Source organism: Anas platyrhynchos, chromosome 30 (genome assembly GCF_047663525.1).
Source record: "Anas platyrhynchos isolate ZD024472 breed Pekin duck chromosome 30, IASCAAS_PekinDuck_T2T, whole genome shotgun sequence".
NCBI classification, from domain to species: domain Eukaryota; kingdom Metazoa; phylum Chordata; class Aves; order Anseriformes; family Anatidae; genus Anas; species Anas platyrhynchos.
Window position 1 is genome coordinate 4,020,894 of NC_092616.1, and position 70,189 is coordinate 4,091,082.

The following is a 70,189-nucleotide window of genomic DNA, read 5'->3' on the forward strand; positions in this document are numbered from 1 at the left end:
GGGTTAAACCACGACAAGGGCAAAGAGGAAGAGATCAGAAAAGCATCAGTAACCACAAGACCCCTATCCCAGGGGGAGCTATGGGATTTGCGAAAAAAATTCAGTCATCATTTAGGTGAGCACATTGTCACTTGGCTGCTCCAGTGCTGGGAGAACAGGGCTAATAGCCTGGAATTAGAGGGCAGAGAAGCCAAGCAGCTGGGATCCCCCTCTAGGGAAGGGGTGATTGACAAAGCAATTGGCCCTACCATTTTCCATGGACTGACCCAGACTGCCTTGCAATGGGGGAAGCTCCTGAACACCTGCAGTACCTTGGTGACATCATCATGTGGGGCAACAGAGCAGAAGTATTTGAGAAAGGGAAGGAAAGAATCCAAATCCTTCTGAAAGCTGGTTTTACCCTAAAACAAATGTCAAAGGACCACAACACTTGATCCCCATGCAAGCTGGCCAGGGTCAAGGGGACCACAGCTCAGAGATGGGATGATGGGCATCAGTCATTAGGTGGTGAGCAATTGCATTGTGCATCACTTGCTTTGTATACCTAAGTATTAATGTTGTTATTGTTGCTGTTATTATTATTATTAATCTCTTCCTTTTCTGTCCTTTTAAACTGTCTTCATCTCAACCCATGAGCTTTACAGTTGTGGAGCTGCAGGAACAGTGAGCTAACAGCTGTGTGGTGCTGAGCTGCCGGCTGGGTTAAACCACAACATATTGACAACTGCACATCAATAGCAAAAATCACACTTCTAAAATCAGTCTCTCCCATGTTCAGAGAGGAGCAGTCGCTGATGACTTCAGTCTGCTTCAAACACCACACCCCAGGAGAGACCGCGATGACTTCAGGAGCTGTCAGCCCTGAGGCCTTGGGGACACCTCGAGGGAGCCCAATGGCACAGAGCAAGTGATGCCATGGTCGGGTGCTGTGCTGCTGAGCTGGGCCGGGCTCCTGGGCCCAAGGGGAGCTCCTGGCAAGCGGGCAGCGCTGCACAGAGACAGCTCTGCCCAGGAGCAGCTCCTCTGCACAGTGCAGCAGGGCTGGGGGCACTGCCTGCAGAGACACAGTGCTTAAAGGCAGGCAGAAGTGGCAGCATGCCCAGAGCTCCATGCAGGAGAAGACTTCCCAGCCCTGCACCCGGTAAGTGTCTGGCTGGAGGGCAATGCAGCCGCAGTTTCTGGAGGCAGGAGAAGCCGGGGGTGCAGGCAGGGGTGTCCAGGGCTGTGGTGCAGAGCAGGGTCCCTGCTGTGCCCCAGGGGCTGTGTGCCGGGGCAGGGCCTCTGCCGCCTGCCAGGCTCAGCACTCAGCCTGCCCGGGGAGCTGCCCAGGGCGCTGTGGGGAGAAGCTGCGGGTGGAAGGAGCCCCCTTGGCATGCTGCTGCTGCTGGGAGGCTGCTGCCTGGGGCAGCCTGCTCACAGCTCCACAGCACAACCAGCGTGTATCTAAAGGTTCTTTGAGAGAGCCGGGATAAAGTAGGGGATTTCAGCTTCAGTCACAGCTTTTCTGAGCCTCCTGAACTTCCAATCTTCTCTACTTGCCTCAGTTGTAATAGAAATATTTGCTGTTAATTCCAGGAAGCGCCTAAGACTCCATGATGGCTGAGAGGTTACAAGGATCTTTTCCTTCCCCTCAGCCCATAGAAAGCTCCACCACCACATGTGCAGTGTCAGCAGGGTCTGTGTGACCTGGGCTCTAGGACATGTCCCCAGCGAGCTGCCCCTGGGCAAAGCCCTGCTGCCAGGAGGTGTCTGCAGGGCAGAGCTGAGCACCCAGCGGGTGGGATGGGGGCTGTGAGGTGCAGGCAGGAGGCGTGAGGACAGAGACCCAGCTGCAGGCAGGGACAGCTGCAGGCAGCAGAACCACAGGTAGGGAATGAGAGGGAGCTGCTCCCAGAAACTCCATGGCAGGGTAATTTGGGCACCTCAGTGCCATCCCAGCACTGCTGATGTTTTCCATTGCCTTGACTGCCATCCAGCAAAGCCTCTGCCCCCACAACTATGGGATCTCAGGCTGTGTTGTCTCCTTGGCAGCAGGACCCTCAGAACAAAGAACCCCTCCTCCCCCCCCAGAATCCATCTTTCACTCCATTTCCTGCATCCCTCACTAGGAACCCTGTGCCTTTCTTCTGTTTCCCCTCCCATCCATCTTGCCCTTGCTATTCCCCTCAGACTTCCTGGGGAGTGGGTTTAAAGATAGAGCTCAAACACCGGAATACTGAGTCTTGCTCTGGAGGTGAATCCCTGAGAGCAGAGTGCCCAAGCTGTTCTAGCCAAAATGGCTCTGGTCACTGCAGTGCCTAGTGCTGGGAAATAATCTGGCTCTGTTCAGGTCACTGTGGTTTATTTTCATCCAGCAGGGGTTTTCCCGGGGTTATCCTGCTGTAGAATGTTGAACACCCTCCCTGTATTACAGGTACACTGCATCTGAATGAAATTATGAGTTTCAGAATGGGTCACCGCCTTTCCCAGCAGTGCTGAATCCAATGGAGCTCATGTGCAGAGGTCGTGGCTCCAAACAGTGCTCAGCCAGCACAAACCAGAGCTTCAGCCAGAAAGGAGAATGAAGATGCTGTTGAGAAAGTGAATAATTGTGGAGGTGGGTGAGAAAGGAAGAGTGGTGCTGAAAGTGGTTCTCTGAGATTTGCTCAGAGAACTCTGCCAAAGATCTCTGTGTCCTTTTGTCTTTGGACAGGCCCCAAGGCCAAGAGGCATCAGATGTCCAACAGCAGCTCCATCTCCGAGTTCCTCCTCCTGGCATTCGCAGACACACGGGAGCTGCAGCTCCTGCACTTCGTGCTCTTCCTGGGCATCTACCTGGCTGCCCTCCTGGGCAACGGCCTCATCCTCACCGCTGTAGCCTGCGACCACCGCCTCCACACCCCCATGTACTGCTTCTTCCTCAACCTTGCCCTCCTTGACCTGGGCTGCATCTCCACCACTGTCCCCAAAGCCATGGCCAATTCTCTGTGGGACACCAGGGCCATCTCCTACTCAGGATGTGTTGTCCAGGTCTTTCTGTTTGTCTTTTTGGTCTCAGCGGAATATTTTCTTCTCACTGTCATGTCCTATGACCACTACGTTGCCATCTGCAAGCCCCTGCACTATGGGACCCTCCTGGGCAGCAGAGCTTGTGCCCAGATGGCAGCAGCTGCCTGGGGCAGTGGGGTTCTCTATGCTCTGCTGCACACTGCCAATACATTTTCCCTGCCCCTCTGCCAAGGCAATGCCGTGGACCAGTTCTTCTGTGAAATCCCCCAGATTATGAAGATATCCTGCACACATTCCTACCTGAAGATTTTTTGGGTAGTTGTGGTTGGGGTCTGTTTAGCGTTTGGCTGTTTTGTTTTCATTCTTTTTTCCTATGTGCAGATCTTCAGGGCTGTGCTGAGGATGCCCTCAGAACAGGGCCAGCACAAAGTCTTTTCCACATGCCTCCCTCACCTGTTTGTGGTCTCGCTGTTTATCAGCACCTACTTTTTTGCTTACATGAAGCCCCCCTCTATCTCCTCTCCATCCCTCAACCTGGTAGTGGCAGTTCTGTACTCGGTGATGCCTCCAACATTGAACCCCCTCATCTACAGCATCAGGAATAAGGAGCTCAAGTGGGCTATTAGGAAAGTAGTTTCATGGATGTTTCTCAATAGTGACAAATTTCCCCTCTTTCCAGAAGTGACTTAACTTGGTACCTCCCCTCAGGCCTGGTCTTTCTTTCATTATCAATATTGTTATTGTTCTCTTTGGTATCATTTGATTTATTATGCTCTTAGAGTAATATCTCTTTTTCACCCTACTTCTGCTGAGGATTGAGACTCCCTGTTGCTCTTGAGGGTCTATAAATATGTTTCTAGGAGAAGGTCTGAGTAGTCTCTTACATAGCATTTGCAAAATAAAATGGGATCTCTGCAGTGCACTGTCTAAAGTCTTGGCTGTTTTTTCAAGGTTGTTACCAAGCTTTCCAGAAGCTTGTGCCACTTTCCATCACCTATCAGACACTTTCCATCATCTATCAGTGGTCATGGTCATCCAGAGAGTTTCTAGGTGAGTAGAGACTTGCAAATGTGATGCCCATCTTTAAGAAAGGTCATAAGATTGACCCGGAGAACTATAGGTCTGTCAGCCTGACCTGGGTGCCAGGAAAGGTGATGGGACAGGTCATCTTGAATGCAATCATGCAGCACATGCGGGACCACCAGGGGATCAGGCCCAGTCAGTATGGGTTCAAGAAAGGCAAGTCCTGCCTGACCAACCTCATCTCCTTCTATGAGCAGTGACGTGTCTGGGGGATGAGGGAAAGCCTGTTGACATAGTCTACCTAGACGTCAGCAAGGTCTTTGACATGGTCTCTGACAGTATTGTCCTGGAGAAGCCAGCAGCCCATGGCTTGGACAGGCACACGCTTTGCTGGGTTAAAAACTGGCTGGGTGGCCGGGCCCAGAGAGTAGTGGTGAATGGAGTGAAATCCAGCTGGTGACCAGTCACAAGTGGTGTTCCCCAAGGGTTGGTGTTGGGGCCCATCCTCTTTAACGTTTTATTGATGATTTGGATGAGGCAATTGAGTGCACCCCCAGTATGTTTGCAGATGACACCAAGGTGGAGCGAAGCGTCGATCTGCCAGAGGGTAGGAAGGCCCAGTAGAGGGACCTGGACAGGCTGGATTGATGGGCAGAGGTAAGTGGGATGAGGTTCACCATGGCTAAGTGCTGTGTCCTGCCCTTTGGCCACAACAACTCCATGCAATGCTACAGGCTTGGGGCAGACTGGCCTGAAAGCTGTGCAGAGGAAAAGGTTGGATGTAGTACTTAGGGACATGGCTTAGTGGGTGATATTGGTGGTAGGGGGATGGTTGGACCAGAAGATTTTGGAAGTCTTTTGCAACCTTAATAATTCTAAGATTCTGTGCTTCTTATTATGCACAAGTCCATGGTTTCCTGGTGCTTTGCCAAGCCTAGGAAGTGGCTGAAGAAGAACTGGTTGGTGCCCTATATTCTCCAGCCCTTAATGCAACCATCTTTCCAGTTGGGTGGCATCAAAACTATGCCTGTGCCCTGTGTCAGGGCTTTGACTGATGGAAACATGGTCCAGCAGCCGCAACAGTTTGCTGCTGTTCCTCTGGCTGTGTCCAGCACATGTCCATGAGACAGTCTTCCCCACCTGCGTGCTGAACCTCAGCCCAAAATTCATCAACAAGTCCTCATCTTGGGTCCACCCCAAGGACTGGAATGCAGCAGTGACCGCAGGAAGGACGAGCCCTCTCCTTGGGCCTGTCCATGGCTGGATGCCTTTGTATGCTCCACAGGCAAAGGGAGAATATCCATAGCATGCTAATGCCCCTTTCACTTTCCTGTGCCTTTGGGAGCCTCAAAAACTGTCCCTCAGACCGAAGATCTAGCCCAGCATCTTGCATAAGGAAGCTGGAGAAATTCTCTCAGAATTTCTAATACTCTCCTTGTTGCAGGAAGAATGGCCAAAAACACAACAGACACCCGTGTGGTCAGATCACACTCTCTCTTTATTACCTGAATAGCCTGACTTTTATAGCAAACTTAACAGGGGTGGATAGTGTCTCACACAATATTATTGGTCAAAAGCAGTCAAAAAACTGCAAGAAAACAACCCCACCTGCAAGAAAACAACCCCCTTGTGATTAGCGGTCACGTAGATCCCGTCCTTGAAGCCAGCTGCTGGCAACAATATTTTTTAAATTCTTCAATCAGGCGATGTGGGAACACTGTCATGGGAACTTCTCATAGTCGTCCTGGCAACTCAGTTTGCTCAGCTGCAGCAAGTCATGGCCTCCTTGCTGTTTCAAAAATCCCTCAACACATCACCTTCGCAGGATCTGAGGAAAGGCTGTCTGACCTCTGTCTTGCCTTCGTGCAAGATAGGAGTCACATTTGCTTTCTTCAGTTGTGCTCTGGGCCTCTTTCTAAGGCTGTGCTCTGGGTTTCTGGGTATAGCTTGGAGTCTGGCACATGGAGAGCCATGGTGCTATGCAACTGTACACCCCATAAAGGTTTGGCCAGCTCATAAAGAGGAAGGACGAAAGGGAAGTCCTAGCAGGTGTGACCATTGGTGGACAGCAAAGAGCTAAAGGCAGGACCTATCCTGCCCCTCTAACCTTCATCGCTCTCTGCTCCATTTAGATCTGAGGTGGAGATTTGCAATGTGCCAATACATGCATGTCCTGGGAACACAGTTTCACTATTTAAGGTTTTGGGAAGGAACATGTTTGGGAAAATGTGTGCAAATTTGGATGAGAATTCATAGACAAGCCTAAAAATTCTGAAAATTAGTGCATTTCATTTGTTTTGTCTCTTGTCTTCCTTCTGTAAATCAAGAGAGCTCCAGATTTCAACATGTGACTCTCTGAGTACAAAAAAAGAATATCAGGAAATGAAGTCCTGGGAAAAGAGTGGTTTTAGTGGCCTTGAAATCTGTGCCTGACACAAATATATATATAATTTCAATTTCTCTAAGGTTTTCCATTGTGGAAATTGAGCTAAGTGGAGGTAATATGGGTTTAATATGGAGCTGAAGAGTGTCTTTTATTTCTTACTGGACTGTGCCTTTTATTTTTCATTGCTGTCAGTTAAGACATTACCTTCAGTGCCTGCATGTAGCTCATTCTCCGAGGAAAGCAGCTGGGAATTGATGCCAAAGGGCTGGAAAACATTCCAATGCAATGCTAGTGGAAAAATATCAGAGCTTATCACAGCTGCTGTCAGTCCCAGGAGGCTGATGAGAGAAAGGGTGGGGCTGAGGAGTAGGGATGAAGACTGTGCATAGAGTGCCTGACAGAAAGGGTCTTGGTTTCCCTACAGGCTCAGAGTCCATTAGAAGACATTCAGGATCAATACCAGTTGGAGATTGTTGATATTACTTTCTCTGTCAGCAGACAACTAAAGAAACAACACAAGGAAGAAATCCTTTCCTATACTTTGTATTATTCTTATTCTTGAAGTCTGTCTCTTTAAGAAGACTCCTGACATCTCCCTAATGAACCCCATAAGAATTGAAGACTTCAGGAGAATTATGCCCAGAGCCTTGGCTTGTGAGGGAGTTTTGCATGTTGATTCGCCCTCTGCTGCCAAGTTCCTGAACTGCAGATCCTGAAGCAAGTCTGAAGAAGTAAAGGACAGAAGCAAGCCCCCAAATATTTGAGGGTGTTGGCCAACCCCGATGAGGGCCATCCCAGAAGAAACCACGAGAAAAATAACCAGACAAGGTGCCTGTCCCTGGGAGATGGTGGAGGAGGAAATCAGAGGCACTGTTTACAGGTGACAAATCAAGTGGGGAGGTGGCTCAGAAAGCCCTTGATGTGTTTCACCAAGGGGGATGGCCAAGGCCTGAGCACATCCTCTGAGAAGGGGGATCCTGTACTTCCTGGGCTGCTCAGGGCTCTGGCAGGGGCAGTGTGATGTGGGGTGTGCAATTCCAAGTGTAGGGCACTGGTAGGACAGTTGCCAGGCTCTGTGTTGTTGAGGAGGTAACAAGGCCCTGGGGCTGTAAGGGACCAGTGTCCTCTGGTGGGCCTTAGTGGAAGAGGCTGCAGCTGTAGCCCTGAGGCCATCAGTTCCACTGGGGGGGCTCCAGCCCCAAAATGGCCCTTTGTCATCCCCCTCCACAGCCTGTCCTACATTTTCCTCTACCTGTGCTTGCATCCCTGCAGACTTTTACCATACGCTCACATTCTCAGTTCAGTTCTCTCCATCCTTACTGGCTGTGGCTTGAAATGCAACCCTGTGTATTCTGAGGATTTACCAATACCTGTGGTTTCCCCACAACTAATCAGGCTTCTTCCAATGCCTGATCCTAATGGTCCTCTATCAGCCAATACATGTATGTCCCAGACACACATTTGCTTGAATTGTTTTTGTATTGAATCTCTACATTGCAGGCCAGAACTCCAAGTCATGTTTCTGGAATGGAAAAGGCCACACTAGATCAGGTACGCCTGTGAAGTGAATTTGGCCCATGGGTAAGTGCACACCTCTGAAGGCACACCTGCAAGCATCCGTGGCCGCTGGTAATTCCATGACACAGTAGGTAAAGCTCTGAAGGGACTGTGGCTCGTAAATAACAATGTGTTGGAACAGGTACATCTCTAAAGGACTGTGGCCAGTGGACAAGCCCAGGCTGGAGCAGGGGTGAGGGGAGGAGCTCATTGCAATGTTAGATTCTGCAGCCTGGTCTGTGCTGTGGTTTAACCCAGCAGGCAGATAAGAACCACACAGCCATGTTCTGTAGGAGGTACCACTCAAACCAATGGCAGAGGAGCCTCACAAGAAGTAGTGCAAGTGCAGCAGTGACCTAACCTGAGCTGGCATTGGTGCCCTCTCACTCCATGTAACATAAGTCTTCTCCTGTCCTGTGGGGCCACAACAAAAGATAGAACCCAATTCATGGACTAAATGGACTCCTTGAACATTTTATGAAGATTTCAGAGAGGTGGCCCATAGACTAAGGGAATGATATCTGTGTTTTAATTGCAGGGTGCTGATTAATGAAGACTTATTGGAAAGTCTGGGACCTGTCATGATATAAACGGTACAGAACAAGGGCTGGATATTGTCCTGGTTACTTCTTGGGTGACTTTTTTGGCTCTCAACCCAGCTCAGAGAGGTTGTTTTGTTCCTCCACAGAAGGACACAGAATGGATCAGTCAGAAGTCCACCTACGTGCCTTGCACAGATGAGGCTTCAGTGTGTACATTTTGTGCATGTACTTAGCCAAACCTGAGTGAGCACAAATGCCCTCAGCCTGTGTCCATTCCTCATGCTGTGGGGCATCTCAGATGAGTGCAGAGCAGAGAAATGCACTGCGGGGCTGAGGTGCCTCCAGCATCTGGGAGAGGCAGCAGGAGCCAGAGGGATACCACAACCACTGCAATGCCTTGCCTTTGGGTGTGCAAGGGAAAGTCTTGTGTGTGCTTGCCTGTCTCCTGCATCACCCTCCCCTGCCTTCCTGGACTGTGTCAGCAAATGTGCCAGAGGGACCAGAAAGCTTTCTGGAGACTTGGAATGACATCCAACCTGTCTTCAAGAAGAGGAAAAAAAGAATGTGTGGAAAGAATTAAGGCTGGTCAGCCTCATCTCAGTCCCTCAGAAGGTGATGGGAGATGTTCTCCACAGCTACCTCCAGGCACTTGAAGGACAAAAACAGGATTGCTGAACCCATAGGGGAGGGGAAAGAAAGGGACGCTGTCTACCTGCACCTTGGCCTGTGACTTTGTCTCTCAGAGACTCCTCATAGCCTGATTGGTGCTATGTGGACTTAACAAATGGATGAGGCTGTGGGTGGGAATTTGGCTGGACAATCAGGCCCAGGTGTCATCTGTGCTGCAAAGTTCTCCTGTCAGGCAGTTCCTGGCAGCATCCCTCAATGATCAGCACTTGGGCCAACACTGCTGAATGTCATTATTAACTCAAACTACAGGATGGAGCACACTTTCAGAACCTTTCTGGATGGTGACAAGCACAGAGGAGCCATTGAGCAACCGCATCAGAAACTTCAAATCCATTGGAGCCATCAGCTCACCTCTGACTCTGGAGCACACAGGCCAGCAGCAGTAACATGGCTGGGGACAGGGCCTATGAGGTGACTGCTTCCTGAAGCAGCTGATGTCTCAGCCCTTGCCTCCTGGCTGACATCTGTGCTTTTCTACTTACACCGGCCAGCATCCCTGATAAGGCAGCAGAAGGCACCTGCTTGGCACACTGACTGTGAGATGCCCTCTGTCTGAGAGCCTGACAGGCCCCATGCAGGAAGAGACCTTGGGTGTGGGTTTTTACATCCCTTCTGCCTGAGCACATGGTGGGACAGGAATGGGCACACAACTTGGTTACGTCCATCTGAGAAACTGGAAGGCCAGCAGCAGGCATGTGTCTTGGAAGATCCTGGTGAGGATTCTCTGGTGGTGGGAAATAGCAGGAGAGAGTCACAAGTGGGACAAAGTGCTGCTTGGAAGGAGAAGAGTGGGAATGAAGAGGAGGAAATGTCACTGAAAAGGTAGTGCTGTGGGACCTGACATCACCCAGAAGGAGTCTGTGGTCAGCCCGTGCCACTGTGTTTCAAAGGACAGACAGGGAGGGTGGGCAGATACCAGTGAAAGTAAGGAAATGCCTGGATGAGAGCAAGGGGGAGAAGTGAAGTGCGTGCCTACAGCCAGTAGGGAGAACAGGGCAAGAATTGGACAGTGCAGTACAGCCTGTGGTGGAAAAAACCGAGTGCACTGGCAAGGCTGCAAGGCCCCAACAGCACCATGGTCTTTGTCCCCTTGGCTATGGCAGTTGTCTCTGCTACTGAGGCTCATGAGGACACATGCTGTGCTCATGACACTGGGGTCTTGTTGCCTCCTTGCAACCCAGTGGGGAGGCCAGCAGGTGTCGTAGCATTGTCCTTCACACAACATCACACACCCCACATCCCACTACCCCAGGAAGAGCCCTGAGCCATGGGTGAGGAACAGGACATCCCTGCCCAGGGGCTGGGGGCCAGGGCTTGGCCTTTCTGCTTCACCAAACAAACCAAGGCCTTTACTCAGCAGCAGAGTCTCCTGCCCAGTGCCTTTGCCTACCTGCAATCATGGCCTCCAATTGTGTTCTCTAACAAGTCCATGGGGAGGCTTTGTCAGTATTGACCCTCACTGGGGCCCATTAATACTCCCAGACAATTCAAAGTTTCCTTCTGACTTTTACTTCTCCTGCAGTTACATCATTCTCTTCTCACTACCTGAGGTCCATGGGCTCAGCACCAAATTCACCATGGGGCTCATTACCATTCAGCCATTTTCATCCGGTCTTTCAGACTTACACAGTTAATTAGTGAGTTTTCAAGAATGCAGTTTAAAGAGAAAGTATTCAATGACCAAATTTCTAAGAGAATTTTCTTTATTTCATATCATTTTACATTAGTTTAGAGTTTTCAGAAGAACTGATAGCATCATTCTCTAGTTGTCATGAATTCAATGTGCCTCCTAAGGAGGTCTGTATGGGTGGAAAAGCAGTCCCTTGCAGTCCTAGACTGTATGGACAACCGTGCTGCTCAGCTCTCCATCCCCACCACTTCTCTCATCAGCCACCTGGGACTTGCATCACTTTTCCTTACTCCAGACTTCTCCACTGAAGTCCACAGAGGGATGTTACAGCATCTTTTCTCCAAGTCCCAAGTCTCCTTTCCTCAGACAACTGGCTGCACACAGGCAATTTTTGATGTCGTTGTTATTAACATTTAACCACAAACAAGCAAACCCCATAGTCCTCAACAGTGAGCCAAATCCAAGTTGCCTCTGATGAGGTGCACCTTCCACAAGGAATGACTATACAAGAAATGTTTGACATGGGTAGGAAATGATGACTAGAAATGCAATTACAGAGTTGGTATTGGGATGATGAGATAGAAAAGTGAAATATGGGCATGGTTGAAGATCCCCCAGGTTCTGAGAACCAACTGTGCAGGTGAGAGGTATCTGAATGATCTAAGAGTGAGGGGAGGGGAATCTGGAGAAGAATGGGGAGTGCACATGTCCAGATAGTATGCTGGAAAAGAGACTTCCAACATGGTTTGTTTCATAAAGCCAGGTGGAAATACCAGAAAGATTGGGGAGATGAAATGCAGTGCATAAGAGACAGAGTTCTGGCAATGCAAGTACAGGGGAATATTGGTATTTTTTCTCTTGCTGTAATAAACTTCCAAGGGGAAAAAAAATGTCATGGGACAACTCAAATATTGTATTAGAAGTGTTCAATCATTTCAGCTGATTGAAGTGTGCTGATTGAAGAGAAATGTTTGAAATGGTTAAAAAAATTGGAGGCAGTGGGCCTACAGCCCAGCTCAGGTCTTTAGCCTAACTTGGGCCTACAGCCATAAAATGATGATTTTCTGTCCTGCATGGAGCCCAGTTACCACAAAACACTCCCTCCCCTGGAGATTTCATGCCACACTTCACTCCTTGCACAGAGCAAATCTGTGACATGTCGACCTCTCCTGCCTGTTAAAGGACCAGATGATGTAGGCAATGGTATCTGAATTACCAAATGGCAAGGGCCTTGCTGAAATCTAGGTAGACTATGTCAAGAGGCTTTCCCTCATCCCCCAGACACGTCACTGGTCATCAAAGGAGATGAGGTTGGTCAGGCAGGACTTGCCTTTCCTGAACCCATACTGACTGGGCATGATTCCCTGGTGGTCCCGCATATGCTACATGATTGCATTCAAGATGACCTGTCCCATCACCTTTCCTGGCACCAAGGTCAGGCTGACAGGCCTGTAGTTTCCTGGGTCCCCCTTATGACGTTTCTTAGAGATGGGCATCACATTTGCAAGTCTCTACTCACTGAGAACCTCTTTGGAGGACTATGACCACTGACACATGGTGGAAAGTGTCTGATAGGTGACAGAAAGTGGCACAAGTTTCTGGAAAGCTTGGTAACAACCTTGAAAAAACAGCTAAGCCTTCAGACAGTGCACTGTGGAGATCCCATTATATTTTGCAGATACTATGTAAGAGTCAGCTCCGACCTTCTGTTGGACACATATCTGTAGAGACTCAAGAGCAAACAGAGAAGTGTCAATCCTCAGCAGAAGTAGGGTGAAAAAGAGATATTACTCTAAGAGCATAATAAATCAAATGATACCAAAGAGAACAATAACAATATTGACAATGAAAGAAGGACCAGGCCTGAGGGGAGGTACCAAGTTAAGTCATTTCTGGAAAAAAGAGGGGAAATTTGTCTCTATTCAGAAGCATCCATGAAATCACTTTCCTAATAGCCCACTTGAGCTCCTTATTCCTCATGCTGTAGATGAGGGGGTTCAATGTTGGAGGCATCACCGAGTACAGAACTGCCATCACCAGGTTCAGGGATGGAGAGGAGATGGAGGGGGGCTTCAGGTAAGCAAAAAAGCCAGTGCTGATAAACAAGGAGACCACAAACAGGTGAGGGAGGCATGTGGAAAAGGCTTTGTGTCGCCCCTGCTCTGAAGGCATCCTCAGCACAGCCCTGAAGATCTGAACATAAGAAAAAAGAATGAAAACAAAGCACACGGACGCTAACCAGACACCAACCACAAGCACCCAAAAACTCCTCAGGTAGGAGTGTGAGCAGGAGATCTTCAGGATCTGGGGGATCTCACAGAAGAATTGTTCCACAGCATTGCCTTGGCAGAGGGGCAAGGAAAATGTATTGGCAGTGTGCAGCACAGCATAGAGAACCCCACTGCCCCAGGCAGCTGCTGCCATCTGGGCACAAGCTCTGCTGCCCAGGAGGGTCCCGTAGTGCAGAGGATTGCAGATGGCAGCATAGCGGTCGTAGGCCATGATAGTGAGAATAAAATACTCTGCTGACATAAGAAAGGGAAAAAGAAAGACCTGTGCAGCACATCCTTCATAGGAAATGGCCCTCGTATCATGAAGGGAATTGGCCATGGCTTTGGGGACAGTGGTGGAGATGCAGCGCATGTCGAGGAGGGCGAGGTTGAGGAAGAAGAAGTACATGGGGGTGTGGAGGCGGTGGTCACAGGCTATGGCTGTAAGGACGAGGCCGTTGCCCAGGAGGGCAGCCAGGTAGATGCCCAGGAAGAGCGCGAAGTGCAGGAGCTGCAGCTCCCGTGTGTCTGCAAATTGCAAGAGGAGGAACTCGGTGATGGAGCTGCTGTTGGACATCTGATCCTCCTGGACAAAGGGGACTACCCAAGGAAGAAAAGACAGTGATCATTAGGAGAGACAACCTATTTATCTTCCCGTCCAAATACCCCTACAGTGACTTTCCCTTTTCTGAGGCATTTCTGTTGATCCCTTGCTTGATGTTTGGTTGGTGTTGGAGGAATGTAGCCCTGGAAGCAGTGGTCTCTGCTGTGGGTGCTGGAGGATTCAGACCTGTCCTACAGCTCTACATGAAAAGAAACCAAGAGTGATCTCTGATTAAATCTCTCTCTGATATATATGGACTTCACAGCATTACAACTCTTAACACTCATTACTGATATACTTGTGATTTACTTTGTTCCAGTTGTGTCTCACTCAGAAGCATTTTTAGAGGGTAGAAAATACTGGCTTTTGTAAGGTATACCAGGTGAGCTCTTGACAAGCAAAGTGACTGTCCTTACTGCAGTGAGGATAGCCAGTCTGTCCATCTACCCTGGTCTCAGACAGACTCATCTAGTGCTCAGTCAAGTTTCCGACACTGAGCTGCTCAAGGATTGTGAAATTGGAAGAAAGATGCAGCTCTGTCCCTGATGCATTGCCCAGAGCCCTGCAGGTTAGAAGGGGAACTCTGGGCACCTTCCTCCTACGCACACATCTGCGTGGTGAGACCCAGAGGGTCAGTGCTTGAGTTGCAGCTGAAAGCCAGATCTGCAGGGAGCCATAAAGCAAGAACAGCAGCTGCAGGGCCAAGGAGAGGAATGGCACAGGGCTTCTGCCAGGGGAGGCAAGGCGAGGGACCAACAGGAACTCAGAAGGGTCTGTTGTGAGGGAGGTCCTGCTGCTGAGGTTATGAGTCACGTCCTGAATCCTGTGAGCTTGAGGGCAGACAGAGAGGTGCCAGACTACTCTGTTAACACTGTCCTGCCATTCCCTGCCCATGGCTCTGCTGCCTGCAGCTGTCCCTGCCTGCAGCTGGGTCTCTGTCCCCATGCCTCCTGCCTGCAGCTCACAGCCCCCATCTCACCCGATCAGAGCTGGGTGCTCAGCTCTGCCCTGCAGACACCTCCTGGCAGCAGGGCTCTGCCCAGGGACAGCTCGCTGGGGGCACGTCCTAGAGCCCAGGTCACACAGACCCTGCAGACACTGCACAGGTGGTAATGGAGCTTACTATGGGCAGTAAAGGGACTTGTTACAGTTCTTGGAATGCTCCTCGTGAAGGCTTAGGAATCTTAGTATCTTAGAAAAAAAAAAAAAAAGCCGCTATTTTCAATTCCACAAGGATGAAGAAGAGAAAACTGAAAGCAGAGGCTAAAGAAATATGATAGTGAAGTTCCCTTTGAAAATGCCTTGGTGTGCTGTGGATCTGTGAGCAGGCTGCCCCAGGCAGCAGCCTCCCACCAGCAACAGGACCCTGCCCTGCCGGGGGGGCTCCTTCCACCCGCAGCTTCTCCCCGCAGTGCCCTGGGCAGCTCCCCGGGCAGGCTGAGTGCTGAGCCTGGCAGGCGGCAGAGGCCCTGCCCCGGCACACAGCCCCTGGGGCACAGCAGGGACCCTGCTCTGCACCACAGCCCTGGACACCCCTGCCTGCACCCCCGGCTTCACAGCGTGCAGCCAGCCCATGATAAGGGAGCCGTCAGGGCCTGGACACTGACCCTGCAGCTCACAGCCCTGCTATGGAGATTGTGCTTCTCTGCAAGAAATAAACATGCAGCGTCTCCAGACTGATCTGCTGTGGGACAATCCAGGTCTAGGACACCTCCAGGATATTCCACTGCAGTGCACTGCACTTAAACTTACCATGTAAAGGTTGCTAGAATTGCTCCTCCAGTGTATTCTCAGCTTTCTAACACTCCACACAGTCTTAAACATCTCTCCCTTCTCTCCCCTTCCCAGTACAGCTGAAGGCAGTGCCCCCAGCCCTGCTGCGCTGTGCAGAGGAGCTGCTCCTGGGCAGAGCTGTCTCTGTGCAGCGCTGCCCGCTTGCCAGGAGCTCCCCTTGGGCCCAGGAGCCTGGCCCAGCTCAGCAGCAGAGGCCCAGCCCAAGGCCTCCCTTGCTCTGCCCCCCACCAGGCTCCCTGCACATGGCCCTGGGGCTGCAGGGGAACCTGCTGGGAAAGCAGCCTGAAGGAATCCCTGGAGTTCCTTCCCTCACATGGGTACACACTCTTCTTGACAGCAGTGTGCTGGAGTAGTTGGCTGTTCATATTCCCCTTGGCATTCCTCATACCCACAGGGGCTAGATTCCTCTGGCCTCCATTGAGGTGTCCTCAACATAGGCACCTGAATGTGAGATATCTCACTATTGCTGATAACTGAGCCACTACAGCTAATTAATGGAAATAGAGGACAGGAAAGAGCTGCTCAGATCCTCCTGGGGCCATCTGCCATCCACAGCAGCAGGTGTCTGTTCTGAAGGAAAGCCTCATCATGCCCAGGCTCTTGGCACAAGGTCTGGGACAAGTCTGAGTTTGGCCCTTGTGCCACAGCTGAGGTGCTGCAGCCCAGATGTGCCCCAGTGCCCTCAGCCTGGGGCACAGGCAGGAGGAGCTGGATCCCCGCCTGCTGTCACAGGGCTGGGACATTGATGGAAGAGCTGCTGAAGTGTGTTGGGACAGATCCCTCAGCTTGGGGTGCTGTGCTGGATGGGGGTAGATTCTTCAGAAGAGAGAAGCAGGAATGATAAACAGCGAATACGTTTGCCATTCCCTCGTGTACCACCTCTGCCTCCTGCATGGCAGACCAGGGGATGGTGCTGAGGCCTTCTGAAATCTCAGAGCCCCGTGTGATATCTGGGAAGGAAGGCCCTGGCATGCACTGGAATTCCCTCCATATAACGCATCCTACTTCTGCAAGTGAGCGACATGCAGTGAAGAGGAATTCAGGCACACTGAGGGGCTGCTGCATCCCAGGAGACTTCGCTCCACTTCCTATATTCCATGGCCTTTGTCACCATTTGGACATGTTCCTGGTGGATTTGTCAGGATCCTGTGGAAAAGAACTGGGCAGAAGGGAGGTGAGAATTTCTCAGGACAAGAAGGGAAATCTCTCATAATTCTCGCGAGCTGTCCTGTCTCCTTGCTGCTGAACTAATAGGACTTTAAATGACATGGGCTGATGTCACAGGGGGATACACTGCATCACCAGGATATCGTGACTGGAGCAGCGGCAGTGCCGACACTTCCCTGCAAGGCCTGGTCCCTGCTGGGCACTGCTTGGGTGCTCCCCAGCGCTGTCCTTCTGTGGCCAGGAGTGGGGTCAGCAGGCAGCAAGCTTGCACTGGGCGACCCTCGCTGACGGGCGGAGGAGCAGGGGCACCTCGCAGAGGAGCTGAGGTGGAGGAGCCAGGGCAGGCATCCCTTGTCCTGAGCTGAGGGCCAGCAGCAAGTGAGATGGAGGGCTGCTGGATGGATGGGTGACCATCTCCTCTGTCCTGACTTCCCTGTTTCCAGGTGCTCCTGCAGCTCTCCCCCAAAGGTAAGGGTGTCAGCAGCCCCTTCGTAAGGGGTGGCCCAGGAGCTGTCAGCTGTCCAGAGCTGCAAGTCCTGGGCTTTGGGGGGAGGCTGGACAAGGCTGTTGGCTGCTCTGAGAGCCCTGCCTGAGTGTCCCTCTGAGCTCAGGGGACAATGTGGCAGCCAGGACTCCTGGTTCCGGATGCTAGGGATGCCCTTATCCCTAGGGCTTCTCTAGGAATGCCTCCTTGCTATGAGGGACAATCCAGGGCCAGGTGTCCCTGGGAGCTGGTGCCTCTTTGGAATCTGGCTCTGTGTGGAAAGATGGCCAGTGTCCCAGGGCCTGGTGTGGCCTGCAGCTCCCACTGGCTTCTCAGGAGTGCACCAGAAATGCCTGTGTTGGAAATCAAGCGTCTTCTGGAAATCAATCCTCTTCTACTGCTCTCATTCAGGGGAATCTCTCTTCATTCCCATTTGTGTGGCCAAGCTGGCAGAGCATGTCCTGGGTGCTGAGATGTCATCTCTTGAATGCCATGGCCCTAGTTCTGAACCTTTCACATACCCCTACTGTGGTGGATTTACCGTGCTACACAGGTGATCTCTTCCACACTACCCCATCACAACCCCTCCCCAGAGGAAAAGAGATTACAGAATTACAGAATCTCTAGGTTGGAAGAGACCTCAAGATCATCGAGTCCAACCTCTAACCTGACACTAACAGTCCCCACTAAACCATATCCCTAAGTTCTACATCTAAACGTCTTTTGAAGACTTCCAGGGATGGTGACTCCACCACTTCCCTGGGCAGCCCGTTCCAGTGCCTAACAACCCTTTCAGTAAAGAAATTCTTCCTAACATCTAACCTAAAACTCCCCTGGCATAACTTTAGCCCATTCCCCCTCGTCCTGTCACCAGGCACATGGGAGAACAGGCCAACCCCCACCTCACTACAGCCTCCTTTAATGTACTTATACAGAGCAATAAGGTCACCCCTGAGCCTCCTCTTCTCCAGGCTGAACAAGCCCAGCTCCTTCAGCCGCTCCTCATAGGACTTGCTCTCCAGGCCCCTCACCAGCTTTGTCGCCCTTCTTTGGACCCGCTCAAGCACCTCGATGTCCTTCTTGTAGCAAGGGGCCCAAAACTGAACACAGTACTCGAGGTGCGGCCTCACCAGAGCCGAGTACAGGGGGACGATCACCTCCCTAGCCCTGCTGGTCACACTGTTTCTGATACAAGCCAGGATGCCGTTGGCATTCTTGGCCACCTGAGCACACTGCTGGCTCATATTCAGCCGACTGTCCACCATCACTCCCAGGTCCTTCTCTGCCTGGCAGCTCTCCAACCACTCATCTCCCAGCCTGTAGCTCTGCTTGGGGTTATTGCGCCCCAGGTGCAGGACCCGGCACTTGGCCTTGTTGAACTTCATACAGTTGACCTCAGCCCATCGGTGCAGCCTATCCAGATCCTCCTGCAGAGCCTTCCTACCCTCGAGCAGATCGACACACGCACCTAACTTGGTGTCATGTGCAAACTTACTGAGGGTGCACTCAATGCCATCATCCAGATCATTGATGAAGATGTTAAAGAGGACCGGCCCCAGCACCGAGCCCTGGGGGACGCCACCAGTGACTGGCCTCCAACTGGACTTGGCTCCATTTACCACAACTCTTTGGGCCCGGCTATCCAGCCAGTTTCTAACCCAACGAAGCGTGCGCCAGTCCAAGCCAAAGAAGTAAACATTTTTTTGTGTGGTTGTTTGGGGTCCCAGGATTTGGAGTTTTCTTCAGCAGTAGCTCTCCACGGGCCACAGCTTCCTCCAGGCCAAATCTACCTGCTCCACCAGGGCCTCCTCCATGGGCTGCAGTATGGAGATCTGCTCTACCGTGGGACCCATGGGCTGTATGGGACAGCCTGCTCCACCATGGGCCTATTCATGGGCTGCAAGGGAACTTCTGGTGTCTGGAGCACCTCCTGACCTTGGTGTCTGCAGGACTGGTTCTCACTCCTCTCTCAGCTGCTGTTTCCCAGCAGGATTTCCCTATTTAAATCTGCTCTCACAGAGGCCCAACCAGCATCACCCATTGGCTCGGCTCTGCCCAGCAGCTGCCATGGCCTGGAGTGGGCTGTGCATTGGTCAGCAGGTGGTGAGCAATTACGCTGTGCATCACTTGCTTTTTGCATTCTACTATCATCATCATCAACAACAACAACAACACTAACATCTTTATTATTATTATTTCCCTTTATTCGCTCTCCTATTAAACAGTCTATCTCAACCCATGAGATTTTATCTTTTTTTCCCCTTCAATTCTCTCCCCCATCCCACTGGTAGGGTGTGGAGCAAATGGCTATGCGGTGCTGAGCTGCCTGCCAGGTTAAACCACAACACTCCCTTTGGCACATAAGGTAGGGCCCAAAGGGTAGAGATAATGACAGATCTGCCCAGAGCATGTTAAAATTAAATTGTTATAAGCTTATTATTTGTTGAAAACGATGTTGATTTTTTTTGTGGATCTCAGGGTTGTAGTTGTTTTTGGTCTCTGAATTATGTTCAATAGCACATTACCAACTGTGTGTTCCTTGCAGTATTGTTTATCACTTTTGGGAGCTGGTTTAAGGTTATTATTTTGCTGTAATGTGTAACACTGGCTTATGGTATGATAAAATTATTGGATGTGAGACTGATCTGGTAGTTGTACTCAGCATTGCTGTCACCACCACACTACAGGAACCATCTATGAGAAACTATTCTGCTCTTGTGAGGCCCCACTTGGAGTACTGCATCCATGTCTGGGGTCTCCAGTACAAGAAAAATATTGATCTGTTAGAATGGGTCCAGAGGAGAGCCACGAAGTTGGTCAGTAGGCTGGAAAACCTCTCCTATGAAGTAAGGCTGAGAGAGCTGGGAATGCTGAGCCTGAAGAAGGGAAGGCTCAGGGGTGACCTCACTGCAGCTTTTCAAATTTTAAAGGGGGCTTATAAAAAAGATGGGGAGTGACCTTCTCCTCCTGCAGCCAATGAGAGGACAAAGGGGGATGATAGTAGACTAAAAGTGGGAGACACTCCTTTTGGCACATAACGTGGGGCCCAAAGGGTAGGTTTAAGGTTTAAAGGAGAGATTAGGAGGAAATTCTTCACGGTGAGGCACTGGAACAGGTTGCCCAGAGAAGTTGTGGATGCCTCATCCCTGGGAGTGTTCAAGACCAGGTTGGATGAGGCCCTGAGCAACCTGTTCTAGTGGGTGGCATCACTGCCCATGGCAGGGGGTTTGGAACTAGATGTTCTTTAAAGTCCCTTCCAACCCAAGTCATTCTATGAGTCTGTGATTCTCCTCTGGGACTTCCTGTGGCCTCAGCTTCCCTTCAGACTTCCAGGAGGACCTGAGCTGAAGAACCTTGTCTGGGGGTGATCTCTAGGGTAAGGGCCAGCACGTGGGTTGGGAGAGACTGTCTGACTGTCTCAAAGATATGTGCTGCATACAAGTACAGCAGGAAGCTCACATGTCTGCTGGCTCATGCCTCCATCAATGCAAACCCTGACCCGGGATCCCAGCCTTGCTTTCCAACCCACCCTTCGGGAAGTGCGATGATTTTAAGAGATGAGGAGTGTACAGCAGCAATCCTTCTTCAGTCACTGCTCAGGCCAGGTGGTGCACCAGGAAACCATGGATGTGTGGTGCTGCATGATGAGCATGAATTAGGGTACCCATAGTCCCGACCTTGTCTTGGATGAGATGAACACCAGTATTTGAGGCAACTTCTAGACTAGGTCAGCTCCCATCTGATCTCTCCCCATCCCTCCTCTCACCTCTCCAGCTCTTCCTGGCCTAATGAGGTTGCTCAGCTTACTCAGCCTGGAGAAAAGAGAGTGTTGGAGAGGAGGAAAGCAATAGCAGAGAATGGCCAGGGGACTGTCAAGGAGTTAAAGCCACCAGTAGTGCTTCCAAGCAGGAGGATGAGATCCAGCTGGCAGAAGTTGACCTCTGGAAGTTCTTTCCAACTTGAATTATCCTTTCATCCCATGACGTGTATCAGTGGGACCATTTCTGATGGTCATGGGCCTTTGAAAGGACCAAGATGTTTGAAGGATAGAACACAGGGCTATCTCAGGTATTTTTTATTCTTTGCAAAGCTGAGGTGATTCTCAGCTTCACAAAGGGGCAACTGGAAGCAGAAATAATGCTGTGAGAGTTGGGGTGCATATGGGAAGGTCTGCTATGCACCAGCACTGCCAAAAGTATGAAGAGTGGCCCCGTCAATATGCAATGTGCACACCTTGTGTTGGCAATTGCAACATCTTACTCTTGGGAACTCTTCTGACATTGTGTGGTGAGTGTGGATGAGTCTTGATGATTGCCCTGCCTCCATTTAGCTTCTGGAGGAGCCTGACTCAGACTGCAAAGGGCTCAGGGACCGGAGAAAGGGAGACACTGCTTGAGAAGTTTACAGACTTTCCAGCAGTTCAGAAGTTTCAGCCTCCTTTGAGAGCACATCAAGCAATGCTCCCTCTCTGCAGTCCCTGGGGAGAGCAGAGCTATAGAAGGAACCTTCAGAGAGTTGTTGGTGCTATAAACCCCAGAACACTGCACAGAGCAGGGGGCATGGGATGCTGCTGGAGACCCACCACAGGAAGTGCTGGGAGGAGAAAACAAGGACAAAGCAAGGTGTGAATCCTGGGGCCAGCTTGGCAGAAAAATCAGGGAAGGGAAGGGAAAAGAAGGACATAGTGAGGAAGAGGCAGAGAGACCCTGGTGAGACCCTGGCCTTGGTCTTCATTCCCAGGCACTAAGAGTGAAGAATTCACCGCTTCATGCTGAGGACTTCAGGTGAGTGCTGGATGTCCTGAGTCAGGCTGGTGGTTGTTTTGCTGCTGGGTGTCTTCACAGGGTAAGTTTTGGAGGCCTCAGTCTCAGTCCTGTCCTTTGCTGTGTGTCTTCCCACCTTCCCCTAGACATCCTGAGCCCTAGTACCAAGCAGAAGAGATGCTGAGATGGCAGTGCTGAGTTAGAGGTGGGCTGGGGAGGGTGTGCATGGAGGCAGATTACCTAAGTCCCCTCTTGAAACTTTCTCCTCTCCTCTCTCTCTCTATACAAAAAAAATCTATATTTGGTACTTTTTGCTTTATTTTTTTAGCTGTGAAGTCCACCATAACTCTCTCTGTCCTGTTTTCAGCTGGGAGAGAGAGAATTTTGGTGCCGTGCTTCAGATCTAGGAGGAAAAATATTGATGCCTCACTGATATTTTAGTTTCTGCTGAGTAGTGCTTGCTCAGAGTCAAGGATTTGTTTGGCTCCTCACACTGCCCTGCTAGTGGGGAGGCTGGGAGTGCATGAGAATCTGGGAGGGACAGATGATCCAAACTGCCCAAAGGGATATTCTGTACTGTATAATATCAAACTCAAAAATAAAACTAGGGGGGGAGTTAGCTGGGGAGCTACTGTTGCTCTGAGACTGGCTGGGCAGCAGTCTGCTGGTATTGACCAATTGCTTTGTGCATCACTTGTTTTGTGATTTTTTTTCCCCTCCCCCTTTTTGTTCCTACTAAACTGTCTTTATCTCAACCCATGAGCTTTAATGATTTTCACTTTTTTTTAACCCCATTCCACTGGCAGGGAGAAGTGAGCAAATGGCTGTGTGGTGCTGAGCTGTCTGCCAGGTTAAACCACAACACTTTCTTAAATTTAACACAGAAGTATTCTTTCTCACAGGTCTCCTTCCTGGCAAGTGAGAAAAGAAAGATAAAAAACACTGCATGGGGGAAGGACAGCTTGACAATTGGACATCACCAATGGATTTTCTGCTGCTGGGACTGGGAAATGTCCCTGAACTCCAGTCACCACTTTTCTTCCTGACATTCATGATCTACTCAGTCACCATGGCTGGGAACATCCTCATCATCGTGCTGGTGGTGGCAGTGCAGCATCTGCACACCCCCATGTACTTCTTCCTGGTCAACCTGTCCTCCTTGGAGACCTGCTACAGCTCCACCATCCTGCCCCGGCTGCTGGCCAGCTTCCTGACGGGGGACGGGACCATCTCTGCTCATGGCTGTATCACTCAGTTCTACTTCTTTGGCTCCTTTGTAACATCTGAGTGTTACCTGCTGGCAGCCATGTCCTATGATCGATACTTGGCCATCTGCCAGCCCCTGCTCTATGCAAGCTTCATGACCTGGAAGGTCTGTATCCAGATGGCAGCTGGATCTTGGTTAATGGGTTTTCTGCTGTCTGCTGTAGTCATACACCTCTTATCCCAGCTGAAGTTCTGTGGCCCCAAGGCAATTGACCACTTCTTCTGTGACCTTATCCCACTGCTAGAGCTCTCCTGCAGTGAAACCAGAGTGGTCATGCTTGTAACTTTTATGCTGTCTCTCCTAGATCTGGTTTTCCCTTTCTTGTTCATGCTGGCCTCCTATGTGTGCATCATAGCTGCCATCCTGAGAATCCCATCCAGAGTGAGCAGGCAGAAGGCCTTTTCCACTTGCTCCTCTCACCTCACTGTCATCACTGTTTTCTACGGCACCCTCATCATTGTCTATATGATGTCCCGATCGGTCTCACTAAGGCAACTCAACAAAGTGCTCTCCTTCTTCTACACTATCCTCACGCCCCTGGTCAATCCCCTCATTTACAGCCTGAGGAACAGGGAGGTCAGGGAGGCCCTGAGCAAAGGGCTTAGGAAAGCTGTGGTCTGCATACAGAGATCATAGTAGGTGAGTGACCCTTGGCACAGGCTACCTGTGGGTCTTTCACAAAGGCAAGTGTGTACTTGTACATACAAGTACTGTATGTATCTTTAGAAGTCTGTGCCTTTGAGCCTGCTTGCAGAGTGACGGGAATGAATGAGAGAGCTTCTTGGTGAGAAATACTGCTTTATATAGACAGATAGTGAAAAATGTTGTGGGTTTGCTTTTCCCTTCTTAATGAACTGTTCAATGCTCCTCTGATACCAGCTGCACCTCTGATCTTATCTTCACCTTCTTGTAGGGAGGTGGAGATAGATATCTCCTGTTTCTAGATCATTTAGCCTTGGAGGACCACCCGTGTCTGTTGTGTCCATGGTAGTAACTGGTAAGCGATTTCCCTGTCCTGATCTGGACACATGAGCTTTCTCCTCTTCTCCCCTTCTTCTGCTGTGGACAGGACTCAGAGAGTGACCCACTGTGCACCTGGTGGCCAGCCAAGGTCAACCCACCGTACTGGAGTTTCATGGATGCTTTTGAAAAATGATAAATTTCCCTTTATTTAATAGTTCCCCCAACATGTGTGCTGAACCCGAGCCCAAAAGTCCTCAGTAAATCCTCAGCTTGGGTCCACCTGGAGCACTGGAGTGAAGCCATAAACACTGGAAGGATGCACCCTCTCCTGGGACTGCTGGAAGCCTCTGTATGCTCCACAGGAGCTGGGAGATTAGAGAGGACACCCTGATGCCCTGTTCACCATCTCCATGTCCATGGGACCCTCAAAAATGTCCTTCAGTCCTAAGATACAGCCTAACTTCTTCCTATATCAGGAACCTGGAGAAATTGCCCCAGAAGTCTCAACACTCTGGTTCACACAAGTAAATACCCACAAATACACACAAATATGCATGTCCAAACACACAAACACACATCTCATCCACACACAGAGATGTGTACACAAGGCATGGGCACAGCCAACCAGACACAGACCAGCTCCAACAGGGAACAGCACCTTCACAGCCACCACGCCACCACTAGCACACAGAGCCGTGAGCAACACACCTGGCCCCATCCCCTTCCTCACCTCAGCCTGTTCTACTGTGAAGGTCACCAGCACTCCATGCATCCCCTGCAGCACTTACCCATGGGCACAGATGCACCCATGGCTCCCCGAGTTTGGGCCTGGTGTTTGGGACCACCCTGATGTCCCACCCAGGCTCTGAGCTGTTCCCCATTTGGCAGCTCCAACCCTGGCTCTCTTCAGTTCCTGCTCTCCTCCTCCTCCTCTGACCAGCCCCACCTGAGCTTGGCCAGCAAAGCAGGCACATACATTCACCTCCAACACACCAGGAGTATTCAGCAAACAGCATCACCAGAGCTGAATAAGAAGGCAGGACAGAGCCTAGTGACTGGGCACGGGGTCTGGACAGACCAGCCCTGACCAGCCCCCTGTCCACATGGAGCTGCCCATGTGCATCCCCTCCTCTCCTCTTCCACAGGATTCTTCCTCCTCAATCCATTTTGATCCCTTCCTTTCTCGGCCATAGTCACTTCTCCACTTATCAACTCTTTCTATATTTCCCCTGCTGATCCCTAGTTTGCTGTACCTGTCCACTCATTTGATAGTTCAGATACCATTGCCTACATCATTTGGACCTTCACTGGAATCACACATGGGTTCCCTGGACATGGATGCCTTTGCTAGACTTGATGCCCAGAGGGTCCCCACTGCTCCCCTCCGTCTCTCTGTGCTGTTTGGCCATTGCTCACATCTCTGCCCACCAAGGGCTCATGAGATGCTGCTGTCCCTCACAGCCCTGCCTGTACTCTGCTCCTTTCTCCCGCTGTGCTTTGTCACACCCAGCAATTTGTCATGCCGCATCCCACAGGCTCCCATCCCATGTCCAGCTGGCATCACTGCAGGGCAGCCCTCCCCAGGGCCCAGGCATCTGCCTGCAACTTCCACAGCTGCTGCTCTTGATGGCCTCCTGAGGCCTGCCTGCTCCTAGCCCATTGCACTGTTGTGAGGAGGTGAACTTAGCAGCAGCCCAGCCATGGTGGACAGAGGTGTCCCCTGCCTGAGCTGCCCCCTGTGTCCCATGGGGTTTGTGATTCACTCAATGACATCGCCATGTCTGCCTGCCTGCCACCAGGAGGAAATTTAGCCATTCACAGAATCACAGATTTACAGAATCACAGAATTGAAGGGGTTGGAAGGGACCTTGAAAGACAGTCAGGTCCAACCATCCTGCCAAAGCACATTGCTTAGAGCAGGCTGCCAAGGTGGGCAACCACATGGGCTTTGAATATCTCCAGAGAAGGAGACTCCACAACCTCCCTGGGCAGCCTGTTCCAGTGCTCTGTCACCCTCACAGTGAAGAAGTTCTTTGCATGTTGGAGCAGAAATTCCTGTGCTCTATCTTGTGGCCATTACCCCCTTGTCCTGTCCCTGCAAACCACTGAAAAGAGGTTGGCCAAATCCCTCTGTCTCCCACACCTCAGGTATTTATACACATTGATGAGATCCCCTCTCAGTCTTCTTTTCTCCAGACCCAGGTCTCTCAGCCTTTCCTCATAAGAAAGATGCTCCACGCCCCATATCATCTTTTTTTTGGCCCTCCATTGGACTCTTTTGAGGAGATCCCTGTCTTTCTTGTACCGGGGAGCCTGGAACTGGACACAGTACTCCAGGTGAGGCCTGACCAGGGCAGAGTAGAGGGGGAGGATCACCTCCCTTGACCTGCTGGCCACACTCCTTTTAATGCACGCCAGGATACCATTGGCCATCTTGGCCACCAGGGCACAGTGCTGGCTCATGGTCAACCTGTCGTACACCAGAACCCCCAGGTCCTTCTCCTCAGAGCTCCTCTCCAGCAGGTCATCCCCCAGCCTGTACTGATATGTGCGGTTGTTCCTTCCCAGGTGCAGGACTCTACACTTGCTCTTATTATAAAATAAAATAAATATTTTATTATAAAATAAAAACATCATACGATGGGTGAGCAATTGGCTAACGGGCAGGGCCCAAAGGGTTATGGTAAATGGGGCTGCGTCAGGCTGGCGGGCGGTCACCAGTGGGGTCCCTCAAGGCTCCATTTTAGGGCCGGTACTTTTCAATATTTTTATAAACGATCTGGATGTAGGAATAGAAGGCATTTTGAGCAAGTTTGCTGATGACACCAAACTTGGAGGAGTTGTGGACTCTGTTGAGGGTGGAAAGGCCTTGCAGAGGGATCTGGATAGGTTGGAGAGCTGGGCGATCGCCAACCGCATGAAGTTCAATAAGAGCAAGTGCCGGGTCCTGCACCTGGGACGGGGAAACCCTGGCTGCACGTACAGACTGGGCGATGAGACGCTGGAGAGCAGCCTAGAAGAGAGGGATCTGGGGGTCGTGGTAGACAGCAAGTTCAATATGAGCCAGCAGTGTGCCCTGGCAGCCAGGAGGGCCAACCGTGTCCTGGGGTGCATCAAGCACGGCATCGCTAGTAGGTCAAGGGAGGTGATTGTCCCGCTCTACTCTGCGCTGGTGAGGCCTCACCTCGAGTACTGTGTGCAGTTCTGGGCATCACAGTATAAAAAGGACATGAAACTGTTGGAGAGTGTCCAGAGGAGGGCTACGAAGATGGTGAAAGGCCTGGAGGGGAAGACGTACGAGGAACGGCTGAGGGCACTGGGCCTGTTCAGCCTGGAGAAGAGGAGGCTGAAGGGAGACCTCATCACAGCCTACAACTTCCTCGTAAGGGGGTGTCGAGAGGCAGGAGACCTTTTCTCCATTAACACCAGCGACAGGACCCGCGGGAACGGGGTTAAGCTGAGGCAGGGGAAATTTAGGCTTGACATAAGGAGGGGGTTCTTCACAGAGAGGGTGGTTGCACACTGGAACAGGCTCCCCAGGGAAGTGGTCACTGCACCGAGCCTGTCTGAATTTAAGAAGAGATTGGACTGTGCACTTAGTCACATGGTCTGAACTTTTGGGGTAGACCTGTGCGGTGTCAAGAGTTGGACTTGATGATCCTTAAGGGTCCCTTCCAACTCAGGATATTCTATGATTCTATGATTAAATCTCATTTGGTTTCTTCCTGCCCATCTCTCCAGCCGGTCCAGGTCTCGCTGAACGGCAGCACAGCCTTCTGACACATCAGCCACTCCTCCCAGCTTTGTGTCATCGGCGTACTTGCTGACGGCAGACACTATTCCCTCATCAAGGTCGTTGATGAAGATGTTGAACAAGACTAGACCCAGCAGCCACCCCTGGGGAACACCGCTAGTCACAGGCCTCCAGCCAGACTCTGCTCCTCCGATCACCACCCTCTGAGCTCGGACAGTCAGCCAGTTCTCAACCCACCTTCCTGTCCCCTCCTCTAGCCCACACTTTCTCAGCTTTGCTAGTAGGATGCCATGGGAGACAGCATCAAAAGCCTTGCTAAAGTCAAGGTAGATGACATCCACTGCTCTCCCCCCATCTACGCAGCTGGTGATGCCATCATAGAAGGCAACAAGGTTGGTTGAACACGACTTTCCCTTGGTGAATTCATGCTGACTACCCCTCATAATCTTCTTCTCTTCCAATTGCTTGGAGATGGCATCCAGAACAAGGTGCTCCAATACCTTTCCAGGGACAGAGGTGAGACTGACTGGCCTGTAGTTTCCTGAATCCTCCTTCCTGCCCTTCTTGAAGACTGGAGTGACATTGGCTATCCTCCAGTCTTCAGGCACCTCTCCTGTTCTCCAGGACCTTTCAAAGATGATAGAGAGCAGTCTGGCGATCAACTCTGCCAGCTTCCTTAGCACACGTGGATGCATCCCATCGGGACCCATGGATTTGTGTGCGTTGAGCCCACTCAGATGCTCCTGAACCACTCTCACGTCCACTAGGCAGGAGCCCTCCGTTTCCCAGACACATTGTCCTATTGCCAGGGGCGAGGAGTCCCGGGGGAGTGTCCTTGAAGCAAAGACTGAAGCAAAGAAAGCATTCAGTATCTCTGCCTTCTCAGCGTCTCCCGTGACCAGGACACCCCCCTCATTCAGCAAGGGATCCACATTATCCCTAGTCTTCCTCTTGCTGTTTACATACTTGAAAACACCCTTCTTATTATCCTTTATCTCTTTTGCAAGCCTCATCTCTAGGTGGGTGTCGTGGTTTAACCCGGCCGGCAGCTAAACACCACGCAGCCATTCGCTCACCCTCCCCCCTCCCTCTCTGGGACGGGGGAGAGAAATGGAGAGTGAAGCCCGTGAGTTGAGATAAAGACAGTTTAATAAGACAGGAAAATAATAATAACAAAATAATAATAACAATAATAATAATAATGATACAATGGTGATAATACGAAAGTAATAGTATGTACAAACAAGTGATGCACAATGCAATTGCTCACCACCCGCTGACCGATGCCCAGCCTAACCCCGAGCAGTCTGGCCCCCTCCCCCCAGCTAGCCACCCCTATATATTGTTTAGCATGACGTCAGATGGTATGGAATACCCCTTTGGCTAGTTTGGGTCACCTGTCCTGGGTCTGTCCCCTCCCAGCTCTTACTGCACCCCCAGCCTGCCCGTTGGCAGGACAGAGCAAAAGGCTGAGATGTCCTTGGCTTAGTATAAGCACTGCTCTGCAACAATTAAAGCATCGGGGTGTTATCAGCACTCTTCTCATCCTAAGCCAAAACACAGCATTCCACCAGCTACTAGGAAGAAAATTAATTCTGTGCTAACTGAAACCAGGACAGTGGGCTTTAGCCTTCCCCTTACTCTTTGATTATACAGACACTTACACGGGTGGTTCTCAGAACTAGGGGGACCTTCAAGCTTGCCTGTATTTCAGTTTTCTATCACATCTTTGCTACAGACAACACTCTACTTGTGTTTCTATTTCATCATTTCCTACCTATGTCAAACATTTCTTGTATAGTCATCCCTTGCAGAAGGTGCAACTTGTTGGAAGCAACTTGGATTTGGCTCACTGTTGAGGACTGTGGAGTTTGCTTGTTAGCTTGTTTGGTGTTAAATGTTGACAAAACAATAACAACCGAGTCTGTGTGCAACCAGTTGTCTGTGAAAACGAGTTGGGAGTTGGTGCAAAGAAGCTGTAGCATCCACCTACAGATTTCAGTAGGTGATTTTCAGTTCCTGAAAGCCTCTTCAGTGCTGTACATTTTCTTTACAACGTGAATATTAGTTTTATTTTACTAGTTACTTTAGGCAGTTATACCATATAATCCATCCCGTGACTGTAGTCACTCAAACTTCATGACATTTGGAATGTGTTGGGGATATCACATATATTCTCAGGATGAGGTTTATTGAGTGTATGCACATTGTGTAGGGATGCTAAATGTTGCATCGTAATCCAGCGTTTAACATACAAACTAATTGTCAGCATAAAGCATAATACAGTAAGTATTAACAGAACAACAACAGGGTGAAGCATCTTGTTGAAGATTCCCGTGGCAGCTGGTGACCATCCAAAGTGTTCCACCAATGGTGTTTTTCATCTCTCTTTACTCTTTCCATCACTCAATGTATTTCTTGTACATCATGATGGACAGTAATCAGAGTCTTTTGTCCATTTTCTTGAACTTATTCCATCAGCAGCTTTCAAGGTTTTCATTAGGATTTCTCTCAAAGTGGCAAATATTTTGTTCAGTGTGTTAGAAATGTCTCAGTTTTCAAAATAGGATTAAATAGAAAAATAGGATTTATTAAAAGAATAGAGGTAAGCAAACAGCGCTGGGTGCACTGGGAGTCTCCGCTCCACCAGGACGCACACCAGTTACATCAAGTAGCTGATTTTTATGCTCCTAGACTAATACATATTCATTACTACTTCTAAAAAAACCAGTTTATTATAATTAGCTGCCGGGGTCCAGTCCCTCCTACTGGAGCATGCGCATCAGTCTCCGGTGGTCTCTCTGGGGGTCTCTAGGGGTCTTTCATGCTGAAGGCTCGTAGTCTTCCTCTCCAAGTTTTTTTTCTCGTCCTTCCCCTTTGTACTCCCTTGGCACCGTATCAAGTTTATAGAACATCCTCTGCAGGTCTTGTCTCCCAGCCATCCTTCAGCTTCTTTTTTTCTTCTTCTTAATCTCTTGGCCACCTGGCCAGATATCAGAGGCCTGCATAGAATCCCATAACAGTCACTAGTTGTTATTAGTTGTTCTGAAACCCCCAGACATCAAAGACTTCATACAAACACAAATAGCTTTCTTATTGACACTTCACGAGTACTTAAAACATTCTTCACCAGCCATTCACAGGGACAGTCACACCTATAGCAGTGTTAAGTTAATCTCACATAAGTTAATGTCTCATAAGAAGACAGAAAAAAGGCTGTAACTGTTAGAAATAGAAGTCCGGAACAACTAAAGCAAACAGGTTCATAAATTTAAGGAGTATTTTCTGAAGACTTGATAAATTGACTAGAATGAGGGGGAGACTGGGACACACTGCATCTGTGGTTCAAGAATTAAATTGCCAGTGCAGGACCCAGAGTCACACAGGACTGTTCTTTATGGACACGAATTGTTAAAACATTCCTAACACTCTCAAAGCCTTGAGCAGCCAGTTTCTCCAGGACAATGCTGTGGGAAACAGTTTCAAAAGCCTTACTGAGGTCTAGGTAGACCACATCCACAGCCTTTCCCTTGTTCACTGAGCACATCACCTTGTTTCAGAAGGAGATCAGATTTGCCAAGCAGGACCTGGCTTTGACAAACCCATGCTGACAGGGCCTGATCACCTGGTGGTCCTGTAAGTGTTATGTGATGGTACTCAAGATAATCTGCTCCATGAGTTTCCCCAGCTCAGAGGTCAGACAGACAGGCCTGTAGATAAGAAAAAGAATAGCAGTTCTCTAACCATTTCCTCATGGATTATGAGGGCTTCATTCTACCAGCTCAGGGGCTGAGTACTAGGGGAACAACTGGTCTTGCTGTAAAACAATGAGGTAAAGAATGCACTAAATACCTCAGCCTTTTCATCATCTCTTTTAATTCTGTTTTCCCACATCCAATAAAGGATGATGATTCTCCTTAATTCTTTCTCTCTTTTTTTTTTTTTCTTACGCATTTATAAAAATAATAATAAACAAAGAAGGAAAGAAAGACAGAAACAAACAAACATCTTTTATTGTTCTTTAACAGTAACAGACATATTGAGCTCCAGTTGGGCTTTGGCCCTTCTAATTTTTTTCTTTGCACAGCCTAACAACATTTAGGACTCAGCTTCAGAGAAAATGACAGCATACATGAGAAGCGCAGAAAAAGTGGAATTGGGCAGCTTTCCGTCTCCACCCTTCTGTGAGCCTCTTCTGCAGCTCAATTCAAATAGTTCCTCCTGTATTGTCCAAACTCTCCTGCAACTACTCATCCTGCTATCTTGTGAGAGCACAGTTAGAATGAGACATCTCCCTGCAGACATTAACAGCTGACAGAATGGGTCATCTGTCCAGGGGAACCTTGACAAACTGCAGAATTTTCCCTAGAGAAACCTCTTGACGTTTACAAGGAGAAGAGCCCAGTCCTGCAACGGAGAAAGAGTAACCCCACACATCAGGGCAGACTGGGACCCTGCTGAGTGAGCAGTGTCTAGGAGGAGGAGGGCCTGGGCACCACGAGGGATGCCATACGAGCAGTGGTACTTGCTCACCAGGAACCAGGCCAGCTTCCTACAGAGCTGCCTTACGAGGAGCATGGCCACCAAGAAAATCTGAGTTATCAGACTCACCTCCAATATGGTGTGACACCACCTGCACATGGGTGTCCCAGTGTGCAGCTCCTCATTTTCAAGGGCATGGGATAGTGCCCAGAGAGGTTGTGCCAAGGAGGGGTTCAGGGCCTAAACCACCTTTCCTGTGTAGAGAGGCTGAAACACCTGGGTTTCTCTGGCCCAGTGGCATGGAGCATCTAAGCAGACCAAAAGTAGCCCGAGACTGCCTGAAGGGTGGTTTTGGAGATGATGTAGCTTTCCTCTGTAGGGGAAAACAACATGAGACAGAAATAATGCCACAAAGTTGACTTCAAGATGTTGAGACTGGACAAGAAGAGAAAGAAATCCCCATCTCTGTCTACTGAAGGAAGAGCCCTGAGCAATGTGTGAAAGGAAAGGATCTCCCTTCCCAGGGGCTTGGGATCAAGGCCTGGCCCTAGTGCGTGGTGAAACACATCCAGTTTTCCTACACATCAGTGTCACCATCACATTGCCTTTGTCTCCTTGTCCTCACTGCCTCTAGTGTTCTGCTCTAACAAGCTCCAAGGGAGGCTGTGTCAGTGCTGGCCCTCATGGGGACACTGCAGGAAACTTGTATCTGATTTGGACTTCTTGAGAGATTTCTTCCATTTGCTCTCAGTGCCTGAGATCTGTGGGATCATCACCAAAGTTCCCAGAGGGATGATAACACTGCCTTGGGCTGGGCCTCTGCTGCTGAGCTGGGCCAGGCCCCTGGGAAAGACAGAGCTCCTGGCAAGAGGGCCCTGGTGCAGAGACAGCTCTGCCCAGAAGAAGCTCCTCTGCACGGTGCAGCAGGGCTGGGGGCACTGCCTGCAGGCACCCAGGCAGAAAGGGATTCCAGGCAGCCTGGAGGGTGTGAGCAGAGGAGAGCTCGGTGCAGGAGAAACCTTCACAGCTCTGTCCAAGGTAAGTCTCTGGCTGCAGGACAGTGCAGGGGAGGTTCCTGGAAGGGGCTCCTGGATCCAGGACATCTCTGCCTGGCCAGGAGCTGCCAGGATGTCTCTCGTGGCTTGTGCGGTGTGGAGAAGAAGGTGCTGCAGGGCAGCTGCAGGGATGCCCAGGGCTGTGCTGCAGAACGGGGTCTCTGCTGTGTCCCAAAGGCTGTGTGCTGGGGCAGGGCCTCTGCTGCCTGCCAGGGCTTGGGCAGGGGAAGGGCAGGGCAGGGGATGCCTGCAAAGAGAAGGCACTTTCTGCAGTCTCTGCTCTGATTTTTGAGCAGGCTCCATGTTAACAATGTGGTTGGATTTGCACAGGTGACTGAGCATCCTATTGCCTTGAACATTGAGACATAAACAGGTTAGTGACGAACCTGAGAATATCCCTTCCCTTCTCTCTGCTGATAGACTGCACCAGAGCTTTTCTGAGCTGTTCTTTTAGGACCTGCAGACAGGGAGATGTCCCCAGAGCTGTCTCCATCCCCGGGAGGTGTCTGCAGGGCAGAGCTGGGCACCCAGCGGATGGGATGGGGTCTGTGAGCATGAATGGGAGGAGACGTGGGGACAGAGAAAGAGGGGCTGGCAGGGACAGCTGAAGGCAGCAGGGACATGGGCAGGCAGTGAGAGGGAGCTGCTGCAGAGCATACTGTAGAGTCTTTGTTATACCTGAGACCCTTGGTCTGCCCTTGTGAATCAGCACCCTTGCCACGTACTTGTCATTGAATTCTGCACAGCTGTGCTAAAAGGGAGGCATTTCCATCTCCGCTTGGAGCTGGTACCCTCTCCTCCCAGCACAGCCCAGGTGATTTTTCAGCACAACCTCTGAGTGCAGCCATCCCTCAGCTGAAAGTACTGCAAGCACCCAGCCTTTGGGCACGAGGGGATGGACAGAGCAGCCCTCCTGGATGTGACCTCTGGCTGAGGTTTTCCCCCACAGCAATGACATTTACCACTGCAGTGGAGCAGAAGTGGCCCACTGGGGGCTGATGGGCAGAGGTGGCTGCTGTGTACAGGACACTCAGCCAGCACAAAGAAGGGCTCCAGACAGGGAGATAGACAAAGATCCTCTTTGGAAAAGAGAATGTAAGGCTTTAATTGGGAATTAACTGAATTTTGCTCAGAGACCTTACTCTTAACACTCTCTTTCTTTATATATATCTTTGTTTCTCATTTCACAGTCTCCTTGACCAAAGGCAGCAAATGCCCAACAGCAGCTCCATCACTGAGTTCCTCCTCCTGGCATTCGCAGACACACGGGAGCTGCAGCTCCTGCACTTTGCGCTCTTCCTGGGCATCTACCTGGCTGCCCTCCTGGGCAACGGCCTCATTCTCACCACCATAGCCTGCGACCACCGCCTCCACACCCCCTTGTACTTCTTCCTCCTCAACCTCGCCCTCCTCGACCTGGGCTGCATCTCCACCACTGTCCCCAAAGCCATGGCCAATTCCCTCTGGGACACCAGGGCTATCTCCTATCAAGGATGTGCTGCCCAACTCTTTTTCGTTGCTTTCTTGGTTGGAGCAGAGTATTCCCTTCTCACCGTCATGTCCTATGACCGCTATGTTGCCATCTGCAAGCCCCTGCACTATGGGACCCTCCTGGGCAGCAGAGCTTGTGCCCAGATGGCAGCAGCTGCCTGGGGCAGTGGCTTTCTCAATGCTATCCTGCACTCAGCCAGTACATTTTCCCTGCCCCTCTGCCAAGGTAATGCCGTGGACCAGTTCTTCTGTGAAATCCCCCAGATCCTCAAGCTCTCCTGCTCAGATGCCTACCTCAGGGAAGTTGTGGCACTTGTGTGTAGTGTTTCTTTAGCCTTCGGTTGTTTTGTTTTCATTGTTTTCTCCTATATTCAGATCTTCAGGACCGTGTTCAGGATCCCCTCTGAGTTGGGCCAGCACAAAGCCTTTACCACATGCCTCCCTCACCTGGCTGTGGTCTTCCTGTTTATCAGCACTGGCATATTTGCCTACCTGAAGCCCCCTTCCATCTCCTCCCCATCAATGGATCTTATTGTGGCAGTTCTCTACTCAGTTGTTCCTTCATCACTGAACCCCCTTATCTACAGCATGAGGAATCAGGAGCTCAAGGATGCAGTGAGGAAACTCTATGGATACATGCTTCTTCAGAATCAATAATGACTTTAAGTTCCCTGATAATTTCAGACACCGTGAATTTTTTGTTATTATATTTCTCTATAAATATTTTCTCCAAGTTGTTTTGATTTAAATAATGTTATCCTTAACCTGTAACGTGATATTTTTTTGATTTACAATGACCAGTCATCAAATCTACCTAAAGAAGAGGGCTTACCATGTACATAAAGACAATAAAGAAGCCATCAGGACTACATCGGTCTCAGCTGCTCTCCCATCTCCTCTGCAGCTGGGGGTGCAGCCCCAGCAAGCAGGAAGGGCTCAGGGCCCCTGCTGCTTCCCTGGAGCCATGGCCATGGCCAGCAGCAGGACGTGGCCTTTTCACTGCTGCTCTCTTTTGGCTCTCCTGTGCTCTTGTATCTGTGTTAGTCTTGAGGTCTCATATGCCTTGGTGACAGTCCTGATGTCTCTACAGTGACATCCCTGTGGCTGCAGGCAGCAGCAGGCAATGTGCAGCCCTGTGTCATAGCTGGCCTACCCGCTAGCACAACAGTAACAAAAGGGGCTGCTCAGGACAAACCCAGAACCCTGGACACCTCTTCCAAATGTTGTATCAGGAATAGAGCCAAGGGGTTGTTCCCTGCTCTTTTGTATTCTGGGGTTCATCATGGAGTGAAGGACACAGGCTGAAAGTCCCAGGGTGGTCCCTAAGGAACCAAGCACTGGGCCAAGAACTCCTTTTGTGGCAGCACATGCCCAAATAGACAACACTGTCCCTTGAAGTGGGGCAGATGGCCAGTGCTAGGCTGGAGAGGAATATGGAGCTGCCAGGAAATGTCAGGGGATCTGCAGGGACAATGTGCTCAGTGGGAAGTGATTAGAACATCATAAAATGAGTGATCATCCAAGAAAAGGTCTGGTAAAGGAAAAGGCAAATCTGAGGAGTCCATGGGCTAACGGAGGGCTCTGCAATGCCAGAAGAGGTGGTGAAGAGCCAGCAGGCAAAGGCCCATAAGACTGCAGAGTAATTAAGGATAACCATTTTGAAGCTCCGTGGGTGAAGTCTGGTGCAGCACCCACCTGCCCTTTGTGCCCTTAGAGACACCCCATGGCCCTGCCCAGCACTGCCCTGTGCTGCTGAGCCATCAGGGCAGATGGAAAGGGGCTCAGCAGCAGAGATCCCCACAGAGTTGAGTCTGCTCCCCACCCTGAGCAGCACAGGCAGAGGGGAGTCCTCTGGGGGTCCCAGGGCACCATATCCGTCTGGCTCTGCACAGCAGCACTGCCAGCATGGGGCCCTGAGGGGAATAAGGGGAAGGAAGAAACAACGGCCAGCACAGACACAGTACCCTGGGAAAGGCTCTCTGGGAGCAGGGATGGCCCCGGGGAAGAGCAGGGCAGCATTTCTGGGCCTGCACTGACGAGTAAAGGAGAAAGGACAAGCTCTTTGTGCAGGCATCTGCTCGGGGCAGGCTGCTCTGTGCCTGGGCCAGGTCTTTTGTGCTGGCCTGGGGAGCGGGGCTGGCCCTGCGGGGCACAGGCACTCTGTGCTGGGGATCTCCCAGGCAAGAGAGCAGGGCTCCTGCAGCTTCATGGACCTCCATTTCCTGGCACCATGGACACCTCCTTGCTCAACATATCCAACAGATAAACACGTATTGGCCACCTGCTTTCTCTTCTTCTAGAAGAATTGGAGGCAGAATAGCAAAAGTAAGTAAAACTCACAAACTGCAAACCACAGAAAGCCTTGATGCTGTGCAAGCACTGCTCAGAAAGAGCAACCACAGCTGTGGGTGACCAACACGTCTCTGATCACTTATAAAATACACAGCACCATAGGGGCTGCTCTGCAGAGAGTAACTCCGTCCCAGCCAGAGCCAGTGCAGGGCCCCTGATGGACAAGAAAGCTCCCTCTGAGCTCAGGAAGGAGACAGGAAGGTGCTAATAAGCAGCAGGACAATTGAGAGCAAGGGGTTGTGGTGCCCAGGGCACAGAGGCACTCTGCAGGGCTGTGCTGGCCAGTGGGGAGGGCCAGGAGACAGACTTGTGAGAAGGCTGTGAGAAACAAGGAAATGTCTCTGCCATTGCCCCAGGGCTGCAAGAAATCACTCAATGGATTCCTCTGTCAGGGCTGTGTGAGCCCAGGGGACAACACTGAATGGAGCCCACAGAACGTGACCCTGTCCAAGGTGGACTGTCCAGAGCTCAAGTGCTCAATCTGGTGTGAGCGGGCTGAAGAGAGCTCTGCAGCTCCAGGGCACACAGCAGCCCCAGCAGAAGAGTCTGGTGAGTGATTCCTTGCAGCCCTGGGGCAATGGCAATGACCCCATGAGCTGGGTCTGCCTCCCAGCCTGCCCAGCACAGCCCTGCAGAGTGCCTCTGTGCCCTGGGCACCACAACCCCTTGCTCTGCACAGCAGCACCGCCAGCTGGGGCTCGGGCTGGGGCTGGGAGAGCACTTCCCCTCAGTGTCTTCTAGGCCAGATTCAGGCACATGGCTTCTGGACGTGAGCGTGATCTTCTCTGTGAGTAAGGAGCTGAGAGACCACCTATAGGACCCTTGTCCTTACCTTTACTCTCTTGATCACCCTGATCCCTGCCCTTAATATTAGCAATAAAATGCTCTGCTTAACTCTACACAATTTCCTGACAGCCTTAAAAAAAACCCTAAACCAAAATACTTGCCCATACCCAATAAAACACAGACCTGACACCACAAGCAGAACAACAAACCCTCCCATTAAACTTTTGCTTAATCTTTAACCCAGAAAGGTGAGCTCTAGTCCCTAATCCCATACATGAACACCTAGCACCCAAAGCCCTCATTCCTGTGCATTAACTTCCTCACCTTCAACCCCTCTCCTGACCCTTAACTTGAGGTGCCTGGCCCCTTGGGTCAGGGCAGGAACCGTGAGGTTGCTGTGCAGTTACATGGCATTCAAAGGTGAATGGCATTCAAAGGTGAATGCAAGGGGCCATGGATCTGATCAGCTTGTGGGCCCCTTGGGTCAGGGCAGGAACCCTGAGGTTGCTGTGCAGTCACATGGTATTCAAAGGTGAATGTGAGGGGCCATGGATCTGATCAGCTTGTGGGCCACAAGGAGGAGACGGGTGGGAATGCTCTGATGAGCTCAGCTCTGCCTCAGGATCTCCTGCCCCAGCAGGAGAAATGTGACTGTGGCAGTGACTGTGAGGTCACTTCTGTCCCTGCAGTTGATAGGGCAGCAGCAGGAATGTGTCATGGAAAGGGACTCTGAGGTCACTTCTGCCTGAAGTAGCTGACATTTCACCCTTGACTTAGATCTTGGATCTGTACTTTTGGGCTGACATCTGCCAGTGCCCCTTCTAGGCCAGCAGAAGGTACCTGGTGGGCATGCTTACTGTGGGATCCCCTCTGCCTACATACCCAGGATGACCCAGACAGAAAGAAGGCCCCAATATGGGTTGTCCTGTCCCTTCTGCTTGAGTCCATGACTGGACAGCAGGAGGCATAAGGCTTGGTTGTGTCTACACAAGAAGCTGCAAGGCCAGCAGCAGCTTCATTTCTTGGAAAATGCTTGGTGAGGTGACTTCTGTCTGGTTGGCTGACATGCTGAAAGAAGGTTGGTGGGTTGGGATACCTACTTTAGGAGGGGATTCCACCCTGATGAGGCTTCCTTTGGTTGTAGGAAAGAGCAGGAGAGAAAAAACTGCCACAAAGTGCACCTTGGAAGGTTGGCACTGGCTACGAGGAGGAAGAAATGTCCCGTAAAATGTCATGCTGTGGTGCCAGATGTCACCCAAAGAGTATCCATGATCAGACCATAGCTTTGTGTTTCAAGGAACAGCTGGTGAGGGTTGACGAGACATTGGTGAAATGATGTAAATGCCGCGATGAAATCAAGGTGGTGAACAGAGATGGGTATCTGCAGACTTCAAGGAAATATGACAAAGTGTGGAACAGCATAGAAAGGCCTGCAGAGGAGAAGGTGGATGGTGGTGGCAAGAATTGAAGGCCCCAACATCCCTGACATTTTTGTCCCTTTGGCTAGAGCTTATGAGGTGTTATGTTATACTTGTTGTGATGGGGCCTCATTGCTTCCTTTCAACCCTGTGCAAAGGCTGGGAGGTGTCTTACCATTGTTCTTCTCATGGCATCACAGTACCCACCACATCCCACAGATCCCCAGGAAAAGCTCTGAGCCAGACATGGGGTACGGGATCTCCCCTTCAGTAGCTGGTGGCAGGCCTTGGCCCTTTTGCTTCATCAAAGCAAACCAAGACTTTTCTCAGCACAGTGCCTTTGCCTATCGGTAATCATGGCCTCCAGTTATCTGCTCTAACAAGTCCCTGGGGAGGCTGTCTTAGTAACAGCCCTCAATGGGGCCCATTAATACTCCAAACCACATCAACTTTTTCTTCTGACTATACTTTCTCAAGCAATTGCATCATTCTCTTCTGAGTACCTGAGCTTCATAGACTCAGCACCAAAATACACCAAGGAACTCATTAAAATGAAGAAACTCCTACCATGTTCTCTACAGTTTTGTTGAAGACTTCAAGACTTGTACAGCTAATTGGAGAGCTTTCCTGTTGTAGTTAAGGAGGAAGATTTCAAAAAGCACCTAATAAAAAATTTCTCATCTTAAAGGATGTGTTTAGTTGAATTTTGCTGTGGAGCTTTATTCTCTAATTGATATTGATCCAGGGTGTCTCCTTCGGAGACTTGCATGGGGAGGAAAAGCAGACACTTGAGGTCTGACACAGCATAGACAACCTTGCTCCTCACCACCACAGTCTTGCCATTTCTCCCATTGGCCACTTCTCTTTTCCTTACATTAGTCTTTTGTACCAAAGTCTGCAGCTGGATGTTACGGCTCCTTTGCAACAGCTCCTACCTGCTTTACTAAGAGACTTGGCTGCACACAGGTGCAGAAGGGTTTTCCTATAGCCAGCCAAAGAACATGAAATCATGCATCAATTTTCCAAAAAAAAAAAAATAAAAAAATAAGCAGAGCAAGCTCCTCATCTTGTATGCCTCCTGTGAGGTTTACCTTCCCAAAAGAGTGACTGTACAAGAAGTATTTTACACTGATAGATAGTAAATTATAAATAATAGTGTTAGTATTAGCCCATATCATATGAATTCAATGAGAAATGATGAGATTCTTCCTAAGGAAACAATTAGACAAACTGTTGATACATGGGTGAGCTTGAACTCACTGAAACTCAAAGCAGCAACTATGTCTGTGAGAGCAGTCTGAAAGATCAGAGAGTAAAGGGAGGGCAAACCAGCAGAACCATGGGAAGTGCATAGGTCCAGACAGGCAGCTTGAATGGGGACATTAAACAGCGTCTGTTTAATCAAGACATGGATGTTCCTGAAAAATGAGAGAGCGTACTATAACAGACAAAGCGATGGCAAAGCAAGTACAGGTGAACTTCAGAATTTCTTCTCCTGCGATGAATATACATCCTGAAAATTACATTTCTTCATAATAGTAATTGCACTTTGCGTGTGATGTTTTATGGAAAGGATTGAACCATTTGAAGTCATAAGTAGTTACTCTATTACTTAAGTATTAAAAAAATACTGGGTATTCAGGCAGAGCTTTGCATTCTGAACATAAGCAACCAGGACGTGCAAGACACCAGAGCCTTTTGGAGGATTCAGATGGAGCCAGGTGCAGATACCAGAGGACCTCCACTGCCAGCAGTGGTCTTTGTCCCTGTAACTGCAGCCCAGGCCAGCACAGGAAACTCCTTCAGAAAGAACACCCCAGTCCACTGGGTTCTTGGGATTAACCCAAAGTGGAAATGGCCATTGGGAACTCAAGATACTCTCTTTTGTTCCTAGTAGACAGCTGAACATCCATTTACCATCCTGGATCACCTGTGGCAAATTCAGGCTGCAAGACTCAAGAACAGGACACTTCAAATGGCTGAGACAGAACCCATCAGCTTGCCCCACTTTGGGTAATTGTCCCCTTCAAATTATGGGTATGAAAGAAAAAAATGTGAAATGACCCATCAGGTCAATGCACAGAGTATTGTGCATACGCATTGTGCTGTAGTGGCAGAAGGCAAAAAGCATTGCATTTTGCCTCAGATTAATCAAGGACACCTAATCCATTTAAACTGTGAGATAAAGAAAACACTCTAAAAATAGCGAAGGACATTCAGTTGTGGCCTAACATGAAGAAGGATGTAGACCACTGGTGAAGGAACTGTCTTTTTGTGCCATCACCAATGTGGATTTACAAACACTATGTGAGGAATGTTTTAACAATTCCAATTTGTGTCCATAAATTTGTGTCCATAAATTCGTGTCCATAAAGAATATTTCTGTTTGAATCCTGTCTGCCTCTGGGCCCTGCACTGGCAATTTAGTTCTTGAACCACAGATGCAGTGTGTCCCAGTCTCCCCCTCATTCCAGTCAATTTATCACGTCTTCAGAAAACACTCCTTAAATTTATGAACCTGTTTGCTTTTGTTATTCCTGACTTCTAGTTCTAACAGTTACAGCCTTTTTTCCTGTCTTCTTCGAGATTAACTTAACACTGATGTGTCTGTGAATGGCTGGGGAAGAATGTTTTAATTACTCGTGAAGCGTCAAATAAGAAAGCTGTTTGTGTTTGATGTCTGGGAGTTTCAGAACAACTGATAACAACTAGTGACTGTTATGGGATACTATGAGGATCCTTGGTATCTGGCCAGGGGGGCCAAGAGATTAAGAGGAAGAAAAAAGAAGCTGAAGGACGGTTGGGAGACAAGACCTGTAGAGAGTGTTCCATAAACTTGGAATAGTGCCGAGTGAGTACAAAGGGTGAGAGGAAGACTACGAGCCTTCAGCATGAAAGACCCCTAGAGACCCCCAGAGGAGACTGATGCGCATGCTCCAGTAGGAGGAACTGGACCCCGGAAGCTAACTATAATAATCTATTTTTTTTAGAAGTAGTAATGAATATGTATTAGTCTAGGTGCATAAAAATCAGCTGCTTGATGTAACTGGTGTGCGTCCTGGTGGAGCGGAGACTCCCGGTGCACCCAGCGCTGTTTGCTTACCTCTATTCCTTTATATTCTTTTAATAAATCCTATTTTTCATTTAATCCTAATTTGAATCCTGAGCCATTTATAACAACTACAACACCTAAAGGCAGTATGTCCTATGGCTCAGTCATCACACAGGACAGGGGGAGGGAGCTGCCAACCAAGGGACACATTTGGGTGTGGACGGTGGGGCCCAGCAGAGACAAGGAGGCAAGGCAGTGGGGTGGGGGAAGCCAGGTGAAGCAGCCCAAAGGGTGGTGCTGCTTGTGAGGACACGGTTGTGCCAGTAGGCTGAGTGTGCAGCAGCTGTGCGCAGGGGAGGAGGGGAGGCCAGGAAGCGCATGCCAAGAGCGCTTCTGCCAGCAGAGCCAAGGCCGGGGCCGAGGCCAAGGGCAGAAGCAGGCCCAGGGCAGGGGGCTGCAAGGGCCATGCTGAGCTCCCTGCCCCTACAGCAAGCCGCACTGGCCCTCAGCAGATGTGCTGGCTGGCATGCACTGGGAGGTCCTGGACTGCATCAAAGAGCAGCAAGGAGGGCACTGGAGAGGGCTGGGGCGAGGTGGGTGGCAGAGCCCCATGCAGGGGCTGGCTGGGGGTCCCCTCTGCTGCAGTCAGCGCACAGAGCATGGCAGGAAGAGGGCAGGCAGGGCTCCTGGCCACAGTGCAGAGCCAGGCCCTGGATGCTCCATGACCGCCTTGCAGGTCCTGGTAGTCTGCGGTGAGCCCTGGGCCCCCTTCCTGCTTTTCCCAGGCCAGCAAGGGCCCGGAGCAGCCTCCTCTCCCCTGCCCCTGAAGCTCTGGGCTCCAGTCGTGCAGCCCTGGCTCTGCAGCACCAAGCCCTGCTGGGAGCCCTCCTATGCATGCTCCCACCGCTCCCTGATGCTGCTGTTGCCCTCTGCCAAGCACTGCCCAGTCCAGCCCAGACCCTGCCCACCTCTCCCCAGCTCCCTGCCCTCTCCCCAGCCCAGCCCAGCCCAGCACAGCAGCCCAGGCTGGGCTGGCCCCAGGGCAGAGCCCAACGCAGGCTGCTGCAGGGCTCTGGGCACAGCCACCACAGCCCCGGCACAAGAAGCCTGGCCCAGGCAGGTACCTGCACAAAGAGCTTTCTCTGTCTCCTTTATGCCTCTGGGTATGCCTAGAAATGCTGCCCTGCTCTTCCCCAGGGCCATCCCTGCTCCCAGAGAGACTTTCCCAGGGCAGTGTGTCTGTGCTGACCTGTCCTGCTGTTGCTGCTTCCCTCCCCATGCACCCCACTGAGCCCCGAGCTGGTGGTGCTGCTCTGTAAAGCCAGGGGGCTTTGATGCCCTGGCACCCCCAGGGGATTCTCCAGTGCCCATGCTGCTCAGGGTGGGCAGCAGACACAAGTCAGTGGGGCTCTCTGCTGCTGAGCCCCTTTCCATCTGCCCTGGTGTCTCAGCAGCACAGGGTAGTGCTTGGCAGGGCCGTGGGGTATCTCTAAGAGCTGAAAGGGCAGGCAAGTGGTGTACTAGATCCAGCTCAGGAGCTTTCAAAGTAGCTGTCCTGAACCACAGTTGACTCTTGGGTGCCTTTGCCTGCTGGCTCCTCAAAACCCCTGCAGGCATGGCAGAGCCCTCCTTAACCCATCGGCTCCTCAGGGTCAGCTTTTCCTTTGGGATGCTTTATAAATGTCTTTATAAATGATTTGGATGTAGGACTAGAAGGTCTTTTGAGCACATTTGCCGACAACACCAAACTTGGAGGAGCTGAGGACTCTGATTAGGGTGGGAAGGCCTTGCACAGAGATCTGGACAGATTGGAGAGCTGGGCGATCACCAACCACATTAAGTTTAACAAAGGCAAGTGCCAGGTCCTGCACCTGGAACAGGGCAACCCCGCTATACATACAGACTGGGCGATGAGACGCTGGAGAGCAGCCCTGCAGAGAGGGATCTAGGGGTTGTGGTTGACAGCAAGCTGAATATAAGCCAGAATTGTGCCCTTGCAGCCAGGAGGGCCAACCATATCTTGGGGTGCAAAAAGCACGGCATTGCTAGTTGGTCAAGGGAGGTGATTGTCCTGCTCTACTCTGCACTGGTCCGTCCTCTCCTCAAGTACTGTGTGAAGTTCTGGGCACCACGGTACAACAAGGACATTAAACTGTTGGAGGGTGTCCTGAGGAGGGCGACAAAGATGGTGAAGACCCTGGAGGGGAAAACATATGAGGAGCGGCTGAGGACACTGGGCCTGTTCAGCCTGGAGAAGAGGAGGCTGAGGGGGGACCTCATCACGGTCTACAACTTCCTCGCGAGGGGGAGTGGAGAGGCAGGTGCTGGTCTATTCTCTGTAAACACCGTGGGAATGGTGTTAAGCTGAGGCAGGGAAAGTTTAGGCTGGACATCAAGAAGAGGTTCTTCACCGAGAGAGTGGTTGCACATTGGAACAGGCTCCCCAGGGACGTAGTCACTGCACCAAGCCTGTCTGAATTTAAAAAGTGTTTGGATTGTGCACTTAGTCACATGGTCTAAACCTTTGGGCAGACCTGTGCAGTGCCAGGAGTTGGACTTGATGATCCTTGTGGGTAACTTCCAACTTGGGAGATTCTATGATTCTATGATTCTATGCTGTACCTTGTATCATCACTCACTAGATGAGGAACAACTCTCTACCAACCCATACTCGCACACTGTCCCTGGAGATCAACTGACATCTCCTGGCACATCCACATTCCTCTCCAAGATGCCATTTGCAATCAGCCCCAGCACAAGTGGGACAGTCCCAAGCAGATAAGTCAAAGGCCAGCTCCCAGTCCAGGCCTTGGTCGTTCACTGATGACTCTGGAGCTCTGATCCATTGTGAGGCCCAGAAAAGCAAGAGGTCTGTTCAGGAAGCAGCTCCTTGGGTGTATTCCTGAAACCAGGTTTGCAAGAGGTGTTCAGAGATATTGCAGAGAGGCCACTGCAGAGATAACAGGACTTTCACCAAGGTACATGAAATCTGAGGGCTAACACAAATACAGGAGTACAAGAGAACAACGTAGAAGCCTGAAGAGAGTAGATGTGAAAAGATCAGGTCCTGCTGCTGGCCATGGCCACAACTCCAGGGAAGCAGCAGCCCCGACCTGAAGGTAGCAGAGAGGCAGAGCCCAATGGGCAGTGAGGGGCAGCACCAAGGACCACCAATGCTGCTCCTCCATGTGGCAGCTGGGCTGTTGGTCCTGAGCCCCTCCTGCGTGCTGGGGCTGCTCCCCCAGCTCCAGAAAAGATGGGAAGGGACGGAAGCTGAGACCAATGCATTTCTGCTGGATTCTTTACTGTCTTTATCTGAACAGGAAGCCCAGTTCCATAAGTACATGACATACTTGGTTCAAAAATAAAATAGAACACAGGATACTAAGAATAGCATTTCTGAATGAAAATCACAAGGTTCAGAAAATAGTACAAAAGTAAGACTGCTCTAACACATATTCAGAAAAAAAAATAAAAATTGAGTTAGGACTGTTCAGACTTTGGGCCCGTTATTAATGGTGAAGAAACATATATCCAAAGAGTTTCCTCAATGCATCCTTGAGCTCCTTGTTTCTCATGCTGTAGATGAGGGGGTTCACTGCTGGGGGAACCACTGAGTACAGAACTGCCACAACCAGGTTCAGGGATGGGGAGGAGATGGAGCGGGGCTTCAGGTAGGCAAACATGCCAGTACTGATAAATAGGGAGACCACTGCAAGGTGAGGGAGGCACGTGGAAAAGACTTTGTGCTGGCTCTGCTCAGAGGGGATCTTCAGCACAGCCCTGAAAATCTGCAGATAGGACAGCACAATGAAAACAAAACAGCCAAATGCTAAACAGATACTAACTACAATGAGCCCAACCTCCCTGAGGAATGACTCTGAGCAGGACAGCTTGAGGATTTGAGGAAGCTCACAGAAGAACTGATCAAGCTCATTACCTCGGCAGAGGGGCAGAGAAAATGTATTAACTGTGTGCAGGACAGCATCAAGAAAGCCACTGCCCCAGGCAGCTGCTGCCATCTTGGCACAAGCTCTGCTGCCCAGGAGGGTCCCGTAGTGCAGGGGCTTGCAGATGGCAACGTAGCGGTCGTAGGCCATGACTGTAAGAACAGAATATTCAGCTGCTATAAAGAAGAGAAAGAAAAAGACCTGTGCAGCACATCCTGCATAGGAGATGGCCCTGGTGTCCCAGAGGGCATTGGCCGTAGCTTTGGGCACAGTGGTGGAAATGGATCCCAGGTTGAGGAGGGCGAGGTTGAGGAGGAAAAAGTACATGGGGGTGTGGAGGCAGTGGTCGCAGGCTACAGCAGTGAGGATGAGGCCGTTGCCCAAGAGGGCAGCCAGGTAGATGCCCAGGAAGAGCGCGAAGTGCAGGAGCTGCAGCTCCCATGTGTCTGCGAATGCCAGCAGGAGGAACTCACTCACAGAGCTGATGTTCGGCATTTTCTGAATTTCAGTGTCATCTGAGAAGAGGGGAAAGTAGAACAAAGTTAGACGAGACTTCTCTCAGGATAACCTACTGCAAGTCTTAAGAGCACCCCCAAAAAGAGCCTCTTTCTTTGCAGGACAGCCTTTCTGCAGGTCTCTTGATTAAGCTGCAGCAGGTGCTGTCTGAGAGTGGCACTGGGAGCAGGGGCTGCTGTGGGCTCCAGAGGAGTCCTTCCCGCTGTGCCGCAGGAGGGAAGCGGGAACATGGGGGAAACTCAGGTGCCGTCCACTTGTCACATCCATGAGCTTTGCAGTGTTGTTGCAAAAAACTCATCTCAATGCAGAGCAGAGCTGCAGGGATATATATATATTTCTTTTCTTTTCTTTTTTTCAATTACCCTTTTCACGCTTAGGAGAGAACTTGAACTCCCTGACATTTCCTCTGCACTCCTGGTGAAATCCTATGGGTGCCAGGAGGCAAACAGACTGTCCCTTGGTGAAGACTGAGCAGTGCAGCTATGCCCATCAGACCAGTTCTCAGTTGTCCTCAATTGTCCTTTGCCACACCTCTGAGCTGCAAGACCATCCTGCTCAGGTGTTTCCGTGAGAAGAAACTGGATATGGCTGCCAAGGAAGGAAAGAGACAGCAAGGCAGACGGAGCTTGGGAGCTTCTCCTCGTCTGGGTTCTGCCTGCTATGCTGGCCATGCCTGCCACATAGCCCCTGCATGGGCTGAGGAGGCCATGGAGGGGCTGCTCCAGGGGAAGGCATCTGCACTGCAGGGCATGGCTGCGAGGTGCCCGAATCCCCCACTGCCATGGTGTTTCTGCCAACAGCTCCTTCTGGCCACCTGCGCCTCTCTCAGCTGCCTGCAGCTGTCCCTGCCGGGAGCTGCTGCTCTGCGCCCACCTCTTCTTTGTCCCTGCCCGTGCTCACAGACCCCATCCCACAGGGCTGTGTTCAGCGCTGCCCTGCAGCACCCTGCCACCAGCAGGGCATGGCCAAGGGGCACCTCCATGGCTGCAGGAGCTAAGGGGCAGCTGACAGAGAGCCCAGCATGGCCAGATAGGGCAGGGTGTTCTGGGCTGACAGGGGGCACCTGGCTTAGGGCACTCCAAGGGGCTCCTGCCAGACTTCCTCACCCTGCAGTGTAATGCAGCAGGACTCTCAAAGCCTACTGCATTGCCCACTGGCCTCCCAGAAACAAGACCCAGAAGGAGACTCTTCCAGGAGCTGCAGCTGCATGGCCCTGCAGCCAGAGACTTACCTTGTCAAGGGCTGTGCAGATTTCTCCTCCAGTCAGCTCTCAGCATCCTCCAACTCTCAACTGCCTCCAACCCCTCTCTCCTTCTCTCCTCTGTGAGTGCCACCTGTGATTAGAGCCCCCAGCCCTGCTGCGCTGTGCAGAGGAGCTGCTCCTGGGCAGAGCTGTCTCTCTCCATCATGGGTCTTTTTCAAATGTGTTTCCTCTGTCCCAGGAGCCTGGCCCAGCTAAACAGCAGAGGCCCAGCCCAAGCACTGTAATCACCCCTCTGGTGGCTTTTTTGATGAGACCTCAAAATGAAGGCACTGAGAGAAAATTGAAGAAATCCCTCCAAGTCCAAGTCAGGTGAAGGTTTCTTGGAGTGTCCCCCTGAGGGCCAGCACTGACACAGCCTCCCTTGGAGCTCATTAGAAGAGAACATTGGAGGCAGTGAGGACAAGTAGACAAAGGCAATATGAAGGTGAAACTGATCTGTAGGAAACCTGGATGTATTTCACCAAGCACAAGGGCTGAGCCTTGACCCCCGGCCCCTGGAAGGGAGATCCTTTCCCTTCACATATTGCTCAGGGCTCTTCCTGGGGCAGTGGGAGATGGGGATGTGCATGGACAAGTGCAGGATAATTGTATGACCCCTGCCTCGTTCATAGGTGGGCGAGGATTCAATCAGGCTCTGGTGCTTTAGTGATTAGCTGTCTCCTCATAGGCCTCAGTGGCAAAGACAACAGCCCTAGCCATGGACACAAACATCTCATAAGATAGCTCTTTATGAAGCCAGCCTGGTTCCCGGTGATCAGGCACCATTGCCCTGTGGCATCCATCGTGGTGCCCAGGCCCTCCTCCTCCTGGGCACTGCTCACTCAGCAGGGTCCCAGTCTGCCCTGATGTATAGGGTTATTCTTCTGTTGCAGGACTAAGTTCTTCTTTTTGTAAATGTCAAGAGTTTTCTTACTGTGGTCAGCAGAAGTAGGGAAATGATTGTTGCTCTGTACTTGGCCCTGGTGAGGCCACACCTTGAGTACTGCGTTCAGCTCTGGGGCCCCCAGCACAAGAAGGGCACAGATCTATTAGAATGAGTCCAGAGGAGGGCCATGAGGATGAGCAGTGGGCTGGAACACCTCTCATCTGAAGACAGGTTGGGGGTTGTTCAGCCTGGAGAAGAGAAGGCTCTGGGGAGACCTTACAGTGGCCTTCTAGTCTCCTTTCCTGGGTACTTCCCAGGAAAGCTGGGGAGGGACTCTTCATCAGAGAGTAGTGATGGGACTAGGGGTAATGGTTTTAAACTGAAAGAGGGTAAATGCAAATTAGAAGTTCTTTATTCAGAGGGTGGTGAGGAACAGGCTGCCCAGAGAAGCTGTAGGGATGCTCTATCCCTGGAGGTGCTCAAGGCCAGGTTAGATGGAGCTTTTAGCAACCTGGTCTAGTGGAAGGTGTCTCTGACCATGTCAGGAGAGTTGGAATTATGTCATCTTTAAGGTGCTTTCATACCCAAACTATTGTGTGATTCTGTAAATATGAAACACAGCACCATACCAGCTACTAGGAAAAACAAACAAAAACAAACAAACAAAAAACTATCTTAGTCAAAACTAGGACAATAGCTACCCCTCATTCCATACCATGTCTGTTATGCTCAGGTCAGACACTTCCCAATTAATCACCATCGATTTTCCTATCTCTTGATATGCACACAAAAATATCATGCCCTTAGTCTATTAGTGTCTATAACATTAACATTTAACAACAACAACAACGATACTACTAATAATAATTATTATAATTCCTTTTGTGTCCTAATAAACTGCCTTATCTCAACCCACGATCTTTTGCATTTTTGTTTCCTCTCAGTTCTCTCCTCCATCCCACTGGATGAATATCACTGGAGTGTTGAGCTTCCTGCAAGGTCAAACCACAGCAAATCTTTTTGGTGCCTTTTGTGGAGCACAAAGGTTGAGACAACAGATCCGACCACAGTGTTTTAAAAGTAAATTGTTATAAACATTAGATCACTTTAAAAGTTGCTGATTACAATGTTGATTTTTTGATCTCAGGTCTGTTGTGCTTGTTTTCAGAATTGTGTTGTATAGCACATTACTAACTGTCTTCCATGTCAGGCTGTTTATCGGTTCTGGGGGCTGGTTTAAGGTAATACTTTTGCTTTATTGGATAACACCGACTTAGGATAAATTTATTGCCACCTCCATATCTTCATCTCTTAGAAACTATTAATAATTACACTCTTTTACACTCTTTTGTCATGTGTTGTCATGTCAGAGGTTTCATCTTTGCCCAATTAATCCTTCAGGGCTGCTTTCAGTTTTCTACACAGAGGGGGCCACTGCCTCCCTGATGCCCGGGGGAACATAAAGCCTGCATGGGAGCTTGGAAGAAGTTACCCTGGGTCCATAGCAGCCATTCTAGATCCAAAAGTTATAGGCAGAAAGTGAACTTTTGAGGTGTTGCAGAGCTGCTGGGCACATTGTGCAGGGTGCTCCTACAGACCTTGGTGTCTTTCTCCAGGCTGGCTTAGGAGCTGTTTCTTTCTCAGACATGGACTAGCCAGCAGAGGTGAGACAGATACTCTAAATTCATGAAAGCCATCAGAAAACTGCCCCTAAGAAGATGGCTGATATCAGGAAGTCAGGAAAACCTGGCCAGGAGAGATGAGAGATTTGGGGGAGGGAGGAGGAGCTTGGATAGCAGAAGATAACAACTTGGAAGAGGTAAGAATTACGATTTTAAAGAGGTTGAGGTAATGTTGATCCTGACTTAATGCTGACTTAAAGCAGTCATGTGAGGCCCTTAGCCTATTTTAACCTGTAACATTAATCCCTAAACATAAATGCTGCTCTACACCCTGAGAGGAATACCCTACTCTAATGTTTGATCACAATATCCCTTGAAGCCAAACTTAGTCCATAGCCACTTTCCATTATGCTTACATTCTTGCTCGCCTTGATGCCTGCCCTTAACACTAGCATTAAAGTGCTCTATTTAACCCTCGTCTTCTTGCAGACCTAAACAAAACCCTATACTGCAGAGCTTGACCATACCCTAACCACAGACCTGACACCACCAGCAGAACACTAAACCTTTGCTTAATCTCTAATCCAGAAAGGTGAGCTCTAGTCCTTAATGCCATAAATGAACAACTAACACCCAAAGCCCCCATTTCTGTGCATTAACTTCCTCACCTTCAATCCTTCTCCTAAGCCTTAACTTTAGGCCCTTGGGGCAGGGCAGGAACCGTGAGGCTGCTGTGCAGTCACATGGCATTCAAAGATGAATGTGAGGGGCCATGGATCTGATCAACTCACAAGGAGGAGATGGGTGGGAATGCACTGATGAGCTCAGCTCTGCCTCAGGATCTCCTGCCCTAGCAGGAGCAATGTGACTGTGAGGTCACTTCTGTCCCTGCAGTTGATAGGGCAGCAGCAGAAACGTGTCAAAGAAAGGGGCTGTGAGGTCACTTCTGCCTGAACTAGCTGACAGGTCACCTTTGACTTAGATCTGGGGTCTGTACTTTTTGGCTGACATCTGGCAGTGGCCTTCCTAGGCCAGCAGAAGGCACCTGGTTGGCATGCTGACTGTAGCATCTGCACTGCCTACATACCCAGGGGGACCCAGACAGAAAGAATGCAAATTGCTTGCAGAAGAGATAAAGGATAATAAGAAGGGTTTTTTAAAGTACGTAAACTGTAAAAGGAAGACAAGGGTTAATGTGTATTCCTTGCTGAATGAGGCGGGTGTCCTGGTAATGGGAGATACCGAGAAGGTGGAGATACTGAATGCTTTCTTTGCTTCAGTCTTTGCTTCAAGGACTCCCCCATGGGACTCCTCAACCCTGAAGGAAGGAGAAAGGGTTTGGGAAATGGAGGGCTACCCCCTGTTTGATGAGAGAGTGGTTCAGGAGCGTCAGAGTGGGCTCAACACACACAAATCTATGGATCCCAGTGGGATGCATCCATGTGTGCTAAGGGAGTTGGCAGAGGTGATCGCCGAACCACTCTCTATCATCTTTGAAAGGTCCTGGAGAACAGGAGAGGTGCCTGAAGACTGGAGGATAGCCAATGTCACTCCGGTCTTCAAGAAGGGCAGGAAGGAGGATTCAGGAAACTACAGGCCAGTCAGTCTCACCTCTGTCCCTGGAAAGGTATTGGAGCACCTTGTTCTGGATGCCATCTCCAAGCAATTGGAAGAGAAGAAGATTATGAGGGGTAGTCAGCATGAATTCACCAAGGGGAAGTCGTGCTCAACCAACCTTGTTGCCTTCTATGATGGCATCACCAGCTAGGTAGAGGGGGGGAGAGCAGTGGATGTCATCTACCTTGACTTTAGCAAGGCTTTCGATACCGTCTTCCATGACATCCTGCTAGCAAAGCTGAGAAAGTGTAGGATAGAGGAGTGGACAGGAAGGTGGGTTGAGAACTGGCTGACTGGCTGAGCTCTGTGGGGATAGGACAAGGGGCAATGGTCAAAAAATGGAACACAGGAAGTTCCACACCAACATGCGAAAGAACTTCACAATGAGGGTGACAGATCACTGGAACAGGCTGCCCAGGGAGGTTGTGGAGTCTCCTTCTATGGAGATATTCAAGGCCTGTCTGGAGACCTATCTGGGCAGCCTGCTCTAAGGAACCAGCTTTGGGAGGGGGGTTGGACCCCACAATCTCTCGAGGTCCCTTCCAATCCCTACAATTCTGTGATTCTGTGAAATATCTGAGAGGAGATTTTCAAAAGGATGGAACCAGACTCAGTTCTGTCCAGAGACAGCACAAGAGGTAACGGGCAGAAACTGAAGCACAGGAAATTCTGGCTGAATGAGGGGGCACACTTCTCCCCTCTGCCCCCCTTCCTCCCCCAATCCCCTCTGCTTGCCCTCTGAAATGTGAAAATTCAGTAGAGATAAGTATGGCAAGTTGAAACGGCCAATTAAAAGAAGCCAGGTAGATAGTTTCACAAATTTACTGTGTGTAAAACAACGGTGATTCAAGCCAGAGGTGTGCTGGCTTTGTGAAAGGTTGCCAAGCACCTGACTCTGCAGAGTTATATAATTAATTATTTCCTTAAAAGACTTTTGTGTACTTTCTGTCTCCACATGCTATTGTCTGGGCAAACAAACATACAGATAACACCTGCAGCCCATGGGTCCCATGGCAGAGCAGATCTCCATGTGGCAGCCTATGGAGGAGCCCCCGCAGGAGCAGGCCCTGGGCCAGAGCTGCAGCCCATGGAGAACAGCCCATGGAGGTGCAGGAGATCGGGGGGAACCTGTCATTCATGGGGGACCCATGTTGGAGCAGTTTGCTCCTGATGGATGGACCCTGTTTTACGGACCAATACTGGAGCAGCTCTTGAAGAGCTTCTGGCTGTGGGAAGCCCACTCAGGATCAGTTCAAGAAGGATGGCATTCCATGGGATGGAACCCACGCTGGAGCAGGGGCAGAGAGTGACCCTGAAGGAGCGGTGGAGATGAAGCATCATGGACTAACCACAGCCCCAATTCCCCTGAACTACTTGTGGGGTAGAAGTAGGAGATGGTAGATGTTGGGGGAAGGTGGTTTTACTTTGCTTGTAGCTCCTCACTATTCTAGTCTTCTGGTGATAGCAACAAACTATATTAATCACCCTGTGCTCATTTATTTTTGCCCATGAAAATAATTGGTGACTGTGACAATACAGGGGGTTACAGTTGGACAAGATGATCTTGGAGGTCTTTTCCAACCTTAGTGATGCTATGACTCTATGATTTTGTTACACTTGGTGGCTGATCTCCTGATCTTACTAGGAGAACAAACCCTGAGCTCTTTTTGTCACATTTTCTCCCCCTTTTCCTTTGAGAAGGAGGAATTAAGAGACAAGTTGTAAAGGGGTTCAGCTGCTTAGCAGAGTAAAACCACCACTGCAGGAACATGGGAGGGGTTCAGCACCAGAGTAGAACCACCAGAGCAGGGATATGGGAAGGGTTCAGCACCAGAGCTGTGGCCATCCAAGGATGGCATCTCAGCACCCAGGACATGATCTGATATCTCCCAGGGAAATCTGGCCCTGGATTGTCCCCCTTTATGAGGACATGCAGAACAGTGACTGAAGAAGCCTTAGGGCTCAGGGCAGCCCTAGCATCAGAACCTAGGAGTCCTGGCTCCCCCATTGTCCCCTGAGCCCAGCGGGACCCTCAGGAAGGGCTCTCACAGCAGCCACCAACTCTGTCCAGAGACACAGCCCCCAGCCCAGCCTAGGACTTGCAGCTTTGGACAGCTGACAGGAGGTAGAGGAGGGTGGATATCTTTTTAGTTCACTTTTTGTTTCTCACTGCTCCAGTCTGTTAGTAAGGTTAGTAAATATATTATCTTAATCTCCCTACACAGTCTGCTTATACCATGACTGCAATTGATGAGTCATCTCCCCTTCCCTTAACTCAACCCAGCAGCCCTTTCCAACTCTATTTTCTTCATCTGTACCTTTCAGGAGCAGCGGTGAAAGGGTGGTGTGGTGGAGTTCATCTGCCCATCAGTGTGAAACCACCGCAATGCTCAGACCTATTGCTGACACCAGCTTTGAAAGAAGAGGCAGGATTTCAGGCAGTGCATTGGAGAGATGCTGTTTTACTAAGCAGATGCTAAAGGAGAGTCGAAGTTGACATGCAGGGAGGGAAAAACTGTGCAGAGTAAACAGAGCAGATTAATACTTCAGGAGATGCTGGATAAATAAGTTTTCTTGGTTTTTTTTGGTTTTTTTTTTTTTTTTTTTTTTTTTCATAAGAAAGTAATAAATGGAAAGGAAACTGAGGATAAAGATAAAAATAACAATACTCTTAATGACACAAGGAGCAGGCCTTCAAATGACCCAGAAAGTCATTTGTTGAGAAAGAGGGGAAGTTTATCACCATTCAGAAATATCTATGAAATTCTTTTCCTAATAGCACCCTTGAGCTCCTTGTTTCTCATGCTGTAGATGAGGGGATTGAGTGCTGGGGGCACTACTGAGTACAGAACTGCTACCACGAGATTTAAGGTTGGGGAGGATAGGGAAAGGGACTTCAGGTAGGCAAAAAAGCCAGTGCTGACAAAGAGGGAGACCACAAACAGGTGAGGGAGGCATGTGGAGAAGGCTTTGTGCCGTCCCTGCTCTGAGGGCATTCTCAACACAACACTGAAAATCTGCACATAGGAAAAAAGAATGAAAACAAAACAGCCAGATGCAAAACAAATACCAACCATAAGTACCCAAATTTCCCTGAGGTAGGAATCTGAGCAGGAGAGCTTGAGGATCTGGGGGATTTCACAGAAGAACTGGTCCACGGCATTGCCTTGGCAGAGGGGAAGTGAAAATGTACTGGCCGTGTACAGTACAGCATTGAGAAAGCCACTGCCCCAGGCAGCTGCTGCCATCTGGGCACAAGCTCTGCTGCTCAGGGGGGTCCCGTATTGCAGGGGTTTGCAGATGGCAATGTAGCGGTCGTAGGACATGACAGTGAGAAGAGAATGCTCTGCTGATATCAAGAAGATGAACAAAAAGAACTGTCCAGCACATCCTGCACAGGAGATGGTCCTGGTGTCCCAGAGGGAATTGGCCATGGCTTTGGGGACAGTGGTGGAGATGCAGCCCAGGTCGAGGAGGGCAAGGTTGAGGAGGAAGAAGTACATGGGGGTGTGGAGGCGGTGGTTGCAGGCTACGGCAGTGAGGATGAGGCCATTGCCCAGGAGGGCAGCCAGGTAGATGCCCAATCTACCAAATTGGCAAATTGGCAAATCTTGGACATAGCGATCACAAATTAGTAGAGGTTTTGATAGGTAAGGAGCAGGGTTAGCAGTATTGCCTCCCTGTATTTCTGAAGGGTTGCCTTTGGCTTGTTAAGGAGACTGATTGGCAGATTCCCTCGGGAGGCAGTACAGAAGGGCAAAGGAGTCCGGGAAGGCTGGACACACTTCAAGAACGAAATCCTAAAGGCACAGGAAAAGGTCATCCCCGTGTGCTGAAAGATGAGCCAGCAGAGGAGATGGTCCTGGCTGAACAGAGAGCTTTGGCTGAATCTCAGTAAGAAAAAGAGAGTTTATGACCTTTGGAAGGAGGAGCAGGACACTCAGGAGGATTAACTACAAAGATGTTGTGAGGTTGTGCAGGGAGAAAATTAGATGGGCCAAAGCCCAACTGGAACTCAGTCTGGCCATAAAGGAGAATGAAAAATGATTTTCTAAATGACTTAGCAATAAAAGGAGGACTAAGGAGAATCTCCATCCATAATCAACTCAAGGGTATTGGAGGAGCTAGCAGAAGTACTTACCAAGACATTTTCAGTAATTTATCAGCAGGCCTAGCTGTCGAGGGAGGTCCCAGTCAATTGTCAGCTAGTGAATGTGATGCCCATCTACAGCAAAGGCCAGAAGGAGGACCCAGGGAACTACAGGCCTGTCACTCTGACTTTGGTGCCAGGGAAGGTTATGGTGCAGATTATCCTGAGTGCCATCATACGACACATACAGGATAACCAGGTGATCAGGCCCAGTCAGCATGGCATGAAAGGCAGGTCCTGCTTAACAAACCTGTTCTCCTATGGAAAGGTGATGTACTTAGTGGATGAGGGAGAGGCTGTGGATGTTTTCTACCTAAGGTTTAGTAAAGGTTTTGACTCTGTTTCCCAGAGTTAAATCCAATTGGCAGCAGGTCACAAGTGGAGTCCCCCATGGCTCAGAACAGGGGCCTGCAAAAGTACAAGAGGAAATGGCCTCAAGTTGCACCAGGGGAGATTTAGGTTGAATATTGGGAAAAATGTTTTCCCTGAAAGGGTTGTGATGCACTGGAACAGGCTTTCCAGGGATGTGGTGGAGTGGTCATCCCTGGCGGTGTTCACAAGACGTGTAGATGTGGTGCTTAGGGACATGGTTTAGTGGTAGATGTGGCACTGTTAGGTAAATGGTTGAACTTGATGATTTGAGAGATCTTTTCCAATCTACATTATTCTATGGCTCTATGGTTCTATGAGTCTAACATAAGTCACAATCATTGGAAGGCAGCCACTGCAGTCTGGGAACTCAAGACTATGGCCTGGACAAGTCTGTAGGTTCTGCAAGGGATTCCTGTGGGCTGGCACCACACTTCCTGGAAGACTTTCCAGTGGATTCCTGGAGTTCACTACACTTGAAATTGCCACTGAAACCCAAAGATATTCATGTTTGTCCATGTGTGATAAACTCAGGCTGAAAGACTCAAGAATAGGCGACTTTAAGTGGCTGTGGCAGAGCCCAGCAGCTTGTCCCAGTCTGGGAATATGTTACATTCCAACTAGGGAAATTAAAAAGGATTAGTGTAAACAGACCCATCAGGTCAATCCACACAGTAAGGGAAAGTAATAGTTATTGTGTGGTGCATTTGGGCATCAGGAGACTCAAACAGATGTAATCCAGTTCATCCGTGAGCTAAGACAAACACCGTGAGCAGAGTAAAGGACATGGAGTGGTGCCTTCCCATGAAGGAGGATGCAGAGTGCAGCTGTAAGAGGCGTCTTGCTTGTGCCTCAACCAACACAGGTTCAGCTGAAGTGAAAGTCCCAGCCCAGGACCAATGGAGTGAAGGTCCCTGGGCACAACTGCAGAAAGACTTTGCAAGACCTCTGCCAGTGACAGTTTGAAACACCAAATGCATCTTGGTGGTAGTAGGTCCTTTTGGCACATGGGCAGATGTCCTCCCTGAAATTGTCCTACACATCAGAGAGCCCCCTGGGCAGCAATGACGTCACTGCAGAGGGGAGGGCGAGGGGCTGGCAGAGCCCCATCGAGGGGCTGGCTGGGGGTCCCCTCTGCTACAGCCACCTGCCGGCACAGGGCAGGCAGGAGGGCAGGCAGGGTTGTGGCTGCCTTGCTCAGGACGAGCCCTGGGTGAGCTGGGTGCGAAATCTGAGCCTTAGCTCCAGCAGAAGCTCTTCTCTTTGCTCTTGACTTTTCTTGGTAACACCGCTTCCAGGTGAGTTCTGCCCTTGCTAAAACCATATCTCCGTCTCCACCATAAATTTCTGTCTTGGAGCCTGTCCTTTCTGTCACCCCCTGCCAGCTCCTTTGTGGCTCCTTTCAGTGCCCTGTCCCTGCATTGTCCCAGCCCCACTGCCCGACACATGGTCCCACAGCCGTGCTGCCAAGGCACCGCAAATGGCAGTGCACAGTCAGGGCTTGGTCAATGTCCCCCCATTACAATCCTGAAGGCACCCTCAGGGTCCCTTCCTGCCACATCCCAGCTGCCTTTGCAGCCTTCTCCAGCCCATGGCCCCTGCCCTGACCCAGCCACCATGGGGGCCTCTGCAAACAGCCCTGCTCCAGGTCTGCAGGGCTATGGGCCAGGACAGAGGCCGACAGAGCTGGCTGTTCCCACAACACAGACCTTGAGCATGGCTCTCCCACTTCCCTGATCTCTGCCCACCTCCTTGCCCTCATCCCAGCCCAGTGGCAGTGGTCACAGAATCACAGAATTTCTAGGTTGGAAGAGACCTCAAGATCATCGAGTCCAACCTCTGACCTAACACAAACAGTCCCCACTAAACCATATCCCTAAGCTCTACATCTAAACGTCTTTTAAAGACTTCCAGGGATGGTGACTCCACCACCTCCCTGGGCAGCCAGTTCCAGTGCTTAACAACCCTTTCAGTAAAGAACTTCTTCCTAACATCTAACCTAAAACTCCCCTGGCGCAACTTTAGCCCATTCCCCCTCATCCTGTCACTAGGCACGTGGGAGAACAGGCCAACCCCCACCTCACTACAGCCTCCTTTAAGGTATCTGTAGAGAGCGATAAGGTCGCCCCTGAGCCTCCTTTCCTCCAGGCTGAACAAGCCCAGCTCCTTCAGCCGCTCCTCGTAGGACTTGTTCTCCAGGCCCCTCACCAGCTTCGTCGCCCTTCTCTGGACCCGCTCAAGCACCTCAATGTCCTTCTTGTAGTGAGGGGCCCAAAACTGAACACAGTACTCGAGGTGCGGCCTCACCAGAGCCGAGTACAGGGGGACGATCACCTCCCTAGCCCTGCTGGTCACACTGGTTCTGATACAAGCCAGGATGCCGTTGGCCTTCTTGGCCACCTGAGCACACTGCTGGCCCATATTCAGCTGACTGTCCACCATCACTCCCAGGTCCTTCTCTGCCTGGCAGCTCTCCAATGCGCATAGCTTGGTGTCATCTGCAAACTTACTGAGGGTGCACTCAATGCCCTCGTCCAGATCATTGATGAAGATATTAAAGAGGACCGGCCCCAGCACCGAGCCCTGGGGGACGCCACTTAGTGACTGGCCTCCAACTGGACTTGACTCCATTTACCACGACTCTTTGGGCCCGGCTATCCAGCCAGTTTCTAACCCAATGAAGTGTGCGCCAGTCCAAGCCAAGAGCAGCCAGTTTCTTGAGGAGAATGCTGTGGGAGACGGTGTCAAAAGCCTTGCTGAAGTCAAGGTAGACCACATCCACAGCCTTTCCCTCATCCACCCAGCGCGTCACTTTGTCGTAGAAGGAGATCAGGTTCGTCAAGCAGGACCTGCCGTTCGTAAACCCATGCTGACTGGGCCTGATCGCCTGCTTGCCCTTCAAGTGCCGCATGATGACTCCCAAGAGGATCTGCTCCATGAGCTTCCCTGGTACTGAGGTCAAACTGACCGGCCTGTAGTTCCCCGGGTCTGCCCTCCAGCCCTTCTTGTAGATGGGCGTCACATTTGCTAGCTGCCAGTCAGCTGGGACCTCCCCCGATAGCCAGGACTGCTGATAAATGATGGATAGGGGCTTGGCCAGCTCCTCTGCCAGTTCTCTCAGTACCCTTGGGTGGATCCCGTCCGGCCCCATCGATTTGTGCACATGCAAGTGCCGTAGCAGGTCACCAACCAGTTCTTCGTGGATGGTGAGGGCCACATCCTGCTCCCCGTCCCCTTCCACCAGTTCTGGGTACTGGGTATCCAGAGAGCAACCGGTTTTGCCGCTAAAGACTGAGGCAAAGAAGGCATTAAGCACCTCCGCCTTTTCCTCATCTCTTGTAACTAAGTTTCCCCCTGCATCCAGTAAAGGATGGAGATTCTCCCTAGTCCTCCTTTTGGTGTTGATGTATTTATAAAAGCGTTTTTTGTTATCTTTAACAGCACTAGCCAGCTTGAGCTCCAGATGAGCTTTGGCCTTCCTAATCTTGTCCCTGCACAGCCTCGCTACATCCTTATAGTCCTCCTTAGTGGCCTGCCCAATTTTCCAAAGATTATAAACCCTCTTTTTTCTCCTAAGCTCAAGCCAAAATTCTCTGTTGAGCCAGGCTGGTCTTCTTCCCCGCTGGCTCATCTTTGGGCGCATGGGAATAGACCGCTCCTGTGCCATTAGGATTTGCCTCTTAAAGAGCGCCCAGCCTTTCTGGACCCCTCTGCCCTTCAGAACCGCCTCCCAAGGAACTCCACCAACTAGTGTCCTGAGCAGCCCAAAGTCAGCCCTCCGAAAGTCCAATACAGTGGTTTTACTGGTTCCCTTCCTGGCCCCGCCAAGAATAGTGAACTCCACCATTTCGTGGTCACTCTGCCCAAGACTGTTCCCGACAATCACATCCTCCACCAGTCCTTCTCTGTTTGTGAAGAGAAGGTCTAGCAGGGCACCACCCCTGGTAGGTTCACTAATCAGCTGCGTCAGGAAGCTATCTTCCACGCTCTCCAGAAACCTCCTAGACTGCTTTCTCTGGGCTGTGTTGTGCTTCCAGGATATGTCAGGGAAGTTGAAGTCCCCCATGAGTACAAGCGCTGAAGATTTCGCAACTTCTGTCAGCTGCCTATAGAACTCCTCATCCGTCTCCTCATCCTGGTTCGGTGGTCTATAGCAGACCCCGACCAGGACACTAGCCTTGTTGTCCCTGCCGATCCTAACCCAAAGGGATTCGATCTTGTCATTCCTAGCCTCGAGTTCTACAACATCAAAAGACTCTCTAATATAGAGAGCCACACCGCCACCCCTTCTGTGCTGCCTGTCCCTTCTGAAGAGCCTATAGCCAGGCATCGCAGCACTCCAGTCATGAGACTGGTCCCACCACGTTTCCGTGATGGCAACCAAGTCGTAGCCTGCCCGCTGCACGATGGCTTCCAGCTCCTCCTGTTTGTTACCCATGCTGCGTGCATTGGTGTAGATGCACTTCAGCTGGGCCTTTACCTTATCCTCCGGCCTTGCCATTGCTCCCCCTGCCACAGCCCCAACAGTCCTTGCTTCAGCCCCATCCCCCTTCTTACCTAGTTTAAAGCCCTCTCAATGAGCCCTGCCAGCTCCTGGCCCAGGATCCTTTTTCCCCTAAAGGATAGGGACCCGTCTACGGCCATCAGACCAGGTGCTGAGTAAACTGCCCCATGGTCGAAAAACCCAAGATTTCTGAGTAGGCACCAGCCCCGGAGCCACGTGTTTAACAGGTGGGCTTTTCTTGTCCTCTCCGTACCCCTCCCTGTCAAAGTAGGGATGGACGAAAATACTACCTGCACTCCTGCTCCGTCCACTAACTGTCCCAGCCCCCTAAAGTCTCTTTTGATAGCCTTCAGGCTTCTGTCATCAATGTCGTCACTGCCCGCCTGGACTATCAGGAGTCGATAATAATCAGAGGGGCGTACCATGACTGCCTTGCAGGTCCTGGCAGGCTGCGGTGAGGGGACGAATCTCTGCCCACCTCCTTGCCCTCATCCCAGCCCAGTGGCAGTGGTCACAGAATCACAGAATTTCTAGGTTGGAAGAGACCTCAAGATCATCGAGTCCAACCTCTGACCTAACACAAACAGTCCCCACTAAACCATATCCCTAAGCTCTACATCTAAACGTCTTTTAAAGACTTCCAGGGATGGTGACTCCACCACCTCCCTGGGCAGCCTGTTCCAGTGCTTAACAACCCTTTCAGTAAAGAACTTCTTCCTAACATCCAACCTAAAACTCCCCTGGCGCAACTTTAGCCCATTCCCCCTCATCCTGTCACTAGGCACGTGGGAGAACAGGCCAACCCCCACCTCACTACAGCCTCCTTTAAGGTGTCTGTAGAGAGCGATAAGGTCGCCCCTGAGCCTCCTCTTCTCCAGGCTGAACAAGCCCAGCTCCCTCAGCCGCTCCTCATAGGACTTGTTCTCCAGGCCCCTCACCAGCTTCTTTGCCCTTCTCTGGACCCGCTCAAGCACCTCAATGTCCTTCTTGTAGTGAGGGGCCCAAAACTGAACACAGTACTCGAGGTGCGGCCTCACCAGAGCCGAGTACAGGGGGACGATCACCTCCCTAGCCCTGCTGGTCACACTGGTTCTGATACAAGCCAGGATGCCGTTGGCCTTCTTGGCCACCTGAGCACACTGCTGGCTCATATTCAGCTGACTGACCACCATCACTCCCAGGTCCTTCTCTGCCTGGCAGCTCTCCAACCACTCGTCTCCCAGCCTGTAGCTCTGCTTGGGGTTATTGCGCCCCAGGTGCAGGACCCGGCACTTGGCCTTGTTGAACTTCATGCAGTTGACCTCAGCCCATCGGTGCAGCCTATCCAGATCCTCCTGCAGAGCTTTCCTACCCTCGAGCAGATCAACACATGCGCATATCTTGGTGTCATGTGCAAACTTACTGAGGGTGCACTCAATGCCCTCGTCCAGATCATTGATGAAGATATTAAAGACCCTTCATCGCCCCTATCAGTGTCCAGTCGCTACAGTGGCCCAGCCCCACTGCCCCAAACATGTTCCCACAGCCGTGCTCTCACGATAACACCATGTCCTCCCCCTGCATGGACGTACATCCCAGCTCAATACAGATATTTCTCTCTGCTGGGCAGCTTCCAGACCGACCCAGCTGGCCCTTGGCTCTCCCCCCTCCCTACCCTCTGCCCACCTCCCCAGCTGGGCTGGCACCACGGTAGTGCCCACTGCAGGCTGCTGCAGGGCTCTGGGCACTGCCACCACAGCCCCAGTTTCCATTCACTCCTGATCTGCTGAGAATGGGTCTCAGACCAAGATTTGTTTGGTTTAAATACACAGAGAGCCTGTTTCATTGTTTAGAGAAACCATGGATCACACAGATGGGAATACTTAGATACAAGGGAATGGAGAAGGGCATTTCTGTGTAGGCAACATTATCACAAAGCCAGAAAGGAAAATCAAACAAATGAACAAGCAAACTCCATATGGAAAGTTCCTGGGGAGGAATAACCCCAAGTAGCAGAACAGGCTAGGAATGACCTGCTGGAGAACAGCTCTGCAGACAGGCACCTGGGAGTCCTGGGGGACAGCAGGCTGAGCACGTGTCAGCAGTGTGCCCTTGTGGCCAAGAAGGCCAACAGGACCCTGGGGTGCATTTGGAAGAGTGTCGCCAGCAGGCCAAGGGAGGTGATCCTCCCCCTCTACTCAGTCTCAGTGAGGCCGCACCTGCAGTCCTGTGTCCAGGTCTGGGCTCCCCAGGACAAGAGGGACATGGAACTACTGGAGCGAGTCCAGAGGAGGGCTACTAAGCTGATTAGAGGACTGGAGCATTAGATTAATGGGCCTGTATAGGAGAGGAGAAGACTGAGGGGAGACCTCATCTATGTGTATAAATATCTGAGGGGAGGGTGTCAGGAAGATGGAACCAGACTCTTCTCAGTTGTACCCAGTGACAGGACAAGAGGCAAAGGGCACAAACTGAAGCACAGGAGGTTCCAACTGTATATGAGGGAGCACTTCTTTACTGTGAGAGTGACACTTTCACAAAGAGGTGGTGGAGTCTTCCTCTCTGGAGATATTCAAAACTCACCTGGATGCCATCCTGTGCAATGCGTTCTCGGTGATCCTGCTTGGCAGGGGGGTTGGACTAGATGATCTTCAGAGGTCCCTTCTAACCTTGGCTACTCCAAGATTCTGTGAAACCTAAAGAAAACAGGGAGATAGGTAGCCTTGAGATATCAGAAGCAAAGGAGATAAGAGATGGAAGATAAAAAACAAAAAGGAGAAAAACAACTGCAGAAAGATTCCAGACTGACCTTTTGCTCATTAAGGGTCATTAACATACTAAAAATCACACCAATCAAAATAGTAATGTATGCTAATGTGGAATATGGTGTTTTCCCCACCTGCCTCCCAATACCCCTCCTCCCCCTGTGCCTGGTCCTCTGTAATGCACAAACTCAGTAGAGGAAAGTCAGGAAAGCTGAAACAGCCAATTAAAAGTAGCCAGAGAGAGAGTTTCTCAAGTTTGTTGTGTGTAAAAAATGGTGATTCAAGCTAGATGTATGCTTGCTTTACAAAAGTTCACTAAGAAACCTGACTCTGCAGAGTTCTATAATTACTTATTTAATTAAAAGACCTTTGTGTGCATTCTGAGTGTACGTGCTTATTGGTGGGGCCGACGGGGCATGAACATACGGACAACACTTGCAGCCCATGGGTACTATGGCAGAGTACATCTCCACACCACAGCCTGTGGATGAGCCCCCGGTGGAGCAGGTGGATGTGGCCTGGAGGAGGCTGCAGCCCGTGGAGAGCCCCTACAGAAGCAGGGGATCTGGGGATCTGGGGGGAGCTGCTGCCTGTGGGACAGCAGTTTGCTCCTGACAGATGGACCCTATGGTACAGACCCATGTAAGAGCAATTATTGAAGAGCTGCTGCCCGTGGGAAGCACACACAGAAGCTGTTTGGGTAGGACAGCATCCCATGGGAGGGATCCCATGCTGGAGCAGGGGCAGAGAGTAACCCTGAAGGAGTGGTGGAGATGAAGCATCATGTACAGCCCCCATTCCCCATTCCCTATTCCCCTCAGCTACTTGGAGGGTCTAAGTAGAAGAGGATGTATGGAGGGCAAGGTGGGTTTTAGTTTGCTTGTAGCTCCTCACTAGTCTAGTTTGCTGGTGATAGGCAACAAATTATATTAGTTTCCCTACGCTCATTCATTTTTGCCCATGACAATAACTGGTGACTGTGACAATACAGGGGGGTTGCAGTTGGACCAAATGATCTTGGAGGTCTTTTCCAACCTTCTATGACTCTATGATTTCATGAAACTTGGTGGCTAATCTGATCTTACTAGGAGAACAAACCCTGAGCACCTTTCATCAGATTTTCTCCCCCTTTTCCTTTGAGAAGAAGGAGTTAGAGAGAGGTTATGGTGGAGTTGAGCTGCTTAGCAGAGTAAAACCACAATAGAAGGCAAATGGGAAGGGTTCAGCACCAGAGCTGTGGCCATCCAAGGATGGCATCTCAGCACCCAGGACATGATCTGATATCTCGCAGGGAAATCTGGCCCTGGATTTTCTATCTTTATGAGGATATGCAGAGCAGTGATTAAAGCAGCCTTTGGGCTCAGAGCAGCCCTAGCATCAGGACCCAAGAGTCCTGGCTGCCCCATTGTCCCCTAAGCCCAGTGGGACCCTTGGGAAGGGCTCTCACAGCTGCCACCAGCCCTCTCCAGCCCCCCACTTCCTCCCCCCCTAAGCCCAGAACATGCAGTTTTTGACAGCTGACAACAGGCAGAGGAGGAGAGAAGGGTGGATATCTTTTTAGTTCACTTTTTTTTTTTTTTCTCCACTGCTCCAGTCTGTTAATAAATATATTATCTTAATCTCCCTACAGAGTCTGCTTATACCATAACTGCAATTGATGAGTCATCTCCTCGTCCCTAAACTCAACCTTGCAGCCCTTTCCAGCTCTATTTTCTTTGTTTGTACCTTTCAGGAGCAGGGGTGAAAGAGTGGTGTGGTGGAGTTCAGCTGTCCATCAGTGTGAAACCGCTGCAATGCTCAGACCTATTGCTGACACCAGCTTTGAAAGAAGAGGCAAGATTTCAGGCAGTGCATTGGAGAGATGCTGTTTTATTAAGCAGATGCTAAGAGAAAGTCAGTACTGACATGCAAGGAGGGAAAAACTGTGCAGAGTAAACAGAGCAGTTTAATACCTCAGGAGATGCTGGATGAATAAGTTTTCTTTTTTTTTTTTTTTTTTTTTTTTGTTTTTTTTTTTATAAGAAAGTAATAAATGGAAAGGAAACTGAGGATAAAGATAAAAATAACAATACACTTAATGAAACAAGGAGCAGGCCTTCAAAGCATACCCAGGAAGTCATTTGTGGAGAAAGCGGGGAAGTTTATCACCATTCAGAAATATCCAAGAAATTCCTTTCCTAATAACACCCTTGAGCTCCTTGTTTCTCATGCTGTAGATGAGGGGATTGAATGCTGGGGGCACTACTGAGTACAGAACTGCCACCACGAGATCCAGGGATGGGGAGGAAATAGAGGGGGGCTTCAGGTAGGCAAAAAAGCCAGAGATGACAAAGAGGGAGACAACAAACAGGTGAGGGAGGCATGTGGAAAAGTGCTTGTGTCGCCCGTGCTCAGAGGGCATCCTCAGCACAGCCCTGAAGATCCGTACATAGGAAAAAAGAAGGAAAACAAAACAGCCAGATGCAAAACAGATAGCAACGACAAGAACCCAAAGTTCCCTGTGGTAGGAATTTGAGCAGGAGAGCTTGAGGATCTGAGGGATTTCACAGAAGAACTGGTCCAAAGCATTGCCTTGGCAGAGGGGCAGGGAAAATGTACTGGCTGCGTGCAGGATAGCATTGAGAAAGCCACTGCCCCAGGCAGCTGTTGCCATCTGGGCACAAGCTCTGCTGCCCAGGAGGGTCCCCTAGTGCAGGGGTTTGCAGATGGCAACGTAGCGGTCATAGGACATGATGGTGAGAAGGCAATATTCCGCTGATATCAAAAAGAGGAAAAAAAAGAACTGTGCAGCACATCCTGAGTAGGAAATGGCCCTGGTATCATGAAGGGAATTGGCCATGGCTTTGGGGACAGTGGTGGAGATGCAGCCCAGGTCGAGGAGGGCAAGGTTGAGGAGGAAGAAGTACATGGGGGTGTGGAGGCGGTGGTCGCAGGCTACGGCAGTGAGGATGAGGCTGTTGCCCAGGAGGGCAGCCAGGTAGATGCCCAGGAAGAGCGCGAAGTGCAGGAGCTGCAGCTCCCATGTGTCTGCGAATGGCAGGAAGAGGAACTCGGTGATGGAGCTGCTGTTGGACATTTAATTCCTGTGGGCCTGAGGACCCGGCTCTGAGGACCTGGATGAGGAAAGTACAGCAAAATGTTAGGCTAGACACTGTGAGCAAAATGTACTCTAGTCTTGTTAAACCTCAAAGCTGTTGCTGCCCTTTCAGGAAAACCTCTGCTGCAGTTGCCTTGGTCGACCTCTGATGAATGCTATGAGAGGGTGCCACTGGGAACAGGGGACTCTGGAAGTCCTTGGCATTACTGCTGCACTCCAAGTGCAATCTTGTGGGTGCTGAGAGGCAAAGGCTCTGTCCCTTAGAGCCGAGTGAGGGCAGCCATCCTGTCCCTCAGTCCTGTTCACAGGTGCCCTGCGCTGGCATCACTTTGAGCTGGAAGATACCAGACTCAGGTGTTCCCCTGAGAAGGGTCTAAACACTGCTGAGAGCAAAGGAATCCAGATACTGGGATAACAGGGCCGGTAGCCTGGAATTAGAGGGCAGGGAAGCCAAGCAGCTGGGATCCCTCCCCAGGGAAGGGGGCATTGACAAAGCAATTGCAAAGGGGGCACAAATCCTCCTTCTCCTGAGGTAACTCCTGTCAGGTGTAAAGGAAAGGTATCCCTTCAAGGAAGATGTTGTATGTCACCCAGGCAAATGGACCACCAGGGAGAGAGGCAGCCCGTATCTGATGGAATTGGCCATGCTGGAGGTGATTTATGGTGATTTATGCACATTCAACAGTTTTCTACCTTGCCCGGTGCCTCACAGGATCCTTCAGTTGTGGGGTTGCTGAGGGTCGACGTGCCAGTAGCTACCCAAATGGTGCACCAGTGGCAATATGGCACCACCCAAGAATCCCTGATTCCCATATATATGCTGATTCATCAACTGGAGAGCCAAGGACTGATCAGCAACATTTGCTCACCTTTAATAATCCCATAGGGTCAGTGCAAACATGTAATGGAGATCTGAGACTAACGGTGGAGTATTGTGTCTAGAATAAAGTCACACCAAATTCAATAGATCATCTATAGTCTTCTCTCCTTATAGTCTTAGCTTTAAGAGCAGTTAAATGATCTCTTACAGCACCTGAATGCTGTTGTCTGATCCCTTCCTGGGATCATAAGGAGCCAGTACCTCCAGGCCAGGACACTCTCCCTGTACCCTTGGATGCAGGCCCCTAGGTCCCATGGACTGTTAAGGGTGTAGTTTGCAAAGTAACCACGGATTTTATCCTCACTGATGACCTGTTGTACCCCTGCAGAGTCCTGCCTCAAGGCACAAAGAGCAGGGAGTCCTGGCTGGTGAGAGCTGAGGCCCTGTGGAGATGTCCGAGACACAACAGCCATTACAGCCAAGGGTCACGTAGAAGAGAAAGGAAAAAAGAGAACATTTAAAAGAGAACAGAATAGGTTTAGCTCTGCCTGTGACACATGACTCCTTTTGCTCTGCTGACAGCCTCTGCATGCTGCTCTGAACATAAGGAGTAGGGACAGGTTCAGTTGTCCTACACGTGGCATCTTCTGCCATTTCAGTTGGCCTGAGGAATGCCCCATCAGACTCCCAGAGGATTAACCTCAAATTTCAGCAGGTATTTCCATCTGAACAGCTCCTGCCTGTCCTCCATCTCCACTAAGGAGCTATTGTGGCTCAGTAATTCACATTAAGGTGCCTATGTTGTGGACACCTGAACTGAGGCCTGAGGAATCCCAGCTCCTGTGGGTCTGTGGCAGATATGGGAGGGAGCTGAGATCCCTTTCCAGCCCCAGGAATAACAACCAGAATGAGATGCCTTGACTGACTCTGCTGAATTATTTCCTTAAGTGGGGATGAAGGAGATCAGTCCCTGACCATGACTTGATGTCCAAACTGATAGTGGGACAAGAAGATGTGATTGTTACGCTTAATTAGTGTTCCCTTAGGAGAAATGATCCTGCTGTCAAGAAGTATGTGTGCCAGGTGAGGGCTGGAGCCCCAGTGATCCCTTCAGGCTGTTTCCCAGCAGGTTCCCCTGCAGCCCCAGAGCCATGTGCAGGGATCCTGGTGGGGGGCAGAGCAAGGGAGGCCTTGGGCTGGGCCTCTGCTGCTGATCTGGGCCAGGCTCCTGGGCCCAAGGGGAGCTCCTGGCAAGCGGGCAGCGCTGCAGAGAGACAGCTCTGCCCAGGAGCAGCTCCTGTGGACAGCGCAGCAGGGCTGGGGGCACTGCCTGTAGCTGGCACAGAGAGGGGAGAGAAGGGAGAGAGAGGTTACAAACTGAGAGGAATATGTGAATGCTGAGAGCTCAGTGGAGGAGAAACCTTCCTAGCATATAACACGGTAAATCTCTTTCTGCAGTGTATTGCACAGGAATATCAGGGAAGTTCTCAGGACTGAGAACTTCCTTTAGAAGATCAGGCCAGATGCATTTGGTATTTCTTTAGTGTGGAAAAGCACAAACTCCAGTGCAGAGGTTCCCTGCTGCAGGGTAAGTGTCCAGGCCCGGAGGGTTCCCTTGTCTTGGGCTGACTGCAGACTGTGAAGCTGGGGGTGCAGGCAGGGGTGTCCAGGGCTGTGGTGCAGAGCAGGGTCCCTGCTGTGCCCCAGGGGCTGTGTGCCGGGGCAGGGCCTCTGCCGCCTGCCAGGCTCAGCACTCAGCCTGCCCAGGGAACTGCCCAGGGCGCTGCAGGGAGAAGCTGCGGGTGGAAGGAGCCCCCCTGGCAGGGCAGGGTCCTGCTGCTGGCGGGAGGTTGCTGCCTGGGGCAGCCTGCTCACAGCTCCACAGCACATCCAGGATGTATCCAAGGGGACTTCGCAAGAGGAGAGTCAGGACAGGGGTTAGCAGCTTCAATCACAGATTTTCTCAGCCTCTGCTTTCATTTTTTAATTCTTTTTCTCAGCCAGAATAGAAATAGATATTCTTATTTCCAAGAAGAGCCTGAGACTCCTTAAGCATCACTAGGAACTCTATAAGGATCACAGCAAGTCCCTTTTCTGCCCCTCAGCCCATATAAAGCTCCATGACCACACGTGGCTGAACCTGGCAGCGGCAG

At 50.6% G+C, this 70,189-nt stretch overlaps 5 protein-coding genes and 1 pseudogene across 5 annotated transcripts; 3 read left to right on the forward strand and 3 right to left on the reverse strand.

The window, feature by feature from the left end:
• Positions 1–2,715: 2,715 nt before the first annotated feature.
• On the forward strand, positions 2,716–3,678 carry LOC113841682 (olfactory receptor 14C36-like). The gene has a single exon (XM_038175640.2). It carries the CDS (start codon positions 2,716–2,718, stop codon positions 3,676–3,678), a length of 963 nt encoding a protein of 320 aa, XP_038031568.2.
• Positions 3,679–12,697: 9,019 nt separating this feature from the next.
• On the reverse strand, positions 12,698–13,318 carry LOC119715789 (olfactory receptor 14J1-like). The gene has a single exon (XM_038174081.2). The coding sequence runs from the start codon at positions 13,316–13,318 to the stop codon at positions 12,698–12,700; it is 621 nt and encodes a 206-aa protein (XP_038030009.2).
• Positions 13,319–22,844: 9,526 nt separating this feature from the next.
• Positions 22,845–23,801, forward strand: LOC139999841 (olfactory receptor 8G50-like). Its single transcript, XM_072029467.1, has one exon. It carries the CDS (start codon positions 22,845–22,847, stop codon positions 23,799–23,801), a length of 957 nt encoding a protein of 318 aa, XP_071885568.1.
• Positions 23,802–34,631: 10,830 nt separating this feature from the next.
• Positions 34,632–35,567, forward strand: LOC139999945 (olfactory receptor 14C36-like). Its single transcript, XM_072029616.1, has one exon. It carries the CDS (start codon positions 34,632–34,634, stop codon positions 35,565–35,567), a length of 936 nt encoding a protein of 311 aa, XP_071885717.1.
• Positions 35,568–46,030: 10,463 nt separating this feature from the next.
• On the reverse strand, positions 46,031–46,963 carry LOC139999842 (olfactory receptor 14C36-like). Its single transcript, XM_072029468.1, has one exon. The coding sequence runs from the start codon at positions 46,961–46,963 to the stop codon at positions 46,031–46,033; it is 933 nt and encodes a 310-aa protein (XP_071885569.1).
• A 19,272-nt stretch (positions 46,964–66,235) lies between these two features.
• Positions 66,236–67,195, reverse strand: LOC139999927 (olfactory receptor 14C36-like; annotated as a pseudogene).
• Positions 67,196–70,189: the final 2,994 nt, after the last annotated feature.

Coding starts and splice junctions, on each gene's coding strand:
- LOC113841682 (XM_038175640.2), top strand. CDS start 2,716: ATGTCCAACAGCAGCTCCATCTCCGAGTTCCTCCTCCTGGCATTCGCA.
- LOC119715789 (XM_038174081.2), bottom strand. CDS start 13,318: ATGGCCTACGACCGCTATGCTGCCATCTGCAATCCTCTGCACTACGGG.
- LOC139999841 (XM_072029467.1), top strand. CDS start 22,845: ATGGGGGAAGGACAGCTTGACAATTGGACATCACCAATGGATTTTCTG.
- LOC139999945 (XM_072029616.1), top strand. CDS start 34,632: ATGCCCAACAGCAGCTCCATCACTGAGTTCCTCCTCCTGGCATTCGCA.
- LOC139999842 (XM_072029468.1), bottom strand. CDS start 46,963: ATGCCGAACATCAGCTCTGTGAGTGAGTTCCTCCTGCTGGCATTCGCA.